Source organism: Zonotrichia leucophrys, chromosome 21 (assembly GCF_028769735.1).
Source record: "Zonotrichia leucophrys gambelii isolate GWCS_2022_RI chromosome 21, RI_Zleu_2.0, whole genome shotgun sequence".
Lineage (NCBI taxonomy): Eukaryota > Metazoa > Chordata > Aves > Passeriformes > Passerellidae > Zonotrichia > Zonotrichia leucophrys.
In genome coordinates, this window is record NC_088190.1 from 7497399 (window position 1) to 7568969 (window position 71571).

Here is a 71571-nt window from a genome sequence, read left to right on the forward strand (position 1 = left end):
ATGTCCATAAAGTGGGAAGAGTGAGCTGGAATCCACTGATCCATTGAATCCATTGTGGATTAGCTGGGCAACAGTTAATGGATGGTGAGCAACTTTATTGGGCTGAAATTACATCTAATTTGGGGCTAATTTATCTGTCTCTTGTTGCTGTTGTTGTTATTGCTATTATTATTATTTCTTCCAGACATTAAACTGCTCTCATCTCAGCCCACGAGATTTACCCTTTTTTCCTGATTGTCTCCCCCATCTTCCCAGGGAGAGGAGTGAGTGAATATGTGTGTTGTGCTTGGTTGTCACCTGGGCTTTTCCATGCCCCTTCAGCTGTCACTCTGCAGCCATCTGTGTGTGAGGGGGCGTTGGGATGGCCTGGCTGGGTTTGGGTACCAGGGTGGTGGCAGAGGTGGCTCCTGTGAGCAGCTGCCAGGAGCTCCCCCTGTGCCTGGCAGAGCCAATTCCAGCAGTGTCCAGGACAGAGCCACCACTGACCAAGGCAGAGGGCAGCACAAATGGTGGGGACACCCTGGGGATAACTGAGCAGAGAAGAAAAAGCTCCCAGATTATTGCACAGCTGGAATTGTGGCCAGAGAAGAGCAGGGTGAGACCATGGGAGGGGAACAGCTCTGCAGCCACCAGGGCAGGGCAGGATGAGGAGCAGGAACTGCTCCAGGCAGAGATTGCACTGGGATTCCGTGGGGAAGCCCATGGGGAGCCAGCTGTGCCCCTGCAGCCCATGGGGTGTTGAGAGTTTTTGCAGATTGAGGACTTTTTGTTAGACAATGGCCATATTCAGCCAATGCACAATCCAGCCTGCTTGTACTAATGGACAGTGGACACGTACACAGGCAATGGATAATGGACATATTAAGAAATGGGGTCGGTATATCCTTGAAAGAGATACAAGAAGAAGAATCATCAGGACTCAAGTTTGTCAGCAAGTTTAGGAAAGTCAGGAAAAAAAAGTAAATCATGGGTGGGCCTGACGAGCACAGCAAGACGCGTGAAAAATTAGGTAATCCAATCAGCATTCTAATTTAGACAGTGAACAGCCAGGATTAACCAATCATGTATTAGCTAGACACACGTGGACAGTAGAGATTTATTATACATATAGTCTTATAAATATAGGATAATAAATTTGGCTTCACTGGATCATGTTGGTCATGGTGTGTTGTCCCTGAACTGCCGTGTCCTGCAGTGGAGGGCTTGTGGGGAGCAGAGATGCACCTGCAGCCACTGGAGGAGCCCAGGCCCGAGCAGGGGGTGCCTGAGAGGGGCTGTGAGCCTGTGGGAAACCTGTGCTGAGCTGGGTCCTGGCACATGGAGAGGGCAGCCCATGCTGGGGCAGGCTCCTGGTAGTACCTTTGGCCCTGGTAGCTGGGTTTCTGTGACCCCACAGGGCACCCAGAGTGGAGCAGCTCCTGAAGGACTGACCCCATGGCAATGACCCACGTTGCAGCAGTTTGTGGAGAGCTGTTGCCCATGGGGTGGACTCAAGCTGGAGGAGTCCATGGAGAACTGTCTCCCATGGGAGGGCCCTTGTGGTAGAGCAGCAGTGGAATAACATGTAATGAACTGAACGTAACCTCCATTCCCTGTGCTGATGGAGGGAGGAGGCAGAACTGGGAAGGAGGGAGGGGTGGGAGAAAGGTGTTTTTAAGGTCAGCTTTTCCTTGTCATTATCCTGCTCTGATTTTGTTAGCAATACATTCAGGTAATGTCCCTAATTCCAGCCTGTTCTGCCCATGAGGGTGTTTGTTGAGGGATCTCTCCTGGCCCTTACCTCAACCTAGGAATCCTCCATCCTATTTTCTCTGCCCTGTCCTGCTGTGGAGGGCAGTGATGGAGAGGCTTTGGTGGGTGCCTGGAATGCAGCCCCATTACAGCTGGGACAGAGAGATAATGGATTAATTTAACTCTTTTTGTCCTCCCTGAGGAGAAGGTCCCCATTGCACCCAGCCACTGCTGCCATGGGACCGTGGTGGTGTTGGGGAGCAGGGCAGTGGTGCCTGCTCTGCTTACCCACTCCACAACTGCCAGTTCTGGAGGCAGAGCTTGTTGTTATTCACATGATAAAATAATTTTAAACATCTCTTGTCAGCTCACTGTTTTTTGACTTCCATGACATCATTACCATCCCCAGTAGACTCTTCTTATTAAAGAAGAAAAAAGAAAAGACATCTGTGTACATTTTCAGAAATGCTGAGAACTCAGAATCTGTTCTCACCTTCGGAGACCTTGACAAATGGTTTGTCATAAAATCAGTGGGTTGAATATGCACAACCTGGCGATGGGCTGTTGATGAACCCATTACCAGGGCTTGGAGTAACTCTTAATTTGGGGGGAGCTGCCACTCCAAACTGTCAGGTTACACTTACGTGAAGCAGATGTGCTGCACATTGATTTATTCATGTGCCCAGAGTGGAACATCTTTCTAAATAAAAGTGAAATGTAATTTTAGCCCAAGGTCATTATTAGTATTCCTTATTTTGTGCTTGTTATAAAAAGCCTATCAACTGCATTCAGTGATCCCAAAACCTGCTTTGGGACTGTCTAACCTAGTCCACACCTTAAATTTCTTTGCCTTATTCCAATTGTTAAATTTCTAATTTTTTCCCTTATGTTTCATGAGATGAAGCATTTTTTTTAGGGTTCATAGCACAGTGATCCATGCCATTACAGCAGATTTTAATATTCTGACTGGATAATCCTTTTTTCCCCTGGCTTTTGAGGTTAATGGGCAGCTCGGTGGATTTTTGCTGACGTGTCCCCCAAAGGATTTCTGTGAATATTCAGTGTAACCTGAGGTTTGGACTGAGCAAACTTAAACCCAGGCATCTCCCTCATCCTCTGGGAGGACAAGTGAGGGTTAGGGGTAGAGTTAAGGTTATGGTTAGGGGTACAGCTAGGTTGGTATTAGGGTTGTGCTTCTGCCAAGGTCTGGGCCAATGTTTGGGTTAGGGTGAGTTTCATGGGTAGTATTATGTTAGGGTTTTTTTCTGGTGAGGGTCAAAATTAGGTTTAAGGTTAATGCTTCTTTTCTGTTAATGTTAGGGTTACAGAAGTATCAGAATGTTCTGCAGGTGCATTCAAGGTGATCTCCCTGCACCTAGCAAATCTGGCTGAAATCTGTTCAAAGCTCTTCTATTCATCACTGGGGTCAGTTTTCACATTAACCAGGATTTCTGAAATTGTGTTTTATTTTTTTACCTTTAGGTGAGTCTTGCCTTGGTCTTCTCCAGCCTGATCACCCTCTGAAGCTACTGCATCACATTCACAGCCTTTTATGTTCCTTTTCAAAATTTGGGATCAACCCCTTTGCATTCCAACAATCACCTGACAGCGGCTTTGAACCTTCTATTTACCATGTAGAGTTCTGGCAGCCTTGGAATAAGGGGGAGACACCTTTCCCTCCCCCTCAGCAGTGGTGGGGCCTTTGCTGCAGCCCACCAGGGCACAATTACAGTCACTCCCTCAGCAGGTTTGGGGTCCCTGCTGTGACACTTCCTTGTTTTCTCTCAGTTTCTGCAGTGGCCAAACATTTCCTCTCCATACATGGCCTGCACGGCCTGGGCAGCCTCTCCAGTGGAGCAGCCCTTGTCATGGACAGTGGGAAGGGACAGGGTGGCATCCTTCTTACCTGGGGATGGAGGATGGTGTGAAAGGGCAAAGCCATGGCTGAGGCTGGGAGAGAGGAGCGGTGGCACTTTGGGGTGGAGGAGCTGTGCCTGGAGAGGCACTCCCCAGACTGCTGGGAATGTCCCCAGACTGCTGGGAATGTGGCAAACCAAAGCTGCAGGCTGGGCTGGCACTGCAGGGATGATCCATGTGGCTGCCCTGGGCATGGGGAAGGGGCAGCAGCAGCTCCACAGCCAGGCAGGGTTTCCATCTCTGGCAGGGAGGGGTGAGGAGTTCCCCTGGCATTGTTTGTACCCTCACACCAGCCAGGTTAGTCCACAGAAGTGTGTTTCTCACGGAATCATGGGGTCATTTAGGCTGGGAAACCTCTCAGATCATCAAGTCCAGCCATCACCCAGCACCTCTGTCCTGTTCACCCTGACCCCTGTCCCCAGGTGCCACATCCACATGATTTATGAACACTTCCAGGGATGGTGACTCCACCCCTGCCCTGGGCAGCCTCTGCCAGTGCCTGACCAGTTGTTCTGTGATGAAACTTTCCCAATACCCAACCTAAACCTCCCCTGGCACAGCTTGAGGATGTTTCCTCTCATCCCCCTTGTTCCCTGGAAGCAGAGCCTGTCAGGAAGTTGTGGAGTTATTAGTTAATAAACCATTAAACATCATCTTATCTGGGCCCAGGGTAAAGATTTCCTATCACAAAGCAAATGAACGCCAAACAACCTCTGAAATGTTATTTTAGCCCATTTTTAACAACATTCCCCAGACAGCCCTGTGGATGTGCCAGAAAGGGGTCCTGTGACATGTTCAGAGCTTCCCAGATGCTGCATTGAGCTCTGGATTAATCATTTCCCTTTCCCCCCCTAATTTGACTCAATTTTCCTGCTCCTGTTCAATGCAACTGTAGCATCCAGGAGTGGAACTCAATCCATAGGGGCCCCCTCAGCTCAGGATATTCCATGAATCCGTGATTCCATAAATGGGTGCTCACACCTGACTCTTCTCCTGCAAGCTCAGTGCCCCAGAATTCCTTCAGAGACCCTCTGGCATTCAATAATATTTAGCAATGGATCATATAGAAGGTGTTTAATGATTAATGGTATTTGGAAAAATATCATATACCCTGAGAAGTTTTACACTTTCTCTATTCCCATGCCAGCAAGTGAAGATTTGCAGAGTGAGGTAATTTTATTAAACCAACTGATAAAACTGGAAAAAAGAAGAGAAATGCTTTGAAAATTCACCATCTTCTTTGAGTCTTAACCAGAAACTGCAAATTTCTTGCCAAGTTCTGGCTGAAAATAGCTGTGCTGAGTTTCACTTAATTTTTTAAATCAGTTTGGAATTAAAGGATGGTTGGTGGAAATGTGGAATGTGATAATTATTGTGGAGTAAAAGATATTGCTGGAGCCAGGAGCAAAGAGGGGGAATCCAGAGTTGGTCTCTGAATTAGCAGCAGGTTGACCTTGGGGATGCATTGCCCATCAGCAGCTCTAGCCCACACCTCCTTTCACTTCCATCCCAAGGGAATTGTCCGTGCTCTGAAAGGAGCATCTCTGCTGCATCTATCTGGGGCTCCAGAAGATTTTCTGGAGCTTGGGGAAGCTCTGGGAGTGCTACAGGATGCTCCACTGCCTGTGAACCCATGAACAAACTCCCTTTCCACACATTAATTACGGGTTTTGCTGAAGAAAGTCTATGGAAAGGCAGAAGCAGATGGGAAGAGATATTTAGACATTTTAACGATCTCTTCCTGTGCCTAATGGAAGGGGGTTAAATGTTGAATTCCGTAACTCTTCAAACCCTTTGGGTAAGCACTGACCCAGGCAGTTACAAGTTGCTGCATTAGCTGTGAAATTGTCCAGTCCCTGCTGGAAAGCCCTGACTTTGCCAAGGCTGGAAATTCCCAGGGAGATTCTCCTTTGGTTGAAACACCTCTGGACAATGACACCCCATGACCAGGCAGGTTTTTATCTGTGGGTTCCACCCAGAGCTCAGTCACCCAGATGGATGTGAGGGTACAGATGGGCAGTTAGTCAGATTAATAAAGCAAATACAATTTAAAGCCATTAAAAATTAACAGTGCCGTGCTCAGGATGTCCCAGACATTCCCTGTGTGTGTCCCTGCTGTCTAAGGAATATTTGCACCCCTGTTTGCTTAGGGACTGTCTGAAGTTTGGGGACTGGGTATGATGGAGTTTTCTTTGCTGCAGCAGCCCCTGAGCTCACAAACTCCTGCACTGGGATATCTGTGATCAAAGCCCTTTGGCTTAAATAAACTCCACTTCCATCAGCCTTTTTGTTTCCCTTCTGCACTTTATAAACATGGAAACACATCCCAAAATCCTTGGTTTGCAAGTGCTCTGCTGTGATCACCACATTTTTATCCTATGGACCATAGATACAAGGCCTGTGAGGAACAACTGAGGGAGCTGGGGGTGCTCAGCCTGGAGAAAAGGAGACTCAGGGGTGACCTTATCACTCTCTATAACTCCCTGAAAGGTGGTTGTAGGCAGGTGGGGTTGGTCTCTTTCTCCAGCATCACTGACACAACCAGAGGACACAGCCTCAAGCATCAAGGAAAATGTAGGTTGGATATTAGGAAACAGTTTCTAATGGAAAGGGTGATAAAGTTCTGGAATGTTCTGCCTGGGGAGGTGGTGGAGTCCCCATCCCTGGGTGTGTTTAACAAAGCCTGGATGTGGCACTGGGTGCCAGGGTTTAGTTGAGGTGTTGGGGCTGGGTTGGACTCCATGATCTTGTAGGTCTCTTCCAACCTGGGGACTCTGTGATTCTGTGGATGGATATGTATTCCCTGTTTGGAAAACAATGAAATGGACACCAAGCCAAGGATTTCCTGGGAATGCAGTCATCATAGCCTGGCTAAGCAGGACCTGCCTTTAACTTGCTGGATCAGGCACCTTTTCACCTTCAGCCTGAAGCAGGAGATGGAAGTGAGGCATCAGATCCTACAGGAAGGTGCTTTTGGGCATCACAGAGCTAAGGAAGGACCAGAAAAAGAGATGTCAATGACCTTTGCACGGAATCATCAAATTGTTTGGGTTGGAAGGGATCTCAAAGATCAGCAGGTGGGGTTTGCTCACTGCTGCCTGGCCAGAAAGGCAGAGGCAAGAAAGGGTTTGTGCCTGGCAGTGCCCAAGGCCAGGCTGGACAGGGCTGGGAGCAGCCTGGGACAGTGGAAGGTGTCCCTGCCATGGCCACTGGGTGAGCTTTAAGGTCTCTCCCAACCCAAACCACTTTATAATTCTCTGACAGGATTCTACAGCACAAGTGTGAAATTTCATCTCAGCCACAAATTTCTTACAGTGCCTGAGCAAGAGCTGGAGGAACTGCCTGGGAGCAAACACTTATTCCTGTTTAATAGCTTTGCAAACCTTCCTCCTCATCGGGGCAGGCTGGGAGATGCCAGGCTGGGAACCTGGAGGTAAGAGCCCAGCATCCACTGTGCTCTCAGTGCAGATTGATTCAAATGTAAGAAATCCACTCATTTGTAAGAAATTAACTCGTTTTCTTAAAGACATCCTGGCAGTCATTATGCCAGTGATGGGCATGCTGTTACCATGGGTTTGGGGTAAGGAAAAAACCACAAAATTCCCAGCATATTTCACTTTCTTTGTCTTGCTGAGTGGCTCACATGTTTGGACTGGACTTGGTGCACAGCTGAGCATTAGTTTGTGTTCAAAAGTAACAAAACCTAACAAATTCCTTGAGCCCAAGAAGCACAAATAAATTATTTAAGTGTTAGAACACCTTTGAGGAGAGACTGAGGAGCACTTTGCCTGTTTTTTCGGTGGTGGTTTTGTGGGACTATTTATTTATTATAAGAAAAGGGCAGAGATGAAGATTCAAATTCCCTTTAGTGACTCTGGGTTTACTGATGTAAAAATCCTCCTCTCCCAGGAGATGGCAGAAGAGCCTCGACAATGGCCAGGGACAGGCACTGCTGGATGATGGATGTTTAAACACTGGGAAAAATCTGGGAGCTGTTGAGCTCTGATCCAAATGATCAAAATCTTACAGATTTACAGCCAAGGTCTTTCCTGCTGTCTGTAAATTCTCCTGCTCTGCACGCAGTGATGTGTCAGGGCTGGGTTTCGTGTCACATGCCCCTGTGGCTGAAGCAAAGGGAAAAATCATCTGGGAGCAGAGGAGGGTGGAAAGGGCTGCAGTAACTGTTGGGGAGATGCTGGTATGAGTGATGGGATGGCAGTGTCAGGTTTGAGGTTAGGACTGGGACTGGAGGACGGAATTCCTCAAAATGAGATCACCATAATCATATTTTATAAGTCTGTGGGTGGAAACTGGGATGGAGGGAGCCACAAAGCTCCTGCACCTGGCTGTGTGTGTGGGGTGGGGCTGTGGAGCAGAGCACAGGGATTTCAGGCAGCAGCACTGGCAGAGTGTTGGACTGGCTGAGAGAGAGCTGGAGCTGCTCCAGCTCGGGTCTGACACCTGGAATGTGACGTGGAGGGACCTGGCAGCCATCAGGTGCCTGCTCATGGAGAGCCAGAATGGTTTGGATTGGAAGGAACCTTAAAGCTCATCCTGTTCCACCCCTGCCATGGCAGGGACACCTTCCACTGTCCCAGGGTGCTGCAATCCCCATCCAGCCTGGCCTTGGGCACTGCCAGGGATCCAGGGGCAGCCACAGCTGCTCTGGGCACCCTGTGCCAGGGCCTGCCCACCCTCACAGGGAGGAATCCATTCCCAAATCCCATCTAACCCTGCCCTCCCTCATCCATCAGGGAGCTGTGGCAGAGCATCGTGCCCAGCCCTGGAGCTGTGACATGGCCAATAACCCAAAGCTGTTTTATATGGCCAGCACCAAGGGCAGGGACATCCCCCTTTTCTGGGGTGTTTTTCTGCAGCTTTTCTGCTACAAGAGACTCATCCAACCCCCCCTGTGTCCTCAGCCAGCTGTCCCCCTCCTGCTCACACACACTCTGCAACTCAAGGCTGTTTCCCAGCAAGTTGCTCCTGATCTACCAGCCTGAGCAGTCTTTAGCTCCATGAATATTTAACTGCTTCATAGGAAGCTGAATAACTTTAAGAGGCAGGAGAGGAAAAGGATCATGGTAAGAGGTCTTAGATCTGCTTTGGGGGTTTGTGCAGGGGAGCAAAGACTGAATCTGAACAACTTAATTGTCTTGTGCAGTTTCCAAAGTGAGCTCAGACCGATATTGCAGATCTTACAGATATTTCACACACCTCCAACAAAAATAAGGAGCCCAAACACCAAGGGCATGTTTTAGACCAATGCAGAGTTCAGCAGGCACCAGTGACCTTAACCCTGCCCTGCCCCGGGGCTGTGATGGAGGAAGAGCCAACCCAACCTTTATCCCACACTATAAAATCTGCACTCCCAGAAGTTGCTCTGTGGTTTCTTTGTTCAAAAAAGTCAAGGTTTAACCAGGTTACCTTATCTGCTGCATTATTGTTTAAAAAAAATGTTTCTTTTGTTTTATCCCTGAGGTCTTTGCATACCTTCCTCTGCTTGGAGCCTGAATTTAACGAATTCAAGAGTTTTCCAGAACATCAGAGGCAAAAGGCACATACTGAATGATACAAAAATATTTCTTTTCTTTCAAGGTATATAAACAGCTGCCCTTTCATTTTAACAAAGACCTTCCATCTCATTTGTCATAGAGAAGTATAACACCACTGCAAATAAAGATCATGTGTGGAAAAAAATCTCACTTGCCAGATCAAGAATCTAAACTATGTAACTGTTTCCAAGATTACCGTGGAAACCAAATTACTACTAAAAGGACATTAATCTGTCTCTGACCCTGAAATGCTGTAGTGAAGGATTTTTGTTGTTACCCATTAGCTCTGCCTAGGAATTTCTTCAAGCATTTAGGAATTCAACATTAATTGCCTGTGAGGGTGAATAAGCCATGAAGTTACCTCCACAAACCCTTTCCCAGATCAAAGCAACACCCAAAAGTAAGAGAAGAAAGAGATTTCTGGTATTTTCAAGCTGCAATTTGCGTGATTCAGGTGCAATTGAGTGTGGCTTTTGCATTGGAATATTTCTTCCAGAACATGATTAGCATCCTCAGGCACCATGAATTTAGCAGAATTTCCCAACAACTGGATCAATCTCTGCTAAAAATGTTCTTAAGTGTAAAGAAATTTAAAATACAATTGTGTTCATCTGGCTCAGCATCCCTACTGAGAAAAAATGAACCAAAGACCTCAGTGAAGAGAATCTTTGAGTGGGGAACAAAGACAACTGAAATATAAACTGCTTAATATATAAAAAATAATAGTTTCCTCTTAGAAGTGAAAACCCCCTTTCTGTATGTGCTTATAGACCCTTTTAAAACATGTTTTGATTAATTTTTGCTATTTTTTTCCTGGCTGCTGTCCCTGTTAGGGGAGACTTTCACTGGAAACAGTTCAGCAGGGAGCAGAAAGTGGTGTTCAGAAACCAGAATCGAAGTATTTTGTCAAATCTTTCCCCTGTGAGCCCATCTCTGTCTCTTGCTGTCCCCAGTCACTTGGATTTTCTGCTTAGAAAAACAAGTTTCTAGATTTAATTTGGAGATTTTTTTTTTTAGCTTAAAATTCTTTCAATTTTCTTGGAGTAAGAGGTCAAAGCTGTGTGCAGGAGGGGGATGTGCCACGGGATTCTCTGAGGCTTCATGTAATTGCTGTGGAGTGGAAGAGCATCCTCCCTTCAGAGGAGATAAAATGCGCACGGGGAGGGGTCTGAGCTCAGCTGATGGGGTTGTGGAAGGGGAAAATGTGGAACAAAGGTCAGGAAAAAGGTCTGGCAGGACAATTGGCAGGAACTGGTTCCCCTTCAGCAGGAATCAGCCTCTGCTGGAGCTGGGGTTAGTGACCTCCTCCCCAGCAGGAACCTGGGGTACAGCGGGTCTGGGATCTGAGGGAAACACCTGGGCAAGCAGCTCATTCATCTCACTGTGTTACACCCCCTCCTTCTGTCATAGTGCAGAATCCTTTATTCCAATGTCACTTTTATTATTGTTGTTTGTTTCTGGGAATGACTAAAGATCTGTGTGCTAACTCACTTGGAATCAGTTATTGTGGAGAACCCATGGAGTGAAAATGGTTCCAGTGTCTGTGTGCACACCAGGTTAGCCACAGTGGTCCCACTCTGGATATAAACTCTTCTTCAAGTGATCAAAATCCCAGGAAATTTATACTTATCATCATCACTACCACAAAAGTGATTTTCAGGAATTTCATAGTTGATTTGATGGAGTAATTAAATTTATATTTGGGGATTCAAAACATAAATGCACCTGTATAAACACATGCCTTGTGTTTCACTGGATGGTTTTGGTTACCCATTTGGTTACCCATAATATTCATTAGTTTTTGAAAGAATTATTATTTTTATTGGGTAATTCTCAAATAAATGAAAAAATGTCATGAAGATTGTGAGCCTGTTTTGTACCATACACGGGAGTACAATTATAGGTGATTGTCACAGGTGGAGTGGTTGTGGGTGGATCAGCAGGAAGAAATTGATGTGAAAACTCTCAAACTGTCCAGGACAAAATGAGATCCAACCCCCTGTGCAATGAGGTGCAACTGAAAATGGGGTAAGAAAAAATAATTTCAGCTTCCTGAAACAGCAGAGAGGAGCTCCAGACTCACATAGTGGGCAGACATGTGAAAGCAGAATTATTTGTTCTACCTGTCCCACTAATGTTGAAAATTACTTTGTTAAAGGGAAAAATTAATCTATATTTAGTTTTCAGTGGGACCACTTAAAATGAAATGGTGTTGAAAACATGACATTTTTTTCTTGCTCTGTCTTTGGGAAAATGAGATTTTTAGCTCCACTGTGGATTTTTCAAAAATCAACATCGTGCAAAACACAAGCAGTGCCTCTTTATGCCATTATGGAATTATGTGTCTGCTTTTTAGCTGACCTTTGCCAAAAGCACCCTGGCACCTGCTGGAAGCAAAACAAATGAACAGAAACCTCTCTGCACTTTGTGGTCACTCCTCATCAAGGAAGGGAACATCACAAAACCATCTCCAGGTGTGTCCTGCAGGAGCTCTGGAATAATGACCCACCCAGCTCAAATCTGGAATAATGACCCACCCGACTCAAATGGCAGATGGGTTGATGGCAATGGCAGATCTCATGATCTGGGTTCTGGAATCCTTTCCTCATGGATCTCACTCATCCTCTTCATCAGCCATGTGCTGACAAAAAAGACCTTGCCCTCACATGTCCAGCCTAAATAGAATCAAGGAATCTCTGAGGTTGGAAAAGACCTCCAAGATCATCAGGTCCAGTCACTGACTCAGCAGTACCAGGTCCACCCTTAACCCCTGTCCCCAGGTGCACACCCAGATGTTTTTGAGCCCTCTCAGGGATGGTGACACCACCACTGCCCCGGGCAGCCTGTGCCAGTGCCTGCCCAACCCTTTCTGTGGAGGAGCTTTCCCTGGTGCCCACCCTGAGCTGCCCTGGCCCAGCCTGAGGCCGTTCCCTCTCTCCTGTCCCTGTTCCCTGAGCACAGCCCGACCCCTGGGCTGTCCCCTCCTGTCAGGAGCTGTGCAGAGCCACAAGGGCCCCCTGAGCCTCCTTTGCTCCAGGCTGAGCCCCTGCCCAGCTCCCTCAGCCTCTCCTGGGGCTCCAGCCCCTTCCCCAGCTCCATTCCCTTCCCTGGACATTCTCCATGTCTTTCTTGTCCTGAGAACCCTAAAACTGCTCCAGGATTTGAGGTGCAGCTGCATCCCAGCTCTCTGGTGGAAAGCTGCCCAATCCCAGCTGCTGATCCCTCCCAGACCCTGGACAGGACAGACTTGGAGTTGCTGCTCCTTTTTAGACCTCTGAGTGTTCTGGGAGCCTCCAGCCAGCCATTCCTGGAGCAGGAGGACACGGAGAGGTGAGATGCTGACCCTGCATCCCTGCCCAGCACACCATGACTCCAGATCTGTGTCTTTGTGGGCAGCAGAAGATCCTCACTTGGGAAATCCAGAGGACAAAGCCTTAAAGCTGCAGCAGGGGAGGTTTGGGCTGGGCATTAGGGAGAAATTCTTCACAGAAAGAGTGACTGGGCACTGGAAGGGGCTGCCCAGGGAGGTGGTGGAGTCACCGACCCCAGAAGGGTTTAAGGTGAGCCTGGATGTGGCACTTGGTGCCATTGTCTGGTTGATATGATGGTGTTGGGTCATTAGCTGGACTGAAAGACCTCAGAGGTCTTTTCCATCCTAACTGATTCTGGGGTTCTGGGGTGCTGGAGTGCTCTGCTCACTGGCCCAGCCCTCACACAGACCAGCTCTCCCGTGGCCTTGCTGTTGGGGGCAGGGGGTGAGCTGAGGAATTCTGGGTCACCTTTTTTTACCTTTTTTGCAAAGGTAACCAGAATATTGGATCCAACTGAGCACCTTCCAGAAGGCAGAACCTGGCACTCCCTTTGCCCCATGTGTCTGTGGGTCACTCACAACGGGACCAGCAAAACAAATATGTGGAAAATCAAGGGGCACCATCAGCCCCTTTTAGCACATGTGACTCTTCACTGCAGATGAAGATGATATCTGGTTTGGGGGTTTGTCTTCTCCACCCTCTTCTTTCCCCCTCCTCCAGGTGATGGCCACTGCCAATTCTATTACTCCCAATGGAGATTTATTCCAAAATAGCTCATCATTGCTCACTGCTGACCACGCCTTCCATGTCTTTGTCTTGGCAAGACCATCCAGGCTGGGAAGGACAAACCCAGGACCTGCTCATCAGCAAGGCTGGGGCTTTATTTTTCTGTTAAAATTCCTAACTGAGATTTCACCTGTGCTTCTGTCTACTGAGATAATGAATATCATTGTATCTCCTCACCAGGTCCCTGAGATGACCTCCTGAAAGACAAAGACCTTGTATAAAAAAAAAACCAAATTAACAGGTCAACAAATATTGGAGATGTAGGTGTTTTCATTCTTTTTATTTCACTTAAGGTAGAAAATCGAAGGGAAATTTGGAAGAGCATCCCAGGGAGCCTTGGCTCAGGCCTGTGGTGGGGCTTGTGGAAAATTGTTCCAGGTGAGAATCTTTTTATTTACATCTCTGTGGTGGGGTCGTTTAAGCTTGGGGCTATGAAAGAGTAGAAAGAGGAGACAAAAAGTGCATTTTTGTTTTGAAGAGGAATGATATAAAATGGAGATAGGAAAAGGAAGGGGAATTTTTTGTGAAGAAAGGGGACAAAAGATGGAGATGGGAAGGGAAAGCAGCCATTCCAGGCTCAGGCTTCAAGCACCTGCTTCCACAGCTTCTCCCAGGGCCATGAGCCTTTCTGAAAGGGGAATCTTCAATAATTAAAATCTGAAATCTGCTCACTGAGAGAAAGAATGAGCAGCTCTTACAAAAGATTGTATTAAAGCAGAGTTCAGACTGAAGGAAAAGACCAGTTGGGCAGGGTTAGAAACCACCACAGGGATATTGTTGTGTGTGATAAAGTCAAGAAATTCCAAGGGAATACTACACATCAAAATAATCCACTCATAGTTAGGGAAGAAAAGATGTTCAAGCTCTTCAGATTGCCCTAAATCGTACCAAAAGTGATGAGAAGTGTTTTTGTGGCTTTGCTGCCAACTTGTGCTATCTTTAAAAACAAACCCACATGTTCTGCAATATTTTGAGCCTAAAAAAGTAACTCAGCTGTGAAAAAAGCCAGATCTGGCTGTGTGGATTGCGTACTTCCCACTTATCCATATTTGAATGTCTTTCAAGTGTAACCTTAACTGAATAATTTGAGTTTATTGTGCTTGTTTTGAGAAAATTATCTCATCACAGAGCAATCACAACATCCTTGTAAAGCTGATTGGAGAAAGCCATGCTCAGAGAGGAGTTAGGAATTGTTCCCTGTCAAACCAGGGTGTTGCATCAAGTGTGATTCTTCAGGAATCTGTGTGAGCCAGCAGGATCCAATATTTCCATTTAACACCTTGTATTGAACAGACTTTGCTGACATTTGCAGATGAAACCAGGCTGTAGGAGAGGATTTGTGCAGGGAGAGGTTTCAGAGGAAGAGTCCTGGAGCCTGGAGGTGCAGTCCTGCATTTTTTAAGGAATAAACACCAGCAGGTACATGCCAGGTAATCCAGCAGGAGTTCAGCAGAAGTGGAGCAGCTTTGCAAAAACGTGGGGATTATCATGGATTACATTTTGATGTGGGATGTAAAATTGAAAAGAGAAGTGGGCAGGGACAGCCCCCACTGTCCCAGGCTGCTCCCAGCCCCATCCAGCCTGGCCTTGGGCACTGCCAGGGATCCAGGGGCAGCCACAGCTGCTCTGGGCACCTGTGCCAGGGCCTGCCCACCCTCACAGGAAGGATTTCCTCCCAAAATCCCATCTAACCCCACCCTCTGGCAGATTTATAGCACAAAAGTGATACACACAGACTTCATGGCAATTGCCTGCAGGAATATTTGGAGAATGCCCTCAAATAGCTCATAATGAACAGAAAGATTCAAACCTTCATTCAAAGCACAAAAAAGCACCTTGTATTCTGGGGACCACTTCTTGTGTCCTCAAAATTATAAATAATATTGACCCAGCAGCAGATGACCCAGCAGATTTGCCACAAACCTGAAATGAAAGGAGGAAGATTCCTGGATTCTCTTCTCTGTGCTCTTTGCTGTTCCCCACAGATCCACCTGAGTGCACAGCCTGCTCCAGGGTGAGCACAGGGCTTGTACTGGGGTTGTCTGTGAAAATCCCTGGGATTAACAGGGACAGAGCTCCAAATCCTGCTCCACCCAGCGATTGGTGTCACCTTCTGTCACCCTGTGCGAAGCTGCTGCTGCCCTGCTAATTCCCAGAGAAATCTGGACCCACGAATGCTCTGATGTAAATACAGCTCTCAGAGAGAGACACTGGGGATAACATCCCCTCCCACAAATCCTAATCCCAGCATCTGAAATTCCTTAACATCGTCTTCAATGCTCCCCTGAGTGACCCTCCAATGTGGAATAGCACTCAGCAGTTTTGGGCTTTGAACTTTGATTTTGTGATTGTTTATGTTCCCCCCAAATCCCCGTAAGAGATGGTCACTATGATCTGCCTCAGGTGCAGAGTCTGCAAAGCTCTTCCTCTGAGGGCTGGGTTGAAATTCTAATTTAAGCCTTTGTGAGGCTACATAAGTGAGAGGAATAGTGGATTTGTCTTTACAAATGTGTTTTGCTGCTTTGGAATAGGGTTTGGAGACTGTTTATCCAACAGGTGGTTGTTTTATTGGTTTAATGTGAATTGTTTTGACTTAATGACCAATCGCTGTCCAGCTGTGTTGAGGCTCTGGAAAGAGTCACCAGTTTTTCATTATTATCTTTTAGCCTTCTGTCTGTATCCTTTCTCTATTCTTTAGTATAGTTTTAGGATAGCATAATATAATATAATATAATATAATATAATATAATATAATATAATATAAGCCTTCTAAGAACATGGAGTCAGATTCATCATTTCCTCCCTTTGATGAGGCACCCTGGAAATACCACACAGCCAGAGGAGTATTTGCCATGGTTAGTTCATAAAGATTTCTGAAGTTGTGATTATGAGACCAGAAATTAAATCACAAGTGGGAAATTGTGAGAATTCTGCCACAACCTGCTGTTGTTTTATCTCTGAGGTGAACCACATAAACAACAGCAAAGAGATGCTTATGCCATATTCATCCAAACCACCCAAACACCTGAAACAGCATTTTCTTTGTCTTCAAGATACTGTATTTGCATACATTTACATGAATTTACAGTTTTTATACACATTTATCTCCACAAACAAAAGATTTAAAAAATATATTTACTACAGTATCTCATGGTGTAGGTAAAAAATTGAGTTTGTTCTCAGCTTCCAAATGAAAAATAAGGATCAGAAAATGCTTTCCAGTTGTTCAAATAAAATAAGCATCAGCAAAATACAGCCTAAACAAAGCACGAAAAATACATCCTTATGCAACACAATTGAAATTTCCTATTTTAGCAAGCTTGGCTCTGTTGCTTCAGTACCTTTTCTTTTCTAAAATTACAAAAAAAAAAAGCACAGATGGCTCCTGAATTTCCATTGTAATAAATCAGGAGAAAAGACATCACTGTAAACACATCTGTGGTAGATTCTTCCATGTGCAAAACAGGAAAATCCAGCCTTGCAGGACACATAATCAAAGAACTCCTCACAATTAAGTGATCTCCTGTAATTTGTTTGGGGTTCCACCATCCAAATTGTCCCTCTGAGGACCAGGGGAGCTGTGGCTGCCCCATCCCTGCAAATGTCCTGGACCTTGGAGCACCCTGGGATAGTGGAAGGTGTCCCTGCCCATGGGCACCTCTACAACAGATGCAAAAGTGAATTTGTTAAGGTTTGTCAGGTGATAAAAAAATAAAAAGCCAATTGGGAATCCCTTTCCAGGTGCTGAGCTGTTATAAATCTTCTGAAAGGTGTGAGTCAAAACTGCAAAAAACAAAATCATTATGGAAGATAATGGCAGTGGGAGGTGTTGGGGCTCTGTGACCATGGACACAGCTCCCAAACCACCACGTCCCAAGGTGGGCTGAGAAACCCCCAAAACCCCAAGAGTTGCTTTGCCCATGGGGACAGCACAGTCCCTTGGACAGAAATTGGAGCTGCAGGAATTGCTTTGCCAGTGTTTTGGGTACAGGGAGTGATAACAAATCTATTTTGTCACTCAAAAATCCTGTGTTTTTCCTGCTCAGTTTTTAAATTAAGAACTTTTGTCCAGTTTGGCTGTTTGTCTCTGCACAGACACACGTAAGATGGCCTTGGGACAGCCCGCGCTTCAAAGGACGAGTCTGGACTCTTCAAATTTTCAGCCTTCGAATTGTTTATTGTTTCTTATCTACAGAATTTTCTTTCTGCCTGACAGAGGTCTGACCAGCAAGGCAGCCAAGGGCACTCTGACCTCCCACTGGGCGGTCATCTATTTTTATACTAAAAACTACGTACATCATATTTACCTTTATTTCCCAATACCTTTCACCCATATTAGCAAGTGCACCTTCACCAAGGGCCAATCCCAAAGTGCCAACATCACCACAGAAAATGGATGACAAGAAGAAGAAGGAAGAAGGACAAGACACGCCCTGATCCCTCCATCTTGTCTCCATAACCCCACTGTACCAAAACCCTAAAATCTATATTTCACCCTGTAAATACATCATTCTTACACCATTCATTCCCAAGTGACTCTCATGTCCTTAAACAGGTGGCACATCCCTCGAAGGGTCAAATTCAAGCCACCAGGTGCTTCTGGCAACATTCCAGGGTTTCCGAGCCCCCCAAGGGTTGTCTCGGTAACTCTGGACATCAGGAGTGATGTGCTGAATTCCCACAAACTTTTAGGGAAATGCATGTGTTTGCCAGAAATGTCAAAGTTTGTCCTGAATCCATGATGAATAATAGGGGAAATAAATAGAATTGTACAGACTGCCAGAATGATTTTGGTTGGAAGGGACCTTTAAGCCCATCCAGTTCCACCCCTGGAATTCTTGGCCCCAGTGCCTCTCAGTCCTGAGCAGGAGGATGAATCCAGCTCACATCTTGGGGCCTTGATCTCCTCTCCACAAGGGCTCAGCTGCTCTGCACTGGGCACACTCTGGGTGCTGGGTTCCTGACAGAAAGGGATTTGCCTTTCTCTGGAACAAAATTTATGGGAGGTTTATGGTCCCTTTCAGAAAATATCTGATATTTTTCAATCAAGGCAAAGCAGCAATTAAAGGGGGTGGACACTTTTATACTGCACTCCTGGATGTTTTGATGCTTTGCAGAGGTCACACTGCTCCCACTAATCTTCCTTTGTGGATGGGAACGGGGCCAGTTCTGGTTCATTTATTGCGCTGTGTATTTTTTAAAGCTGAATTGTTTATTGTGCATCGGATTTTAATTTGCTTAGTGGTTTCCTGGGATTCTGAGTTACATTATTTGTCGGGAAAAGGACTTTGTAAAATTATAACTGCTGGGCCCAGTGGAGTCCCTGATGTAGCACTTCAGTGCTGATATACAGAGATTGCAAAATAATCAATCAATGCTCAAACAGAGCATTGTGAGGTGTGAGGATTTCCTCAAAAAATTGGAATAGGAAGGAATTTCTTAGGGAGAAACTGCAGACAGCTGTGAAGGGCTGAAATCCCCAGCCCAGCCTTCAACTGCTGCATTGTGTCTGTCTAGATGACTCCAATGTCTGCACCAAAGCTGGGCAGAGAAATCCTCTCCACAAGCAGCAGGTCAGGAGTTCCTGTGGTCTCTTAACTCAAAAAATACATTCTACAGAGGTAATGCAGTGCTGGAGAATTTTCTAGGACAAGAACGAAATGAGAAAGAGTCTGAGAACAATTCAGTCTTCAATATCTTGTTGGGTGAGGAGAGTCTGTGGGGCTGAGTGGAGACTTGGCCCAGGGACTGTGTTGCACAGGAATTGAGGAATTTCAAAATTTGCTGTTGACTCCTGAGGTCACCACTCCAATTCTGAGTGTGCTGAGGGACAAAGAGGAACACTGGCATCTCAAAAGAGCATCCCCTGTGAGCTTCCCCCACATCTAACCATACTGCTAATTTTATATTTTTTGGTAACAGAAGCCCCTTGAGCAGAGCACCAGCAGTGTCACGGAGGAGCATTGGTGTGGCTGAGAGCTCTTTGCACACACTGAGTCTTCCTGTGAGGGTCTCCAAGGTGGTTGCTGCCCTTTGTCATAACTCAGTGCATCCCTCTGAGTGTCCAGAGCTGCCAGGACCCCACTGAGGGGCTCAGAGACCCTGGCACACAGCCCAGAGCACCTGGGGATTTGATTGTGACCCCTGGAGCAAGTTGCCAGCTTTGTATGAGGACCTGAAAGTCACAGAGGTTTGAATGGTGTATAACAAAATTATCACAGAGTGAAATGTAGATTTTAGGATTTTTGGTATGGAGATTATGGGGACAAGATGGAGGAACTTGGGCATGTCCAGCCTTTCTTTTTCTTCTTCTTGTTCTCCATTTTCTGCAGTGATGCTGGCACTTTGGGATTGGTTTAGAGTAGAAGTGCACTGTCTAACATAGGTGATAGGTATTGGGAATTAAGTGTAAATATGTTATATGTAGTTTGTAGTATAAAAGGGCAACAATGCCCCGGGGGTGGTCAGAGTGCCTGTGGCTGCCCTGCTGAGCAGATCTCAGCTGGGCAGAAAGAAAATTTTATAGATAAGAATTAATAAACAACCTCAAGACCAAAAAGTGAAGAGCTCTGACTCGTTCTTTGGATGTGCGGGCCAAAGCAGAGACATCCTGCACATCTCGGGGCAGCAATTAACAACCAAAACCCGAGAGCCCTTACAGGCAGCTCTGTGCTCCCCACTCAGCCCCTGCTCCTCTCAGGCACTGCCAGCCCCTCTCCCACACCTTGTGCTCAAATATTCCACTTTTTTTCCTTTTTCCTCGTCCCTCTCACCCTCTATTAATGGAACCCCCAGTTTTTATTGGGTTAGTGTGTTGTTCCAAGCATTCCTTTATTCTGAGAGGGCTCTGGGGCCATCCTTGCAGATGGTCACAGTGTCACAGGAGCACCTCAGCACACAGTGACTCAATCCCATCACAGGAATTGTCTGATGTGCCCTGCCCTTGCGTGAGGGGGATCTGCTGATTGCACCCATGACTGTTTTGAGCATTTGTTTCTGCACCAGGGAGCCCTGGGTGGCTTCCAGGACATGCAGCGTGGCCTGGCTTGCTTCCATCCTGCTCGTGTTCCAGACTATTGGAGCAGCAGATTAAATCCCAGCTGCACTTGGGCAGGAGCACTCCATGGTGCCTGTGAATCTCCACTGTGGGCTCGGCTCAGATTCCTTCTCACCCCAGCTCCTCAGGGGCTTCTGCACTCCCTGAAGCTGCTCCTGCTCTGGGAGCCCTGAGCTCACACCCCACACGAGCTCCCGCTCTGTGCCAGCAGCAGCACAGCTCCCAGGGCAGGGCATCACCCTGAGGACACCCAACCACCTCACAGGAACCTCCCTCACTCTGTTTCAGACATGAGTGGGGTGTCAGCACAGATGGGTGTTGTGTTATCTGAGCTTCCTTCAAGCCCATGCAAGAAAAGGATAAAGACAATAATCCTGATGCTGAAATCACTGACTTCTGGATTAATTAAATCCTCCTCCATGTATAGGACAAGGGGGAATGGCTCCCACTGCCAGAGGGCAGGGTTAGGTGGGACATTGGGGAGGAATTCCTGGCTGTGAGGGTGGGCAGGCCCTGGCACAGGGTGCCCAGAGCAGCTGTGGCTGCCCCATCTCTGGAAATGTCCAAGGCCAGGCTGGATGAGGCTGGGAGCAGCCTGGGACAGTGGGAGCTGTCCCTGGCCATGGCAGGGGTGGCACTGGATGAGCTTTAAGGTCCTTTCCTGTGGGAACCCAGAACATCCCTCTGGCCGTCCTGAGAAGCCAAGACCCCTGCCAGGGGGCTCAGAGACCCTGACACAGAGCCCAAAACACCTGTGGGTTTGATTATGACCCATGGAGCAAATTACCAACCTTATATAAAGATCAGCAAGCCACAACAGTTTAGGCAGAATAATAGTGAATTTATCACAGGGTGGAAAAGTAGATTTTGGGGTTTCTAGAATGGGGGTTCAAGGGGCAAGATGGAGGGAACTGGGCATGTCCAGCCTTTCTCATTCTTCTTCTTCTTGGCCTCCATCTTCTGCTGTGATGGTTTAGAGTAGAAGCTCAATGTCTAACATAGGTGATAGGTATTGGGAAGTAATTGTAAACATTGTACATGTAGTTTTTAGTATAAAGACATAACACTGCCCTGGGGGCAGGTGGAGTGCCTGGGACTGTCCTGCTGAATGGACCTCAGCAAGGCAGGAGAAAGAATCATAGATAAGATACAATAAACAACCTTGAGACCAAGAAACGAAGAGCTCTGACTGCTTCTTCAAGCGCCAGGCTGGGAAAAGAGACTTCCTAACACATCTCAGGGTCACTCTGAGCAGCTGGAGATCCCAACATTTTCCCACCAAAACTATTCCATGTGCTGAGATTCTCTAGATCTGTCAGTGAACATCCAGGAAGGTTGCCATCCTGGGAGCCATCCCAAAATCTGTGCACATCCTTTTTAGGGACATCTCCCATTTTTGAATTTACAGTCATGGCAAACAGTGGCCATTAACACAATGAAGCCCAGCCCCTCCTGACTCCCACAAGTCAGTCAGGACATCTCAGCAGATACAGGACTTCATGTAGCATCACCTGGCACAAGGAAGGCTCAGACTGAGATCTGACATCTTCCAGCTTGGACAAGCAAAAGAGAAGCTGGAGGCTCCTTTTATTTTCTTATCTCTTTATTTTTTCATCTTGGTTGCTCTCCAAAGCCCCTTTGATTGGTCTTTTCCCCACCTCCTCTAAATATTTGTAGACTTGTGTAGTCTTCAAATGCTCTTCCCCTGTGTCCCACAGTGTGTCCCACCCTCCAGCCAGTGACTCCCATCAGTGTGTGAGGTGTTCCAGAGACATTTTGTGTCCCACTTTGTCCCAGATTTCCTGGCAGGCACCAGGGAACCTGCATGGTGTTAAGTGATCAGAGGCTTTTCTGCATCCTCACAGGGAAGGGCACTGAGGTGCAATGGCAGGAGGGGACCCAGAGTGACACCCCTGAGGGTGACACCCCTGAGGGGCTTCATCTCTTACAATAAACACGGTCTCAGCAGATTTCTGGGAGTGATGGGGCTGAACCCAACCAACAGCAACGAAACACTCTGGCCAAGAGAACTGACACTGGAATGGTGAATATTTCCCCAGTTTTACCAGCTCTGCAGGAGGAGCTGTGGCAGCTTTCTTCCACAAGTTGTGGGAAACAGCCCATTTGTCACCCTGGAGTTAACCTGCCCTTCCCAGCAGAACTTGTTTCCTCCAGTTTGGGGGCTGCAGGGAAAAATGTTTTCCAATTGCCTGTTTGGGAGCACTTTGCTCCCATCTTTCAGATTTTTGATTTAATCAACTGCTTTTCTTACATCTTCATCAGTATATCTGATAATTAGCTGAAAGTGATTGGAAATTGTGGCTGGACATTTTTATATTCGGCTCCCTCTTGTGCTCATTCCATCCTCCTGCTGACTCCTCTCTTCCCATGTTTTTCCACAACCTTTAGCCAGCAGGATGCTCTCACATCTCACCCACAGTGCTCAGGTGGAGCTGAAATTAAATGAAATGTGCCTGCCCATCCCTAGCAGAAGTATCACTCCTTGGAGGAATAAATTGGGAACTAAACAGGAACTCTGCCAGGCAGACCTGGCACCAACCCACAATCCTGATAATTGGGTCTGCATGGGGAATGGCTGCCAGGGGAGGCTCAGCACCTGCCCAGAGCAGATGCAGACAGAGCACGAGTGGGAAGGAGGGGGAGAAGATTCTTACCCTGTGCTGTGGCACTGGGCAGCCCCTGGGCTGAAGAGAGCAGAGTGGGAATGATGGAGAAGTGTGAGAGACAGACACTCCAAGGATGCCAGAATCCCAGAATCAATTAGGTTGGAAAAGACCTTTGAGATCATTGAGTCCAACCCATGACCTGACACCACCTTGTCACCCAGAGCACGGCACAAGAAGGACTATGTGACATCCCTGGGAGAGGGTGGCACAGGTCACTTCAGACTTACAAACTCCACCCAAATTCCTCCCAAGAAGTTTGGAGGAGCAGCAGGACTGTCCGGATGTGTATTTGTGATAATCTTTGTGTCTTGGCGTGGAGTGAATGCCCAGAGCCCTCAAAATGCCATGAAACCAGAAACCTTTGTGTGTACAATGGGCAGCTCTGGGAGACTCCCAAGTGTCCATGGTAAATAATTAGACCCTTAATTACAGGTTGCCCACACCATCTCAGTGATAGCTTGTGACTATAATTCACCTATGCTGTATTCCCTCAATTCCTGTTTGTATCTGCAAAAGGGCCTGGAATCCTGCCCAGGGGAAAAAGATTTTTTTTTTCTTTCTGTTTTTATGTCTTTGAGTGTTTCTGGGCATGAAACATCAATTTACTTTTATTGTTTTTTCATAATTTTTTGTCAGCTTGGCTAGTGCTGGTGACTGTAATATAACTGCATTTCAGCTCTGCCTGTGCAATAATTCTACCTGGACCATTAAAACCAAGTTTGCTCATTAGCCATGAGGGGCAGGGGTGGGTGTGCCAGAGCACTGCATGTTGAGGAAAAGTGCTTTTCAGGACAATGAGTGGATAATGTGGATAATGTGAATTTGGGGGATATAATGTGAATTTCTACTTCAGGCTCTGAGAGAAAAGGGATGAAAGGTGAGGGCTCCATGGGCTGGAGGGACAGGGAGCTTGGAGCAATGAGGGCTGGGGATAAGTGGGACATAACTGCAAAAGAGAATGGGAGCAAAGCCCTTATAAATGAGGTGTAGCTGCAAGAGAGAATGGGAGCACAGCCATCCCTTAATGTATATCAGATATGAGAGTGACCCTCACCTGAGCTGATACTCCTGAAGGCAGAGTCCTTGCAAAGGGGAAGAAGTCATCGTAAGGAATGTCAGGTTAGAATGGGAGCACAAGCACCACCTTGTTTTGTTTTGAGCTGTTAATCTGTGACCCTCATGTCTTCAGGGCAATGGTGGTGAGCAAGTTGAGAACTTGTCCTTACCTGAGAGAGGTTCTGGAAGAGTTTCCCTTCCAACTGAAGAGGTGCTCATGACAGATGGGCCTGGGTTCATCCCAGCCAGCTGGGGGCTGGGGATTTGTAGAGTGTGATTCATCAATTTATCCCAATTTTACCCTTTGACATGGAGGAATCCACTCTGCTGACTGGAGTCATTAAAACTAACCGAGAAAGGAGTTCAAAGGGTTTGAAGTTCTGAGATGTAGGTGTTTATATTTTGCCAGATTATTTTCATTCTTAGTGGTCCAGAGTCTTTTAACTTGTAGAGTAACTACAGTTTAAGGGACACTATAACAATATTATGTGGTTTCATTACTGCTCCTTAGGGCAGAATTTGGTCTCTTAAACCAATAAAGTGAATTTTGTTTTTGTCTGGTTTTGATGCTGGGAATGTTAATGAAGCATTTTCTATTTGTTTGGTTCCCTGATGAGTAATTCTGAAAACATTTTTAAGTCCTGTGTTTCTATAGGCTGTTGCAGACACATTGAGTCACTTTTTAAAGCACAGATCAGTGGAATGTGAGCAGATGGGCAGAGTTTGCATGTTTGATGTATGGATTGTGGAGCCAGTCTCTGACATGGGTGAAATAACAGTGGGATATTTTTAAATTCAGCAGCAAGCATACACAAAACCTTAAACATTATTCATAGTGATAACTTAGATTCTGTAAAAGTTCAAGTAAAATAAAAGGCAAATTCACACAGAGCTGTTAGAGCTGGTGTAAAACACCTGCTAATTGAGTCAGGTCACCCCTGTCATCCCCCTCCCTCCCGGTGACAGAGCAGGTTCTGCTCTTCTCAGGATGCTCCTGTGGCACCAAGTTACAAAAAGGAGCTTGGACTGAGGATTGTGACTCTGGCTGCTCTCCATGACTGAGTGGATTACCCCAGAGCTCCACCTTTTCCTGTCTGCCATGCATGGCCTCTCCCAGATCCTCTGCACAGATCTTTCCAGGTCCCCTTTCCCCTCTCTGTGCCAGGGAAGGGTTCTCCTGCCCACACTGAGCTCCTGTTCACCTTCCCAGGGTGAGCCAGGCTTTGGTGAGATAAGCTTTGCTGCAGCTCAGGAAATGGATTTGACTCAGGAGTGGCAAAGAACATGATTTGCTGTAAATGAGAATGAATTAGAGCCCCCAAAAGCTGGTGAACAGGTGTGAGGGTGACTCACTAGAAAATATTTCTTGGTGTCTGCAGTTCTGATGGAAAACTAAAACATCCCCAGCTTTCCATCACACAGATGGAGGTTGTCCAGTGTGTTGCTTTCTCTTGGCCAATGAGTGACATGGGATATAACTCCTAATTTTTCTTGGAAGCTTTTGAGGCTAAACAATCACATCTTTTGTTTCAAAGCAAGAAGGACAGCTCCTCACTGGCTCATAGCCCTCACTCAAAAGAACCAGAATTAGACCACTCCAGGATCATACAATCAGACATCCCATCCCATGGGCTTGGCTGTGTCAGGAGTGTCATGGCAGTGATATTGTGCTCAGGAAATCAGCACCAAATGTGCCTGCACTCATCCCTCTGGGCGTGACCACACAGGACAGTGGCATTTCCACAGGTTTTATTGCTGTTCCTATAGCCCAGACTAAATACTGGACACATGGCGTTGTACAAGGTACGGGATGTGATCTTCTACAAAGTCCAGAGGAAACCAACACAGCAGCAGCTCTGTAAGGCAAGGTTTGCATGGTTCCAGGTGCTGATCAGGGAACTGAAATTATCTGAGAAAAGGCAGAGAATTTCTGGGCCTTCAATGATGGTCTCTTTATTCAAAACTGAAGCTGAAGAACAGCCCACAGAGTGAAAGCACTGAGAGAACCAGAGAAAAGGGTTTTTTTCTCTTCCTCTCTGGGACATCCAAGAGTCTGTGTGGACCAGCAGCAGCAGGATATTGCTCTGCAGGAGGCTACACTTCATACCAGAACATGCACTTGAAAGGGTCTTTGATTGTGCACATTTTCTATAAGACCTTGTGCAGTGCCCCTGTCACACTTCCCTCTGGATTTCCCTGCTGTGCAGCCTCTGCCATGCCCTGCAGTTTGGATATTCACTTTAAGGTCAGAACTATCCTGCCCTGCTCCTCTGCTTGCTTTTATTTCAGCTCCACCCGGGGCTGAAACCACAACATTTCCTAATTTTGGAGAGGCATTGAGGAGCCAGGACTGTGAAGCTGTGATGGTCCTGTCTGCCCTCGTGTCTGACATTGTCCCCATCACAGTGAGGTGGTGTTGGCCATTGACAGCACAGAATCATTGATTTACTGAGGCTGGAACAGAGAACTTCAAGGTCATCGAGTCCAACTGTTTCTCCAGCAGTGCCAGGGCCACCACTAAACATCACCCCAGGTGCCACATGCAAACATCTTTTGAACCTCCAGAGATGGTGGCTCTACCACTGCCCCGTTCCAATTCCAACACTCTTTCTGAGAAAAACACTTCCAAATATCCAACCTACACTTCTGTTGGTGCAACTTGAGGGTGCTTCCTCTTGTATTGTCTGTCCCTTGTTCCCTGGAGCAGAGCCCGACCCCCCTGGCTGTCCCCTCCTGTCAGGAGCTGTGCAGAGCCACAAGGTCCCCCTGAGCCTCCTTTTCTCCAGGCTGAGCCCCTTCCCAGCTCCCTCAGCTGCTCCTGGTGTGCCACACCCTTCCCCAGCTCCATTCCCTTCTCTGGACACACTCCAGCCCCTCAGGGTCTTTCCTGTCATGAGGAGCCCAGAATTGACCCAGGATTCGAGGTGGGGCCTCACCAGTGCCCAGCACAGGGGACAATCACTGCCCTGGTCCTGTGGTCACACCATGGCTGGGACAGGCCAGGTGCTGTTGGTTTTCTTGGCCACCTGGGCACACCTGTGCTCATGTTCAGCCACTGTCACCAGCACCTCCAGGGCCAGGCACTCTGCCCACACCTGGAGTATGGCCTGGGGTTGGTGTGTCCCATTTCCCTGTCCTGCCTGCCTTGGTATGGCACAGGAAGGGATAATGAAATACACCAGTGACTCTGCAGGTGCAGGGGCACTGTCACCAAGGTGGTGCTCTCCAGGCTGATGCACTTTCCCTCAGATCTTCACTCCCAGCTGCAGAAACCCAGTGGGTATGTTTGCATGCAGACATCCTGCCCAAAACACACAGAAAGGTTCCTATGACTCCTGAATTTCCACACCATGCTCACACACTTTCCTGGATACTGAGACCATTACAGAGCTGACTCCAGCTGCAACATCCCACCTTATGTTCCTGTGCCCCTTCACCCAGCAGTGAGCTTCAGCTCCTACACTGCTCCCACATCCTTTGAAGGACCAGCCAAGGAGCCAAGACAGAACCACATTGCTCTGCACTTTTCAAAGTTTATGATCCAGAAGAGAAACAGACCCTCACTCCCCAGGGATCCCAAGCAGGGCCTGGTGTCAGTCTGGTGCCACTTTTTAGCACATAATGCTTTTGGCAAACCCATGTAAGAGATCTTGTTTGTGATAGAGAGGCTCTTGAAAAGCCCTGGAAAAATCCTTGGACTGATAAAGAGACATTTTCTGAGAGACCCAGGGAATTCTCAACCCTTTGATGATAGTAGTTGATCACCACAGTAGTTCATCAAACAGACAATATTAGAGTGGACACTTTAGTGCCTGGCTTTTTTTTATGGCATCCAAGCACATCCATCCAGCACATTTCCACTTCTTTTTTCTGCAGGTGTGTCCAGGTGCCAGCTGGCCTGTTGTGCACTGCTGGGGCCAACAACAAGTCATTAAAGTAGTCTTAAAAGTGGGAAGGATTTGTTTGGCAAAAGAGTCATTTGCCTCCATCCTTCCCTTTTGAATGGCATCCACAATGCCACAGAGGCAGGAGAGTCTGGTAAGACACAGATTTGGAGCCAACTCCCAGGAGTGGAGGGAGTGTTTAGCTGTAGAACACGGGCTTGCGCAGCACACGCACCACGTTGTAGGTGTTCAGCCCTGGGGCGTCAAAGCCAGGGGACAAACCCTTGCGGTCAAAGGGGTAGAAGTTAAAGAGCTGCCCATTCTGTGTCTCCAGTGAGATGGAGGCAGAGCCCAGGTGCAGAACACATGGGAACTCCTTGTCGAAAACGACTTGGAAAACGCGATCTTCCAGGTGGTGGAGCTTGATTGTCCGATACTTTTCAGGGATCAGCTCTTCCACATGAGGCCCAAACTGCTGCATGAGGAGCACCCCACCAATTCCAACCTTGATCTCATAGAAAGTCAGGTTGGAATAGGTGTAGTAGCCAACATAGGGGATTGGGTTTGGAGGAGGAACCAAGCTTTTGTCAGCCTCTCTGAACGCTGTCTCCATGGCAGGGATGAGATACTCGTATGTCTGAGTCACAATGTCCCCACCCTGCGGTCTGGGCCCTGCCATCAGCACAATGAAGCTCAGGCGGAGCTTGGGGATGAGAGAGAAGGTTGCTGAGTAACCATCAAGGTCCCCGTCCTTCCTGATGACATCATATCCCAACTGCTCATTAATCTCCCAGGGCGTGCCTGTCTTGTTAGCAAAGTATTCCACAGAGCACTTGAGCAGGGGTGTCAGCATCGTCTTCACCGTGTCGGGCTCGAGCAGCCGGCGGTGGTAGGTGCCCAGGAAGACCATGGCCAGCTTGGCCAGGTCGGCAGCCGTGGAGTACATCTGGCCAGAGGGCCGGTACCAGCCCAGGTCGTAGAGCGGGGCTGGCTGCTGGCTGCCGTAGAAGCCCACGGCCATCTGGGAGCGGACGGGCGCCGTGATGTCAAACCCTGTGTCCTCCATGCCCAGGCGCTCCAGGATGTTCTCTGAGATCCAGCGCTGGTACTGCCCTTCGGCCGCGTGCTCAGCCAGCACGTGGGCCATCAGGGAGAAGGCCAGGTTGCTGTAGTGGCATCTGGAAGGAAGGGGAATATATTGGGATCAGCTGTTCATCAGTGATATGCAAAATCAGTGGCTGGGTCTCTCTTCTTTAGGGAAAAATTCACATTTTGTGGAATGGCAGATGAAGGGGAGACAGAGAAATATCATGGGCCGAGGGCTATGTACAAATCATGAACAGGACAGAAATGCTGGGAATGTGCCTTGAGCTGTTTTATTTTACAGCATGTCTCAATACATCGTTATGACAATGGGAAGATGCCATCAGCTCACATCCCAGGCAGCAGATCAAGAACTTAATGTTACAACTTACTTTAAAAGTTTTTTGACCAATCACACCAAGCAAAAGCACAATGACAGTAGTTCTATCCAACCACTATAAGCACATGTACCTGTGGTTAAAACAATGCTTGCTTATTTTGAATACGATACCTGCTTGTAAGCCTTAAAACACAACACACAGAGCTCCATTATTAAGCTTAAAACTACCAAATATCTTGCTAGATATATTTTTCTGCAGTTTAGGCAGTTATTCTAGACAAGTGTTAATACACAGACCATTGTTCTACTTGTCCTTAGTTTTCTACTTTGTGCATAATTTTTCTGCTGACCTGTCTCATGGCTCTGCTTAGCTCTAATCACAGCTCTGCTGTCTCTGAAGCCTGCCTTTTGCAGCTTTCCCAAAACACTCTGATTTTATGGATTCCTGCAAGAAAAGCTGCATGTTGTTGCCATGATTTGTTGTTAAATCAAGAAAGAGAAATATTTTACGGGAGCATCAGCAGAGCTGTTTAACCCTGATGTACAGAGAGAGCTGGAGATGGAAAAGAAACAACTCCTCTATATTTGCATAACCTGACTTGCTGTTTATAATTGTTCACCATCCATTATTTTTAAGAGCAGTGTGGGGAGTTCCAGGTGCTCACCTTAAAGGTCTCAAAATCCTGGGTAAACCTCTTTGGGGATTTGCCATGGGATAATCACTTAGATACCTAAGCTACCTTAAGATGGTAAAAGCACTTAAAGAGCACTTAAAAGCCCACAAAGCAGCATCCAGCAATGTGGAATCATTAAAGAAACTTGAGTACGCCAGTCTTTAATAACCATCAAGTGATTTATGTCTTCAGAACTGAATGAAGTTTAATGGCATGAAAACATGAAGGGGCATTATTTTAAAAATACATTTTCAAAAGTCATTAAATTTTCAACCCTGTTGGTTTTTTTAATTGTGTGAAACCACACATCTCATTGAGACCTATTTAGATCATAAATTTGGTACGACTTCAACCTTTTCCATCCCATTTAGCTGGATAAAAGCATGGTGAGCATATATATTTTTACCCTAAGAACAATCACATTCTGTATGTAAAACCTGGTATCTGAAATGGAGCTGAATTTCAACAATAGAAAAATATGTTAAAACATCTGTATCAGTGAATGTGAACTTCCTTTGGGAAGAATAATCTGTTAGCTGGGAAGCATAACCAGGAAAAAGGAGAGAGAGTGAAAACTACCAACATATCAATTAAATATAAGGTATTGAGAGACTGTGAGGGAATGTCCTTATTTATCTTCATGGGGATCATAAAATAAAGATACCAATAGAGATAAGTTACAATAAAGATAAAAATACCAAAGAAGATGATGGTACTAAAATCCTAAAATCCTTGAAGGAATATCTGTTGTAGCCTCCTACATGACGTGGGACAGAACTAGCACAAGTGTGTGTCAGATCCTCAGCCATCCTGGGTAAATTATTTCAGGCTGTAATTAATTACCAAACAATTTTGCAGTCTTAGAAAGTTTCTTCCCAGTTAGTATGAATCCTTTCCCTCATCTGCTGTCTACTGGATCCTATTGAAGGCTGTGGGGAAGTGTCCAAGGCCAGGTTGGACAGGGCTTGAAGCAACCTGGGATAGTGGAAGGTGTACCTGCCCATGGCACAGGGCTGGAAAAAAATGATCTTTAAGGTCCCTTCCAACCCAAATCAGTCTGGGATTCTATGAATCCATGATATTTTTTCAGTGTTTGCAACCCACGTAACAGACTTTTAACAAGATATAGGAATTGAAACAAGCATTCAGAGACCTTTTTGATAATTTAGAGACACACAACTCACCACAGACACGATTTTAACTGAAACCTGTGATGATTTACACTGTTTAAATTAAAGTACCTTTCCACTTTTTAAAACCTGCATCATTTAAGACTCATAAAGTGAACTACGGCAGTTTAATTTGGCTCATCTGGGCTTAAAACACCAAACCAAACGCTGACACCTCCAGCAGTCTTTTTTCCCAGCCTCTGCCAGGCATGTGGGGAGATGGCTGAAGCTCCCTTTGGGAACAGCTGCCGTTATCCAGCAGCCATGGAGGCTGGGGATGGGGCTGAGGGTGGAGAACCCTGATCCAGACCAAAAGCTGCTAAAGGAATGTGTCTGACCTGGTTCCTGGGTCGGCCACCAGGACGTCGTCCTTGAGCAGCGCGAGGGCGTCCTGAGTGCTGCCCTTCCAGAGCAGGCTGGTGGATCGCAGCCTCCGGGGCAGACCTGGGCCACACAAAGAGAGAAATCATGGAAATGATGCCTCTGGGGAGCACAGAACAAAGGCAAAGTTCAATGGCAAAATGGAAGCACCAGTGGTGGACACGAGAGCTGTGGAAACACAGCAAGGAGCTGCTCCTGCTGGGCTGCAGGACATGGCATCAAGGCATGGACTCCTGACTTCACAACATGGCATCAAGGACATGGCATCCAGACATGGGCTCCTGATTCTGCCTTACATAGGTCCAACCCCAACATCAACTCTGGACTGCTGCATCTCAGTGAAAATGCCTTGAGGAATGATGGAAATTTTCCTGGATCCCCAAGTATGGTTTGGAAAAGAGGGGCAAATGGGGTGTTGAGAAATCCCTGTATTTCCACGTGACTGCATTCCCTGGACTACAAATGTAACAGCTCCTTTTAACAGGATTTCATTCTTGACACTTCACAGAGGGCCTAACATCTCTGCACAACTCGAGGCTTGGTCTAAAGTATTTTTATCTTTCTCCTCATCTTTAGCAACATTTATTCAGAGTTTCTGAATATAGAAAAAACCAAGGTAACCACTTTTAATTATTCAGGGTTTCTAAATGCATAAAATATCAAGTTCCTTTTGCTTTTCTCACTGAACACAGATTCCCTAAAATTTTTCGTCGTACTTTTTTAATCCCCAGCTTCTCTGCACAGGATCTATGGCTTGCCTAGGCCAGAATTTGGATCACTTTTGGAATGGAATCCTTGCTGCCATTTGCAATGAGCTTCAATGTGGATGTTTGGGAGGAAATTGGGAAATGTATGTTTTTGACAGAAAAATGACTCACAAACATGTGCTCAGTGACCATGTCTTAATCATGGATTCAGTAAGGTTGGAAAAACCCTCCAGGATCATGGAATCCAACCATTAACCCAGCACTGTCCTCTCCACCATTAACCCATGTCCCCAAATGCCACTTCTCACATTTTTTTAATGCCATCCAGAATGGTGACTCCACTACTTCCCTGAGCAATCTTTGCCAATGTTTACAATCCTTCCTCTGAAAATTTGTTTCCTAATATGTGATCTAAGCATCCCTTGGTACAACTTGAGGCCTTTTCCTCTTGTCCTGCATCCTGGTGAGGCTGAATGAAGCCCCATTCTTTTTTGGCAGCAACACTTATTTTTCTCAGCTGGTCTGAACTTGGCATTTGAGCTGGAGTGAGAGCACTGTTCTGCCCCCTGCTCTGGGGTCATTTGTGCAGCTGCACGACCAGATAAGAGATGCACTGACATCTTCCAGTGGACAATGGGCTCCTTCATTATGTACTTGTCCCAGTGGCAGCAAAGAAAATATTGGAGCAGTGGGAGAGTTCCCCAGCTCTGTGACAGCAGTGCAGTGTCTCCTTGAGGTTCATTGGAAATGATAAACCAGAGCATAATATAACCCAGAGTCATTGATTTCTACCTCATGGGCTGCTAATTGAAGTGACAAGCACGTTGTTAATAATTTACAATCACATCCCATCCTGTCATTCGTGTGGACTGGAAAATCAGAGTCTTAACAAGCTGGAGCTTCCCTCCAGCAATGGGCCCATCGAGTGCTGAGGAGAAAAACCTTTGGAGTTACTTCTGTAATATGCAATGGAGAGACCAGATAATGAGGATATATTACAGATCAGTTTCACTGGAAGAATTTAGATGAAACCCACTTTACAATGTGTCATGCAGTGGCTTTGATCCCAGTGCTAAGCAGAACTTATTCCTTTTTGGGGTTTGACACACAGCTAACAGAAAGTGGAACCGGAACATTCCTTTGATTTGCAGTTGGGATTTTGAAACTGTACACCTCCTTCTGCTGAATTGTCAGGGTCCAAGGGTTGGTGTGTCCTGTAGGGGTACTCTGGGAAATTTGGGCCACATTCTAAAATCCAAAAATACACAGGAGCATAAAAGGAGCTGAGCAGGGGCACAAATCTAACACAGTGATGGAAGCAATGGAAAGGCTGCACAGTACAAGCAATTATGCCACGACCAGCTACTCTTTTGACTAATGCTCCTTACAACATTTCTGGGGTGCACATCACACCTCCCTGGGTAACAGGAGCAGTCAGAGCAGCTTCAGGTGCTCAGAATAGTCAGAGGGGACCAGGCAGAACTGGTGCCCCTGAAGACAACATTAGGCTGGATGGAGCCACACCTTGTCTGCAGGGAGAGGGGCTGGGCAGGGATGTGGCCACTGGCCACTTTGGGTTGTCTCTCTGCTTCTTTCCAGGTTTCAGTATCATTCCATTTTGGGGAGCCCTCATTTTCATATTGGCTTTCTTCAGATGATGCTGTACCCCATCCTGAGGTCCTGCAAGTTGCAGCCATGCTATTTTGATTTTGGGTCCTAATTTTAGGGCATTTATTCCAATCAGGAAAAATGCAAGTGTTACAGAGGTTGACAAAAATAACACACATGATATCAGCACAGTCTGGCCATTACATTTTGTAATCCCTCAGTCAAGTATTAGCAGCTTTGTTTCAGAGAAAGGGTAAAGTTCTTAGTCCTGTGAGCTCCTTCTCCCTTGATGTATGAGTTCCCCAATTCTAAAGGTAGCAGCAGATTAACACTTCTCTGACAGCAAATGCCAAGCTATAAATAGCTCAGGAATCCCGGATCAGGAACCACACTGACAGCTAAATTTAGCTCAGCAATCAAGGTCTTTCTATTCAAAGCAAAGAGATTTGACCCTCAACTCTACATCTCAGAAAAATGGGAGCGCTCAAGTCTGTAGTACAAAATACTGTTGTGCAATTGGAACCTGATTTCAGGTCATGGTAGTGAGGAGAAAGGAATCTGTGTTCACATGAAAGGAATCTGTGTTCACCTTGCAGAGGAAAAAGCCTGCTCATCTCAGCCCTTTCCTGGCAGGTGTCCTGGACAGGAGTTCCCTTGGAGGACTCATGATGCTGCTGACACCCTGCTTCCCAGAGCCCTGCCTGATCCCTGGGAAATGCACAGTGCAGGGTCCAGGGTGGGAAACAGCCTCCCAGCAGCTCCTTTTTATTCCTGGAATATGGTCTGCTCTCTCTGAGGTATCTTTCCTGGGCAGAGACGCCCAGGAACACTCAGGGAGCTGCCTCACCTGAGAGCTGGCTGGCCATTCTGCGCAGTGTGACCAGGGATGGCTTCAGGGGCACTGAGCCTTTTTCCAGAAACACCAGGCCATCTGCTGTGTATCTCTGCTCTGAGTCCTTGAGCCTCCCCAGAGGGTTCTTGATAACAAAATTCTGGGCATAACGCTCCAAGGGGTCATCAAGGGATGTGACTTTTCCTTCCTCCCACATCTTGTACAACATAATGGTGGGGAAGATCTTGGAGACACTGGCAATTCTGTTAGAGAAGAAACATTTGGAGAAATTTAGCATTGAGAAGCTTGTGAATTAAGAGGAAAGAAGAGATCACTGTGATTTTATGTGTTACACCTTTGTTCATTCCAGAGGGAATGGCTAAAACACAGGTAGGATGTTTGAATTAATATCCTTAAATGTGAATCTCTATAGACTGCAACATAACCTCTGAATGTCTCCAGCAGTGCAGTGCGCTGCTGATCTCTTTCTATTCACTTGGCATTCATAAAATGACATAAATTGTAAATTACTGGTTAGTAAATGCTATAAACACACAGTTTACTGGAATTTTAATGTTAAAATCACAGAATCATTTAGGTTGGAAAAGACCTTTCAGATCACTAAGTTAGACCATTTACCCAGCACTACCAAACTGTCCCTAAATGTCAGATTCCCACAATTTTTGCATCCATCCAGGCTGTCCCTGTGGCGCAATCGGTCAGCGCGTTCGGCTGTTAACCGAAAGGTTGGTGGTTCAAGCCCACCCAGGGACGTGGCCCTGGCTCCTGCCCTGTGGCAGGGGGTTGGAACCAGACCCTGAGTGTCCCTTCCAACCCAAATCATTCAATGGTTGTGGAGGAATAATAGTGCAAGGTCATTTTACCATTATATGGTTGGGGCAGAAACAGATAGTCACAGCTGCTGAAACGGTCCAAAATTGTTCATTCTGAGGACAAAATTTTCTAGTCAGAGTGCAGCCCATGTTTCTTAAATAACACAGTAACAATTCACTGAAAATGGATCTTTAGAGGAAGAAAGCATTTCCTTCATCTTGGTTTTTAGTTTTTAGCACACATAAAGAGCTTTATTCTGTCTTAACCTAAAAAATAATGGCCAATATGAATTTGACTTCACTGGAACAATAAATAAATTTATGGGTCTGCTTTATGTGCTCTGCAGATATTAATCCCAAACATCAGTTTTTCCTTAACCAACATTTAATCTTATTTTTTTGAATCCTGTGGCACTGTCTCCTGTCTGCTCTCCAAATCTGTGCCAGCTCTTGGTCTTCAGGTTTGTGCCCTGGACATGAAGCCATTCCCATGTAAGGAACCATATGTTTTCAGGTTCTTAAGGGTCTTTGCTATTCTATTTTAAAATATTGTCATAATTAAATTAAAAAAATATATAAATAAATCCAAAGTAACTCAGTAAGCTACCAGCATATAACAATCTGGGAATTCACTTTGTCCCACAAAGTTTCAGCATAAGCCAGCAGAGTTTCCTGCATGGACCTGCAGTTTGTGATGGTGTCTCTATTGCAGGTACCTGTCACCATCACATTTTCTGGAAAAATCCCCTTGCCCAGGATTCTTCTCCTGGGAAGCTGAAAAGCCTCAGAGAAAAAGGAGAACAATGTTATCTCATTTGCTTCTCCTGTGTTTTGCTGCTTTGGAATGTGGTTGGAGATTGTTTATCCAACGGGTGATTGTTTCATTGGTTTCTGCTGTGAATTATTTTGACTCTTTGGCCAATTACTGTGTCAGACTCTGGAGAGAGAGTCACGAGTTTCATTATTATCTTTTAGCCTTCTGTAAGTATCCTTTCTGTACTCTTTAGTATAGTTTAGTTTAGTATTCTTTTATATAATATAGTATCATAAAAAATAATAACTTAGCCTTCTGAGAACATGGAGTCAGGCGCATAATTTCTCCCTGCCATGGGAGTCCCTGTAAATAAAGAGGTAGCTGCTCTCCGTAGGTGTGTTCCCTCTCCTGGCTCTCACTCTGTGCCAGGAGCCTCACCTGTAGATGGTGTACTCGTTGGGTGCCCCCGAGGCAGGGTCGGAGGCGTTCCTCTTGCCAAAGTTGCCCGTCCAGAGCACGGTGTCGTTGTAGATGGCGATGGCCGACATGGCCGGCAGCCCCGAGCTGTGCATCTTCTGCCGCAGCATCTGGTCCACCTGGGGAGAGAGGGAAACCATGAGCTCCCAGAACAAGTCTTACAATGCATCCACTCTGTACCAAGAAATAGAAGGCTCAGATCACACACCCTCATCACTCCCAAGCACTTGAGAGTGATCCTATGAATGGTGTTCTGGAAAAAAAAGTATTTTAACTGTTTATGTATTTCTTCTAGAATTGCTTCTGTTGAATTATCCTGTGTTCTTTTTCAGTCTACATATCCATTGTGTAGATGAATGTGGTGCTTATGCTTGTAATATTTATGATTAAAACCAAATATCAACATGTAATAATTGCAATTTCTTCTTTTTTAATTTGCATTCCACACATCTGTTCTTTACACTGGTGTTTTAGGGCCAAAGATGTATGAAACAAAGACACTTTTCAGATATCACATGACACTTTCAACGCCATGAAACACTTTGGAGTTTAGGCTCTGTGTTGGTGTGATTATTTTTCTCTTTCATTCACGAATGGGACAGAACTGCTGGGATACGTTCCTTGAGCTTTATTTGCAGCATCAGCCTCATTACATGGCTGAGACGATACAAAGATGGCAAAGCTCACATACAGCCAGCAACAACCAAAGATTTCTTTGTTACAGAACATTTCAAAAACTTTCTAGCCAATAGCATATTGCTAAAGCTTACAGACAATTGTTTCAGCCAATTACTGAAAGTACACATACACCTACTTCACAAAATGCTTGCTTGTCTTCTTTCTATTAACAATACACAATACTCCATTTACTGAGCTTAAAACCTTCTTCTGTTTTGCTAAACATATTTTCCTACAGTCTTGAGGTCTATCTTAACCAAACCTAAGATTCAAGCTATTGTTTAATGTCCTTGCTTGCTATACAATTTTAACATTTTCTACTTTCAGACTTTACATCTTCAACTTAACTTTAAGTTTTCTGTTCTTTCTACTTCTAAAGTCTACTTTTCCCAATTTCTAGAAACTTTTTTTCTTTTACTATTTCCCTCGGGCTTCTGTTTAAACCACAACCTGAGAAACAGCTCTGAGCAGCTGAAGGGCTGTGATTGCTACTGGCTCCCTGTTGTGTCAGGGCCATGCAGAACTCTTCACTGAGCTATACAGAACTCCTCATCAGCTCTGCAGCCACCTCCTGCAAGCAGAATCCATCAGTCTTGTCCTTTTGGGACTTTTTCAAAGCTATGTCATCATCTTGTACATATCATTTGCATTTTCAGGCACACATTTTGTTTTGCACACCATGGTTAAGACATAAGAAATGCACTTACAGACCCAAAATTTGAGGTAAGAAAAACCAAACTGAGTCATGTCCTTGGGACCTCTTCACTGAATGGCCAGGGGAAGTGCACTGAGAGCAGCAAGTGGAAACATCCAGCTTGTGTCCCGCCCTTCTGTCAGGGTCCTTTGCCCTCCCTCCCCATGGACCAGTGGCCTATCTGGTACATCTGTAGGTGTGTTCATCTGGTGCCGCAGCACCTCCTGAGAAGGTTCTGCTCTCATGGAGACCATGAAAAGGGACTTTGGACAAGGGATGGAGTGCCAGGACAAGGGGGAATGGCTTCCCACAGCCAAAGGGCAGGGCTAGATGGGATACTGGGGAAAAAATTACTCCCTGTGAGGGTGGGCAGGCCCTGGCACAGGGTGCCCCTGGATCCCTGGAAGTGTCCAAGGCCAGGCTGGATGGGGATTGCAGCACCCTGGGACAGTGGAAGGTGTCCCTGCCCATGGCAGGGGGTGGCACTGGGTGAGCTGTGAGGTCTCTTCCAACCCATGTCAGTCTAAGATTCATGTCAACAATCAAAGTCCTCTTTTTCTCAGAGTCTGACCTTTAGACCTGCCTGAACCTGCAGACAGGCAGAAACATCATAAAAGTGGATATGAAGTGATGGGAATTGAAATTCAGTGTGGATAAAGCCAGGTGTGTGCAGGGAAACTGCCCAAACCTGGTCCTGAGCTCTCAGCAGCAGGACCTCAGGGCTGTGGTGGATGTTCCTATGGAAACATTTTCTCAGTGCCTTAAGGCAGATAAAAAAGGCAAATAAAATAGGAGGGATTATTAGAGAAGTAACATAAAATACAACAGAAAACATATTTTTTTCACAGTATAAATCCCCGATTCACTTGCACATTGAATATTGTTTACAGTGCTGATTGCCCTCTACTTGTGAGAAGGAGACAAGTGAGAGAGCATGTGAGAGGGGCTAAAAATAGGGAATGTCCTGTCAGAGCCTGATTATTCTTATGGTCCAGACAATCAGAGCAATGCTGCAGTATTTCCTCAGAGCTCATGAAGCCTGCCAGAAGTTCAGGCAGTGCTAAAATGTCAGATCCATCTCATACTGAGAATATCATGACAGTGTATTACACCCTCTTCCAGACAGATGCAGACCTTCCTTCCCTTTCCCTTTCCCTTTCCCTTTCCCTTTCCCTTTCCCTTTCCCTTTCCCTTTCCCTTTCCCTTTCCCTTTCCCTTTCCCTTTCCCTTTCCCTTTCCCTTTCCCTTTCCCTTTCCCTTTCCCTTCCCCTTCCCCTTCCCCTTCCCTTTCCCCTTCCCCTTCCCCTCCACTCCCTTCCCTGGAATTATGTATAAGCGTCTTTTTAATTTTTAAACAGGGCTGTGGGGAAAGCCAGAAAATAAAGAAAATGTGGCCCTGGCTGATGAATTGGAACCAGAGAGCACCTGAGCCAGGTACTCTCCAAGACATGAGGGCTGCCTAATAATGGACCAGATGCAAAGAGCCATTATTTTTTGCAGATGGAAGCTCACCATACCTTCTGATGGACAAGTGATGTTTGTCCATCCCAGCTCACCCTCTGGACAAGAGAACTGCTCCCTGAAGGAGCTCACATCCATCCCTAGGTTTGCATGTTCTCCCTTCCTCAATTCCCCCACCTCCTTCCCCAGGATGGCAAAATCCCCCATCTCCCCCGCAGAAAAGCAGCCCAGAGCTGTGTGTCCCTCTGCTCCCTCCTCCCCACAGACCTTCTCCAGTGCTTCCTTCAGGATGGGGAGGGGGTGGTCCAGTGGCACTGGCTCAGGATAGCGGGGACACATCTGCACAGCTTCTGACCTCACCTCCATCACGGATGGATCTGGAAAACAGTTCAGGGTGACATAGGTGACCTCAGCAGACACAAGGGCAAGCTTGAACCTCACCCAGCAGCCCCCAGGAGTTTTCTTGCTTGCATTGTTTAAGGGATATTTCTGCATAGGGAAAGGACATGGCTGAGTTATTTCTGTCTGATGTAAACAGGGCTGGCAGGGGCACTGTGCCCTGTTATTGCTTATTCCAACATGGGATGGACACAGGATGTGCTTCAACCAACTCTGCAACCTGGCACAGTAAAGAACTGGGCCTGCAGAAGACTCTGGAGTGCCTGGCAGTGGGTTTAGCCCCCTGGAAGGGTCTGCCCATGTCTAAAGGAACTGGGGTTCAGGACAGCAGTGACAAAGAGTCATCCCTGTATGATGACCTCAGAAATGGGGCCAGGAGTGACCTGTGAGAGCCACCTGAAATCCAGCACTACAACACTTGGTAGGCCCCACGTCCACTTCATCGTCTCCTGAATCAGCTGCATCCTCCATATCCCACAGAGAGCTTAAATTGTTGTGGCCAGCAAAGATTTTTAAACTTTGAGAGAGATGGGAACTCCCTTACTTGGAGGCACTATTTCCCCAGCTGATCCCAAGGTGTTCATAAATACAGATACCCTGCTCTGACAGCTGGGACAAAATGCCATCTTCTTGCTTACCAGGTGAACATGAAGCATAAGAAATTGGGATAAGGAGAGAAATGGAAATCTTGGAGATGGACAGGCATGGATACACACAGCCTGCAGGCAGTCTGGTACTCTGAGATAAAAATGTGTGATTTGAAACCTTCTCAACCCTTGGTCTCTGAAATACTTCTAGCACCTTCATCGTGGATTTTATGACACCTTTCAGCTACTTAAAACTCTGATCCACTGACACTGTGTATATTTAATCCTTGTGCATGCAGTGCCTTGAGTGGATCAGTTGAGTTTCCTATAATCAACAGAGGAGGCCATGGAGATGGTCCATGGGCTGGAGCCCGTCTGGAGCCAGTCTGGGAGAGTTGGGGGTGTTCTTCTGGAGAGAGAAGGCTCCAGGGAGATTTTAGAGTCCCTCCCAGGCCCTAAAGGCGCTCCAGGAGAGGGACCTGGGACAAGGGATGGAGTGACAGGACAAGGGGGAATGGCTTCCCACTGCCAGAGGGCAGGGATGGATGGGATATTGGGAAGGGATTCCTGGCTGTGAGGGGGGATGCTGAGGCCCTGGCACAGGGTGCCCAGAGCAGCTGTGGCTGCCCCTGGATCCCTGGAAGTGTCCAAGGCCAGGCTGGATGGGATTTGGAGCAGCCTGGGGCAGTGAAAGGTGTCCCTGCCATGGCAGGGGTGGAACAGAATGGGCTTTAAGGTCCATCCAGCACAAACCTTTCTATGATTCTGTGATTCCATGAATTCTAGTGTGAACCAGAAGGCTTAAGCCAGGGCAAAGATTTGGGGAACAGGAAAGAGAGCAAACCTAAACTGGAGTAACTAACTGGAGTAACAACAGGAAAAATAAAAGATAAAGAATCTAAAATAAAATGCCTCCTTAGCAGTTATCCAAACCTAGGCTAGTAGTGATGGAGCTTCTTTGAACCGCAGCAGAGTGATGTGGTGCCTCTATCGACCCAGCCTTCACCTCCTCTGTGGCCTTGCCTTATTGCCCTCTGGGGAAATCTCTGTTTGGGGAAGTGATCTTTGGGAAGAAAGCTTTTATTAGTCTTCCAAATCTCTGTGGCACACCATGACCAAGGCTAAACCCCCTACTCACTGGGCTCCACCTTGGGGAGGCTGTACTGCCACAGGAAGCAGCCGGTCATGGCCACGGACAGCAGGAGGAGGAACACGACCAAGACATGGATCCACTTCAGCTCCATGGCAGTGAGCTTGAGGAAGCTCCGGCTGCAGGGTGCCTGCTGGAATGGAAAAGCAATGGGCTAGGAGAGAGAAAACACCTGCTGTGTCAGCTGGGAGAGAGGCCCCTGTGCTGGAGAACAAGGCTGCTGCAGGGACAGGACTCACCTGGTCTGGTGGAACCGTCCCTGCCCATGGCAGGGGGTGGAATGGGATGAGCTTTAAGGTCTCTTCAACCCAAACCATTCTGGGATAATTTTGGTAACATTGCTGAGCCAGTGCAGGGCAGACCAGACCCTGTTGGGGTAACTGGAACCAGAAATTACTTCCTGGCTTTCAGTGAGCTCTATGAGCCATTAACTCTCTTCCCCTTGGTGGTTCTTGTGGAACACCAACTACTCCTTCTGCCTTCTCCCCTCCCTGCAGGTGAAGCTCATCATCTCAGCCTGGCAGGAGTCTCAGTTACAGCTCTCACTTCCTCCCTTCTCAATCACCATGACTTATTCCTGGATATCTTTCCAGCCCCTTTTTCCAGAGTCCAGCATCTGTTCATGGCCATCACCAGCCAGACCATCTGAGCAGATCCAGCTTTTCTAGATGAATGATGGAATTTTTCACTCTGTGCTGCCCTTACCCTTCTCTGTTGTGCCTGTAAATCCCATTCTATCACGTACCATCTGTAAGCTTGGCATTTACAGATGCCATGTTTTGGAAAACTGCCTGATATTTGAGTGTGTGCAGCTCTCACAACACTGGAGACCATCCAGGTTGGTGAGAGAACCAGATCAATGTTGAAGAAAAACAAGGAACAGATGACAAATGAGGAGGTGCCTGAGCCTGAGCTGTGCTCCTTCACTGCCTGCAGGAGGTCAGGAGGGTGCTTTTGAAAGTTTGGCAATTAATGTTATAAAACATATGGCCTGCCATTTGCATCCAATATGCTCCACATTCCTATGCTGTTTCAGGTTGTCTGGACTCACTTGTAGGATAGACAGATTGAAATATTCCCTTTAGATTCCCACACAGCCTTTTTCCCCCCCTGTTTTGGAGATACAGGATAGCTCATGCAAAAGCTTCTGCAAACCAACTGAGCCTTGTCACTCACAGCCAGGGAATCTGCAGAGCCTCTCCCAGGCTCGCACATGGTTCTGTGGATCCAGCTGGGCTTTCCAGCCTTCACTGGAACTCTGAGTTGCAGTTCCACTTTCTGCATAATAACAGAAATATATCATAATTTTTTCCTGAAAACCTTCAGCCTGGTCAGGCATTCCTATGGGAATTTCTGAAAGCAGCTTATGTTAGGTTCTTCCATAACATAATTAAAATTCAAGGATGGCTTAAGACGGTGCAGATGCCTGCAGACCCAGTCACACCTGAGCCTGCCTGAGCGCTCCACGTCCCTATTCCAGCCTTGTTTCTAAATAGGGGAATTCCATCCTGACACCAATCCCATTCTTGTTTGGATATAACAACCTCCTTCAGAGCCTTAGCAGGCAGGAGATTCCATCACCCAAGGAAAAGCCTGTGCTGAGATCTCTTTAATCCCCTCACACTGTGGCTCAGTGTGTGTTCCAGGATGTCACCCAGAGCTGTTTTCCTGCAGCAAGGAGTGGGACAGGGCCGTCTGCTCTGGAGTACTCATGGATGGCTTCCTTGGGTTTAGTCCCGTCTTAATAACATTTATTCCTCCTCCAATTTTCAGTTCCTCTGACCATTTTCCTGCCTCTTTCCTTGCTTCACTGAGAAGCCCTGCTTCCTGAGTGCCAAAGAACAAGGTGAGAAGACTATATTCCTCATCTCATGGACTCCAGACTCCCTGGGCCACTAACTGAGGACACAAAGATACCAACTTTGAGCTCATCTTTTAGTCAAACTTATCCTTCTGTCCAAACTCCCCTTTACTTCATGTGGATCATGAGTGCCCTGAAAGGATTTTTTCCTTCTCTGCCCTGCGATCTGGTGGGAATGCAAAGAAACCCTGGAAATACCAGGATTAGAGATATGGATCTCCCTTATTGATGGGACATCAGATACCTGAATGTGTGAGGAATATTCCTCCACCCAAACTACTTTCCAGGGAAAATACCACTTATTCCCAGCACCTGGGAGACTGTCAGGCAAGCAGATGGATAGATCCCCATAAGCCCTCCTCACAATTCCCACTCCAGGACCTGTCTGGTCTTACCTTCCTCTGGTTTCCCCCTGACTCTGTGTCTCTGTGACTGTCACAGCTCACAGCACAGACACAGCAAGGCAGGGGGAGGGGGACACCGAGCACTTAAACACATGCAAATGAATGCAAACACTTGCAGGAATGAGCACACACAGCTTCCCATGGGGACAGCCTAGCAGCAGGATACATTCTTTTCCCCCGAGCTTTTCAAAATTAGGATGGGGAGAAAAACTGGGGATTCCCATTGGACCACCCAGGTCACAGTCCTGCCCCACCAGGGTTGCTCGGCCAAGGCACAGCTCAGCAGGGATTAGGGAGAGCCAGAAACCCCCCCAGCCCCTCACGTACCACCTCCAGGAGCTGCCTCAGTCCCAAAGGCTGCTGTCCTTCCTCCAGGCGTGTGGGCACTTGAGCAGCCCCATCCTGGCCAGCCTCAGCCCGGGCAGGGGGCAGCAGGAGCCCTGGGCATCTCCCAAAGGCAGCTCTGCCTCAGGGGCAGGCGCTGCTCTGGCACCGGCTGGAGCAGCCCCCTTTCTCTCCCCACGGGTCCCGCTCCAGGTTTATCTTCCCAGGAGTCCTGCTCTGGCTTTCCCCATCCATTTGGCCCATCCAGGCCCTCTAGAGAGTGCTGCTGATCTCCCCTGGGAAAGGAGCTTAAGTGACAGGGACAGCATGGCATTTGCACAGGAAAGTGCCTGAGAGATTGGATGTTAATTCTTCCTAATGCTTCTGTGCCATGTGTGTGAATCACAGCTGAAACCAGGAGGGCTTCACCGTCTATTTATAGCAGCTTCATCTCCTCCTGACATCTGAACAGGAGGCGATTAAGCAGGAGAGGGCCGGTCCAGGAGTGCCTCCAGCCAGCCTGGGGAGCTGCTCACGGGGAGGGGACACGGAGAGAGCTAAGCTGGGAGCTCAGGCACTCTCTGGGCTTAATCCTGAACAGCCTCCTGCAGTTCTCCCACAGCGACACACAAGGGAGTCATTCCCAGCTCCCAGGCCCACAGAACAGAGATGGAGCTGAGATTTCTCCCGCCTTCTCTGCCAGGCACTCTGAAGGATAGTGGGAGGTGCATGAGGGCATCCTTACCCGCAGCTGTAACCCCTCCATGGCTGCTCAGGAGGTTCTTCTCATCCCCTGTGCTGCTGGTCCCCACAAATAAAGGGCTTATAAACCCCTGTGATGGAGAGAACACAGTTGGTGCAGGAAAAAAGCAGTCAAAGCAAAGAGGTAACAAAGCCCAGCTCAGGTAAGAAGAGCTGCAGGGACAAGACTGGCTTTGGGGTCGTGAGGGACATAGGGGGACATGGGGGTTGGAATGAGGTGGTCCTAGGTGGTCCTAAAGGTTCCTTCCAACCCAAACCATTCTTTGAGATAAAACACAGCAGCCACAGTAGTCCTCAGCAGGATCTTCCCTCTCTCTGCCTCTGGTCTGGCAGCATCTTGTGTTTAGCCCTAAGCTCTGGGAGCTCCCATTTCTCTTGACCATCCTCACTTCCAAACATAAGAAACTGAAGCTTTGAGACCTTCAGGTCTGACACATTTTCACTGTGGCTCCTCCACAGGGTCCTTCCAACCCCCCTACAAGGCTCCTTTGCCCTGTTCCCTCTACACAGCCAACACCCCCTTACCCTTGGGAATCCCACCCACAGCATGGTTGGAAGTGCCAGGAAAATAGCACCACCACCACCTTTCCCAAAAAATCTGCCATAAAAATCTCCCTCATCCATCTACCTGGCAGCAGCAATTCAATCCCCAACCCCCCAAAAAGAGCTCTTACCAGCCTTGCTGCTACCTCCGGCTTCCAGCTGAGGAATTGGGGGCTGTCCTGCAGCTGCAGATGTTAAGAGCATCTGAGGCACTAATCCAGCTGCCAGCCTCTCTGAGTACAGATTAATGGGCCAGGCCTCACCCCTCCACAAGCAGCACAGCATCTGTCCAGCCATGCAGCCAGAGGGAGGATTGCTGGTGATTTCCTGGCTCCAGTGGTACTGCAGAGTGGAAAATGGGGAGCTGTGGTGTGGGTATCCATAACATGCTATAAACTGGAAATGTTGATAATAGACTGCTATTATATTAATGTAATATTATATTATTAATATAATATATATATATAGAATAGAATAGAATAAATTACATAATATATTATGTCATAGCATATCATATTTATATTATACTATATTATATTATATTATATTATATTATATTATATTATATTATATATAAAATATATCATAAATGCTCTCTAAGGAGGAGGGCATGGCTGTGCACTCAGTCACATTCCAGATCCAGGGGACTGTGCACCTCAGGAGATCCTGCCATCCTATTCCTTCTTCAGATCTTCACAGGTAGGGGCTTTCTCCCCAGTACCATCCCTTCCTTCCAGTATCTCCAATAGCATCTCAGAATCTGACAGTGCCCAAAATATCCCGTGGAACCTGTGCCTGTGCCCCAGAGCTGTGCCCAGATTTTGGTGATTAGAGATCAGGCTCCTCATGGTTTTGTCATTTCCCATTTCTGGGAGCTCTGGTTTTCTTCTGTCCCTGCTATCAACTTTTTTATGGTGGCCTCATGGCCAGTTATCCCACACCTACCAACAATCCCTTTGTCCTGGGAACCCAGTCAATGCCTCAGAAATGTGAGTCTGGGCTGTCAAAGGTCCCTTGTGGTGGCCACTGCTCTGTGGGGCTCCATCTCTGGTTATAAATGGCCTGTCTCCTCCATATGGAATATCTGTGTGCTTTTCTGATAGACCTGCTGTGCCAAAGATTCTCTCCACAGTTTTGTAGTCCCTCTGTTAAGGGCATTCCTTTCTCAGTGCTGGGTCTATTTTCCCATAATTTTCAGGAATTAAGAGGGATTTAAATCCTTTTCTGTGTGTGCCTTGTGCTGACCAGGCTGTGCCTGAGGAAGCAGCAGGAGAGGAGTTTCGACCTCCCAGCCCCCAGAATAAAGAAACTCCAGTATTTTCACCAAATCTACTGATGGAATTTTAACACTCATCCTTTGGAGCCTGGGTCCTGGTTCTGACCAGGACAGTGTTAGTTTTTGCAGTAGCTTGGAAGGGGCATGACCAGGACCTGAAGGTTGTTCTGTACCAGCTTCTTGTGGAATCGCTGGGATCAGGGAACGGGACTCTTTTGGGAGAAGGGGGAAAAGTATCCCTTTCAGTTGAGGAAGTGGTTTAATATTGTCTATTATTGGGTGATTTTTTTCTCCCAGTGTATAGTTTCTTACACCCTTTGTCTTTAGTATTGTTGCTGTTGCTGTTTATTTTCTCATCTCATGGCTGTTTCCAGTAAATTATTCTTATTTCAACCCTCCATCTTTATCGTTTATGCCTCCAATTGTCTTCTTCAGCCACCCACAGGTGGAGGGTGAGAGGGAAGCAAGGGGCAGCATGGGAGCACTAAACTGGAGAATTCCATTCCTAAACAGCCTCCCACGCCAAAGGTCCTAAGGGAGCTCACACATTGCTGGTAATGGATCTTTGCAGATGAAAGGATCCCAGATTGTGGTCTTGGGTCCCACCTGAGATGTCAAACTGTTAAAAAGATTTCTTTGCGCTTGGCTGCATCACAGTCTCAGACATCCTATTCCAGAAAAAAAAGAAAAGAAAAGAAAAGAAAAGAAAAGAAAAGAAAAGAAAAGAAAAGAAAAGAAAAGAAAAGAAAAGAAAAGAAAAGAAAAGAAAAGAAAAGAAAAGAAAAGAAAAGAAAAGAAAAGAAAAGAAAAGAAAAGAAAAGAAAAGAAAAGAAAAAAAGAAAAACAAACATTTGAGTACTACAACAATGAGAGCAGCTTGAGCTCGGTATCTCTGCACAGGGACCCTGAAAAAAGAGATCCCTGGGCTTTTCTACCCTCACAGTTTGTGCACATGCTCTTCATGCCTCCAATGATAATTTTTGGTCTGGGGTCCTCTAACACCTTACTGGACTCTTGCTGTCTCCACACACACAGGCCATTGACTTCTCTTATCTCGTGGAGTTGCAGCTTCCACTGGTGGCTGGAGCCTCCTTATCTCCTGCTCTGTGCTTCCTGAGACTCGCTGAGCCAGCAGAGATCGGGAGCCCAAACCCTTCCTGAATTAGGGAGAGCATTGCCCAGCAACAGCTCAAACAGCAGTGTGTTATCAGCATTATCCTCCTACTGCATTCAAGACACAGCTCTGTACCAGCTACAGGGAAAATTACTGAGAAAATGAACTCCATTCCACCCAAAAGCACATCTGGGTGAGAGTTCAGAGCTTGTGACTTGAGGCTTCTGCAAATCCAGCTACTCAGACCAAGAAAGGAAAGCTAAGCAAGCAGCTAAACCACACAATGTTTTAGCTCTAAGTGACCTATTCTGATTTAAAACTTACTTATTAAGTCAAACAACAGATATTTCTCAACCCATCCTTGGGGGACCTGAGAGTGGCCTCCACTAAATGGTTTTTCACTGGGTCCCAGCTTAGAGAAACCTCAGAAAGGGCATAAGAAGATGCTGTGGTTTCCAGGGCAGCCTCTCCCTCCTGCTCCCAGGGCATCCCTGTGACCCAGGGAGCCACAGCCAGAAGGGAACATCAGGCAGGCACTGCAGCCAAAGGATTTTGTGTTTCATAACACCAAAGGGCTGCAAAGGTCAATCTGTGGAACAGCTCTGAGCAGGAGTCAGTGGGATGGGGAATGACCAAAACAAACAGCTGGCTGGGGGCTGTTCATGCCTCTCCCCCCACTCAGCTGCAGATCAACACAAAGATCTGCCCAGTTCCTGAGCTGCCCGATCTGGCTAGATCTGTCTCCACTGGCAGCCAAGGAAAGCTGCATTCTCAGGTGTTTCACACAGCTTGTCCTGCAGCAGAGAGCCACAATGCCCATCAGGCTCCCTCCAGGTGAATTATTTTTCCATCCCTGCCCAGAAACAACCTTTGGCACTAAGGTGACTGATGCAGAGACTTTGGAAATCAGCAGTGTGAGAAATTCCCCCACACAGAGCCCCTTCCCTCCTGCAGCACCTGCTGGGCCCCCACAACTCTCCTGCTTCCAGAAACTCCTCCTTCTCCTTGAGCTCCTCTCCCATCCCATTTCCCTGGCCGAATTTGGGGGTGCAGCCATCCCACATGGGCTTTCACAGGAAGGATTTGGGGGGGTGAGGTGTGCAGTGGGGGGGTCCCAGCCAGCAGAGCCCCCTCAGGGGGCTGGTCCCAGTCAGCTCCGTGGCCAAGGCTGAGCCACTAGTGAAGCTGATGGTGCCTCTGTGGAAACATTTCAGAAAGGGGAGGAAATGCCAGATGGGAGGAAGGAAAGAGCACAGTGAGAAGTGGAAGAGGAGCAGCAAGGTGGAGCAGGAGGGGCTCCATGGGGCAGTAGATTGTCCCTGCAGCCCAAGGAGGACTCAGAGCAGGGCAGATGTTCCCTGCAGCTGTGGATGGGACCATGCCATGGCAGACATGCACACAGCATCCCATGGGGAACCACTCCAGGGAAAATGGATATTCCTGATGAAAGCACAGCCCACGAGGGACCACACTGCAGGAGGTTTTCCTGAAGGGCTGCAGCCTGTGGGTTCCTGTGCTGGAGCACAGGAAAGGTGAGGAGGAATGAGCTAGAGGAAGAAACCACTCTGTGCTGACCTTGACCTGCTGCCCTCAATGTCCCTTGCATGACTTTTTTTGGAGGGGGCTGATTAGGGGAGTTTGGAGTAAAGAAGCAAAACTGAATCTGAGAAAGGACTGGGGAGTGAGGAGGAAACCTGCTGGTTTGATGTTTCCCACCACCCAAATTTAAGGGCAATAAATTAAATTACCTTTCCCCAAATTGTGTCTGTTTAAACCTGTGACAGTAATTGGTGAATTCCCCATCTTATCCCAACCTGTGAGTTTTCTTGCTCTTTTTTTCCCCAATTTTTGGGGAAGTGAACAGCTGGGTGGAAGTTCTGCTCACCCAAGGTTGAGTGAGCACCCAGCCATGGCAGGGGTTGAAATGAGATGATCTCTAAGGTCCTTTCTACCCCAAACTATCCTGGGATTCTGTGATTCCATGATCACATAAGGAAAAGCTCTCCCTTTTGGCTTTCCCCCAGTCCTTTCTCCAATCTCTCTGCCAATCTCTTCTGGCCATTTTCTTGTCAGAAGAGGCACCTACAGCTCTTCAGGAAGGCCCCAGCTGCTGCCCAGCCCTGGCTCAGAGCATGTCCCCACACAGGGAACATGGCAAGGTCTGGTTTTGCTGGCTAGAGGGGACTGAGGGGGATATTTTGCGGTCAGATTTTTTTATTGGCAGGAAGAAAAAGCACCTCAAATGAAACAGACTGGGCAGATGAATCAGGTCCAGGTGCTTGAGCAGTTAAAGAAGGAATTGGGCAGTGAACAAGGGAGGCTCTCAGGGATGCAGGCACTGATGGATGCCAGGAGAGCAGTGACATGTCCCAGGGACAGGGCTGGCTGCACTGTCCCCTCCTCCCTGGGCTGTCAGTCTCTCTCAGTGACACGGGGGGTGCTGGGGGAAGGCAATTGCCAGCTCTAATTGCCCTTCTCTCCTCGCTGCCCTTTGAACCAGGAGGGGGGTGAGGGGGGCTCTCCCCCTCCCACGGCCCCACATTGCAGAGCCCAGCCAGGACTTTGTTGTCCCACTGGGTGTCCTTTGTGTCCTAGCAGGCACCATTGTCAGCCTTTGTGTCCCGGTACCAGCTGGTTCATTTTATTGATGGTTTTGTGTAGTTGAAGTGAGCTTTCAAAGTCAAAAGATGGAGCTGAGCTGCAGAGGGGCTCCAGCTGCACGTTCCTGTGTCCAGGATTAGTGGCAGTGGGGTGGCTCAGATGGCAGTGGAGGGGTGGCCAGCAGTGCCATGTGCTGTCATTGCCCAGCTCGGAGAGTCAGGAAACAAGAGTCAGAAGCCTGAGAGGAAATATTCCATATTGGAGGCAGCCAGGACAAGTTTTCAAAGGTTTCTTCAAAGTAAGTAACACAGACACAATGGTTTTACTCTTTTTTTTTCATATGTCATGACCCCAAGACCAAAGGATTTGGGGTTTTTTTTGAAAACAGATTGGTGATAAAATCAAACTAAACAAGGAACACTGCTCCCTGCTAAGGATTGGATATGCCTCATTTCCAGGGGGATTTGCCAAGGCCCTGGGAGTACCAATGGACTCGGCCAGCCTCACCTGGACCCTCCCCTTCCCTTCGCTGCCTGTTGGCCCAAAGGGCAGAATTTAATCCCCAACCTGAGCCTTTGGTCCTCACCTGGGATTTGCTGTAACTCTGCTGGCCCCCAGTGCAGCTGTGCCCATCCCTTGGCTGTGGGTTCCACTGATGCTGACCCTGGTGTGTGAATTGATGCTGGATCTGCCTCACCATCCCCAGCCCCCCTGATGAAGGAGGCTCTGGATTTTTCCCTCCCCATGGGGCTGGGGCTGCTCTGCTCCCCCTGCTCAGGTGCCATGGGGCTGGGGCAATCCCTGACTCTCTGGCCTCAGCATCATTGTGGTCTCTTATGAAGCATGGAGCTCTCTGGCTCCTTGACAAGAGTACATTTCATTATATACATTTCATTACATACATTTTCTTTCTATAAATTTCATTTATTTAATGCATTCACACAAAACACATATTTTTTATCTTTTTCAATTTGCCCACATGTTGAGACAAAAATTCTCCCTGCTCCTGGACCTGCACCCAGAGGGCAAACAGACCTGTCCTGGATGCCACAACCTCCCTAATTATCCACAGGTTGTTACACACAGGAGAAAGATTAGTCTTTGTGCCGCTGGAAAACTCCAGGCTGCCTCAGGGCACTGGGAGAGGACTGCTCTGAGGGCTGGGAGAGCTGTGGGGAGGTCACCTGGAGAGGATCCAGGGAGGCCTCAGAGCCCTTCCAGGGCCTAAAGCGTCTCCAAGAAGATGGAGAAGGATTTGGGACAAAGGCTGGAATGCCAGCACAAGGGGGGATAGGGGCAGGGACAGAGGGGGGTATCGGGAAGGAATTCCTGTCTGTGAGGCACTGAGGCCCTGGCACAGGGTGCCCAGAGCAGCTGTGGCTGCCCCTGGATCCCTGGCAGTGCCCAAGGCCAGGCTGGATGGGCCTTGGAACAACCTGGGACAGTGGAAGGTGTCCCTACGATGGCGGGGGGGGGGGGCACTGAATGAGCTTTAAGGTCCCTTCCAACCCAAACCATTCTGGAATTCTGTGATTCTGTGATCAATCTCTGCAGAAAATCCCCTGTGCTGGCTCCAGTCCGTGCAGCAGCAGCGAGGCCTCCCCAGCCCAGAGCTGGGCCCAGCCTGGGCTCCCTCTCCTCTTTCATTGCTGCTCTGAAGCCTGCAGGGAGCTGGGTTTGCACTGAGCCATTTCAAAGCTCCCTCATTAACTGCTTGCCAGCAGCCAGCTCTCCGATAATGGGGATTGCCTCTGGAAATTGCAGCCCCATAGCAACAAGGAGTTTAATGGCTATTATTCCTAAACGAAGGACACAGGTCTGGTAATCCACCTTGTGCCTCCAGCAAAGGCCCTTGGAAATTATTATTTCTCATTGCAGGTAAGGCAGGAAAACACACACAATCACCAAAGTGTTAAAATGACATGGCCTGGCCCAGCAGAACAGTTTTTAACGTTTCAAAATACTGGAGTTTTAAAATATTTAAAAATATTTAAATATTTGATAATTTAAATATTAACTATATATATATATATATAAAAAATATATTAAATGTGTGAATATTTAATATTTAAATATTTTTAATTTTTTTTAAACAATTCTTTTTCACGGAGTCACCTGAAACCTTTACAAGAAATCTTTATGTGTTTTAAAAATTGAAAGTTATTAATCTTCCTCACAAGAAAAAAAAGGGAAACCTGTTTTCAAGGACAGGACTCACTTCACATGGTCTGCAGCAGAGATTTTTGGCACCCTGCGCTTGTGCTTGTCCATTTTCAAGAAGTTTTTCTATGTGTCCCATTGCACAGATATACAGAACCCCTAAATCCCAGACTGGTTTGGGCTGTAAGGTACTTTAAGTTCATTTTATCTTTCCCTGCTGTGAGCAAGGGCACTTTACACTGTCCTAGGTTGCTCCAAGCCCTGTCCAACCTGGCCTTGGGCATTGCCAGGGATCCAGGGGCAGCCACAGCTGCTCTGCGCAACCTTTTCCCATTGTCACTGTCCCTTCTCTGCACACCCAAGTCTGGCTCCATCCTCTCTCCAGCCCTTCAGGCAGTGGGTGAAGGTGTGGTGGGTTCTTCCCTCATGGGTACAGTTCTCGAGCTCTGTCCATCCCAGTGATCTTCCCCTGGATCCATCAGGGAGCTCTGGTGCAGCTCCAGTCAGCCCTGTCCCCATGATCTTTGTGCCATTGGTTCTCACCACTTCCTTCTCCATCAATTTAAGAAAATACACACCTTGCCACTACAAAGGCCCTTTTATGCATTAAGGGGGGAGGAGCCAGCAGGGGGTTGAGCTCTGCTCTCAGGTAACAAGTGACAGGAATAGAGGACACAGCCTCAAGTTGTGCCATGGGAGCTTTAGGTTGGATGGGAGATAAAATTCCTCATAGAAAGGGTGGTGAGGCTGTCCAGGGCAGTGGTGGAGTCACCATCCCTGCAAGGGTCCAAAACCTTGCCAATGTGGCATTTGGGGACGTGGTTTAGGAGCAGACCTGGCAGTACTGGTTGAGCATGGAGATCTTAGAGAGCTTTGCCAACCTTAATGATTGCAAGTATTAATTATTTAATTGATTGAGTCCATGATTTCTACCCATCCAGCAGCTCCATCACCCCTGTCACGGCCAGCAGTGGGTTTTTTGGAGCTTTGTACATGATCAGGCTGAGCTGGATAAGACCCTGACTGTCTCCAGCCAGGATGAGTTAACACTGGAAGTGGTCCCAAGTGTCCCTGTGACAGGTGGTGGCATCACCCTGCACGTGCCCAGTGTCACCCACCCCATTAGTTCTTTTTCCTGCCTCCCCTGTGCTGCCTCCTCCACCTGTCTCCAGTGACACCAGAAGAGTTTGGAGCCATGGAGTGGCCTGTGGAAAAGGGGAATATCAGTTTGCTTGGGTGGAGAGAAAATGGTGAGAGAGGCTCCAGGGTGGGAAGGAGATGGGAGCCTAAGGAAAGGTGTGCATGGGTAAGAGAAACCCTGGAGAGGGCTGAGGCAATCAGCAGAAAAGGTGCTGGTGGATTCATGCCTGCCCATGACTGGCTTAGGGCCATGAGGTTTTTAGCAGTGTTTCCCCCTGTAATTGCCATTTGGAGCCCTTGGGATCACATCCACTGCTTTTTTCTGTGCCAGTGGGGCTGCAAGAGCTTTCTGAATTTTTTCAATGAAAGCAGCACTTCTCCCATAGTCACCAAGGGACTCCAAGAGCTGAAAAAGACAGAATATTACAAGAGATATGATAACCTTATAATATCCTCTATAGGGTGGATGGGAGGCTTGTGCTCTGTGTTTCTCTGAAGTCACCCAGCCCAGCAGGCAATCCCTGCTGGTGACCCCAAGGAGGGGGCTCAGCACAGCTGTGCTTCTTCTCAGCAGTACTCTGTCCTCTGGCACATCCAGGGTGCTGGAGCTGCTGTCTGGGGGCCTCCCAGCCTGACCTCCAAACCAGAGGGACACCAGCATGCAGGTCACTACTGCAAAGATTTTATTTGCACAACCAAGAAAGAAGAGTTAATTCAATTCTTAAAAGCCCAGGTTGGAAAGCTGCAGCTCCAGTGGCAATGGTTACAGGGAAGGTTCCTCTCCCTCAGCCCCCAGGGGCTGGGGGGATTTGGGCAGTGGCAGAGGAGGGAGGCACAGGGAGCCCTGGGTGCACAGGATGGGCTCTGTGAGCCCTGGGCTGGGTTCAGCTGTGTTAGTGCAGCCCCTTCCCTGCCCAGGCACAGAGCCTGCCTGGGGCATGCCAGCAGCACCACCCTGCCCACACTGACAGGGTGCTGTGGGCGCCCTGTGCTCCACAGAGGTGGCCCCAGGACTTGTCATCAGCAGTGTCACCCAGCTGCCAAGGGCTGAGGTAGCAGCGACATGCTCTGCCCTGCTCCGGCTACTTTAAATAGGTCAGCAGCAGGTGACTGGATGAAATTACCCTTCATTTTATTGTGAGGGAGCTGCAGACGAGGCCCTTCCCGTGGCTAACAGCAGGGATTGCCAGTGACAATGTAATGATTTTAATCCAGCAGTTTTCATTAACTCCTCACGTGCTGTGGGCCTCGCCACGAGGCAGCACTGGCCGGGTTGGGAGGATGGTGCCACTGCTCTAAATGTGCACAGGGACATGTCCCAGACACCACTGTGGGCCACAGGGGTGCAAACTCAGCTCTGGGGTTTGGTGCAAAGCCCAAAGCCTCTCCCTGTGCTCCCCTGGGTCAGTGAAGAGCCCAGCAGCTGTTGGGGGAGCTCTGTGACAGCAACGTGCCAGTTAAGCCCAGGGATCTAAATCTCTCAGTTTCTGGAGGTAAACACAGCTCTTCTTGTGTCACTGTGTGCAGTTAGACTTTTATTTGTCAGAGGGTAAAGACATGACTTGAGCATCAGGGTATGGACATGGGACACAACAGGGCAGAAGGGGAGGCAGGGGTGGGGATGGAGCGGTGGAGAAACCAATGGCAGGTCCTGGGTGAACATGAGGGCAGGGCTGTCCCACTGGGCAAGAAAGCAGGCTGAGGGCTCAGAACAGGCCCAGAGCTGGAGCTGGCTTGTGATGCCAGGTGCTCAGTGAGCTGCATGGGGCAGAAGGACAGTGAATCCTCTCAGAGTGACTGAAAGAGGCCAACTTGTCTTTATCCCCTGAGTTCTGATGTTCCATCCAGCTGCTCTTTCCCCCAGTCTCCAGCAGACCCTCTGGAGAAGCAGGGCTGGCACAGGCAGCTGCTTTTTCAAGTCTGCTGTTGAGAACAAACAAGGTCCCCAGTGACTGCAGGGACAGTGCAGGACAGCCCAGTTTGTACTGGAAGCAGGGCCAGAGGAGTGACGGTGTTTGGGGTGGTCCCAGGGCCAGAGGAGGGATGGTGTTTGGGGTGGTCCCAGGGCCAGAACAGACCAGCAGTGCAGCTGGGGGGATCCACTGTCTCTGGAACTGGCAAACTCCAGATCCCAATAGTTAACCCACAAAGCAGAGAGGAAGGAGGGTGAAACAAGGGCAGTTCAGCTCCTGTCACTGATAAGGGGAGGCATCCTCTCCTCTTGTTTGTCTTCCCACCTTTCCAGTCCCAGTTCCCCCAGTATGTCCTGTGCCCGTCCACCTTTCTGCAAGGGGTTTCAGCTCCCAGACCCACTCTAGGAAATCCCAGCACCTCTGAGGTGTGTGCTGAGCACCTCTGGAGCACTGGAAGGTAAGACAAGACCTCCCCCTTGTGCTGAGCTGTCACAGCAGATTTACAGCTACAGCTCTGGACAAATGCTGCAGATGTGAGATTAGTAAAGGAATGGTCTTTAAGTCCAGAGAAGAAAATTCCTTTTGCTTCAAAAGGTGGGATGAACTTACTCATATCCTGGAACAGCTTGGGGGAGACATTGCACCTCCATGAGCTGTGCCTGGGCTTTTTAATTTATTTTTTTTTCCCAGGATGGCCTTCAAAGTGGAATGTCCTGAGGTCAGGAAGTGATTTAGTCCAACCTACAACTCAGACAAGTATCAGCTCTGAGGTCACACCAGACAACCTGAGGCTCTTTGCTGTAAGGTCTTGGAAACCCACAAAATCTTCTGGTCTTCTGCCAGCATGGGGAGATTCCTGGGATTGTCCCCTAGGGCAGGAGTTGGACTCAATGATCCTTGTGGATCCCTTCCAACTCAGGGCAGTCTATACTCAATGAACTGGTGCTGTATCACTTTGGCTCTTTGGAAGGTTCCTTAAGGAAGATGAATTCCTGAATGAGAGAGCCAATGACCTCTGTGTCCCATTGGTCTGCCCTTCAGGGACATGACTGAAAATCTTATTGTCCTGTCCTGGTGATGGCCTGCATGCAAGCAGAGGCATTCCTGCCTCCCAGGCCAGGAAGAGGAGGAAACCGCTTTTCCATGTCCATCCTGCTGGACACGGGTGAAACTGAGGCAGGGAGGAGAGGAGGGCTCCTCTTGGAGTTTAGTTGTTAATTGCTGCCCCAAGATGTGCAGGGTGTCTCTGTTTCGGCCCGCATGTCTGAAGAACGAGACAGAGCTCTTCAGTTTTCAGTCTTGAAGTTGTTTATTAATTCTTATATATAAAATTTTCTTTCTGCCCAGCTGAGATCTGTTCAGCAGGGCAGCCACAGGCACTCTGTCTTGTCCTTTTATACTACAAACTACCTATAACATATTTACACTTAATTCCCAATACCTATCACCCATGTTAGACAGCGCACTTCTATTCTAAACCAATCCCCAAGTGCCAACATCACTGCAGAAAATGGAGGAAGAGGAGAAGAAGAAGAAGAAGAAGAAGAAGAAGAAGAAAGGCTAGACACTCCCAAGTTCCTCCATCGCGTCCCCATAACCCCCATACCAAAAATCCTAAAATCTACATTTTCATCCTGTGATAATTTTATTATTATACTATTTAAACTTCTGTGACTTTCAGGTCCTCATACAAAGCTGGTAATTTGCTCCAGGGGTCATAATCAAACCCACAGGTGTTCTGGGCTGTGTGCCAGGGTCTCTGAGCCCCCTGGCAGGGTCCTGGCAACTCTGGACACCCAGAGGGATGTGCTGAGTTCTGACAGGTTCCTGCTCTCCTGTGGCACAGATGGGACACAGTGACATGGACCTGCTTTGACACAGGCTTCCCATGGGCCAGGGCCAGGGCAGGAGCAGGCTGGGTGCCCAGAGATCCCTGTGCTGCTGACAAACACATCAAAAATGGGGAAAACCTCTGAGCAGCAGTTGTACTGCAAGCTGGTCAAGCAGCATGACTGAGACCCTGGGATGCTTCCCACCGCTCCCAAAGTATACCGAGGAATAGCCAGCACTTATGAGCCAGCCTTGGCTCTGTTTGAGCTGTTCCCTAACCTTCACAGTAAGTTTCACTATTCATAAGTGTCTGAGGTGAGGTTGGAGAGAGCATGGAGCAACCTGCCCTGGTGGAAGGGGGGTGGAACAGGAGGAGCTTTACCATTCCTTCCAACCCAAACCATTCTGGAACTCTATGATTAACGAAATTGTCTTGATTTATGGTAAATATGACCCTTTCCACTTTTTTTTTTTTTTAATAATTTCTCTTGCATTTGCTTTTATCTATGGTAAATATGGTCATACTGATTTCTTTTTATTGTTTTCTCTTGAGTTTGCTTTGCTTGTGGCATATGGGAAGGAAACAAGCCGTAAACTCAGGGTGGCTGAAGTGCTGAGATGCGAAGATCAACTCCTGAGGTCCTAGAGCAGTGCTGGGCTCTTCTGCTGCCTGTCAAAGGGTGCCACTGACCACACTGGGCTGTTCTGGAACTCACAGCCTCAACAGGGTTATCCTTTCTCTCCTAAGGCAGTAAAGGTGTTGATACCATGTCCAAACCCTCAGAAACAGCATATGGAGTGTTTGTGAGCCTCCTACTGATTCCTTGTGCTTCACCTGTCTAACAGGGGAAGTGTAACTCCAGCCTGTCCACACCAAGCTGTTTATTGTTTTCACATGTTAAAAATATCAGAAATGTAGGAAGTGCACCCTTTACTCTGGGTGCAGAGTAAAGAGAAGCCCAGTCACAGGTTAATCCTCAGCCATGGAGGACAGACCTTCCCAGATGTCTGCAGCACTTTGAGCTGGGGCTTTCACAGAGTCTGACCGGGGGTCATTGAATCACAGCCTGGGTTGGGAGGTAACTTCACATATCATCAAATCCTAAAATCAGAGTTGTTTGGGCTGGGAGGGATCCTAAAGGGATTCACAACCTGCCCAGGGCAAGGACAATTTCCACTAGACCAGGCTGTGCCAAGCCTCATCCAGCCTGGCCTTGGATGCTTCCAGGGTTTGGAAATAATATCCCAGAAACTACCAGATGGAAGAAGCTGAACAGCAGGTTTAAATGGAAGATGTGCAGTTCTGAACAAAACCAGAACAGGGAAGAGGAGGTGAAGGAATAGGACCCTTTAATTTAAAAATTGCTGATACATTTGTGACCCTCCATCATCCATAAATAGCTGTACCTGGATCATAAATCTGGGCAACCTGATGCAGTGTTGGCATCCCTGCCCATGCAGGGGGTTGGAAGCAGGGCTCTTTCCAGCCCTGAGCAGTCTGTGATTCCGTGACACACAGTGCAGGGGGGTTGGATGTGGACTCCCCTTCCGGCTGTATCAATATCACAGGATGGGGTAGGAATAGGGAGGATTTGGCTCTTGATTTGAGAGCTCAGAGGAATTTTCAAAGATGAAGCAGACTTAAAAATAATTTGGTCCAAGCCACATGTGAACCACCAGGAGAGCCTGAGTGACACCTTCCCTTGGCATCCATGGGCAGCCTCGTGTGCCAGGGGACACAGGACTGGGGTTCATGTCTGTGCTATGCAAAGAACAAAGTCTCCCCAACAACATTGGGCTGGGATTGGGACTTTTGGGCCCACTGGGATCTTTGAGGGTGATTGTCCATGGGTTTGTGGCAGAGGAACAGTGTTGGATTAAAGCTTTGAGCCGTGGGGAATTCACCTTCAGATCACATGTTCCATGAGCTCGAGTACACCTTGCCTGGGGAAATATTCCTAGTCACAAATTTATGGGGTAATTGGTTGGAGGGACTTGAGGATGTCTCTGCTCCAACCTCCAGCTCAAAGCAGGGTCAGATGTGAGGTCAGAAAGGAATTCTCAGGGCTTTTTCCAGTTCTGCCTCGAAAACCTCTAAGGACAGAGACTCCACAGTCTCTCTGATATTTGATTCTACACATAAACACAGCTGCATGTTATTCCTTTATTTGTGGAGCTCCTAAATGCATGACAGCATATTTATTAAAAATATAGTCCTAAAAATATAAAATACATATATAAAATATATGTATATGGGGCTATATAAAAATATAGCTCTAAAAATGTTCTTATTATTTTATAGAACCACAGAATTATTAGGGTTTGAAAAGACCTCCAAGATTGTCAAGTCCAACATTTGACTGCAGCTATAAATCCTGGTTCCTGCCCTGTGCTACTCCCAGTCTCTTTTCCTGTCCTAAAAGACAAAATTCTGCAGGTGAGGAGCACCACAGGTAAGGGTGGGATGGTAGAAAGGACTGGGAAGATATTCAGATGGTCTTCAAAACTGGTGTTGGTACTGACAGACACTGCCAAAAAAATGTGTCTTGGTGGATTTGATGTATTGGTAAATGACAAGTAACTTAATACATTTTAATACTTCATTTTCCCAGAACAATTCATACAAAGCTGTTTCAACAAAGCAGAAGGAAGAAAAAAAATCCCCTGCAAAATACCCCAAAAGCTCACAATAAATTGTTATTTTCCTTTGGAAGAAAGAGAAATAATTTAATCCTACTGTTTGGATGTCAGTAAGGACCACTGGTCTCAGGAGATAAGAATGAAGCCCATAATGAAGAACACTCATAAATGTTTCATTCTGACAGAATATTTTTTAAAAAGTGATCTGGGAAGAAAAGCAAAGAATAAACAACTATGAGCATTTCTTTGCGTGGGTGTGAGGAATGATGCTGGCAAACAGAAGAGGTGAATCCTTAAATGCAGAGAAATCTAAAGTACAAGGAAACGTGAGTGTGAGAATAAAAACACAGACACTTCTGAGCAGGGCTTGGAGAAGCCAAAATACAGAAGATTTCTCTTCCCTCAAAGGGTAAAATTAATGGAGGAGGAAGGATGATGGTCAGCAAATTGAACTGCAGGTGTCAGTCCCTGCCTGGTTCCCGTGCTCCAGCTTTCCCCTGTGGCCCTGGACAGAGAGAGGAGGTGCTGATAGTGCAGGAGGGAGAAAAGGGCAGCAGGAAAACAGCCCCAGTGCAGCCAGCCCTGTCCCAGGGCTCTGGTCCTGCTGGGAGGGACCACAACCCTTCCACAGCCCCTCATCCTGCTCAGTCCCTCCTCAGTCCCTCCGGCTCCAGCACAGAGACGCTGGGAACGTGCCAAGAGACTGATGGTATGTGCTGATTTGCAGATGAATTTGCATGAATTTGCATACATCTCCCTCTCAGTTTGCATTCATTCCCTGAGATGCCTTTAAGAACAAGCAAAACATTGTCTGCTCTGAATGAGTCAAATTTTCTACTTTAGTTTTCTTTTTTGCAGATACACAAATGTGAAAAAAATCAGCTACTGGTTAATTCATTTTCTTCCATTTCTATTGCTTTTCCCACCTCCCTTCCACTCTCAGCTACTATGGTGATCTATTCTTCTTTTTTTTACATTATATGAAAATTGTTATCATAAATTATTCCCTCAGTTGTGCACAAAGCAGGCAATATCCCAAACTGTAGCCTTAGCTGTCCAATTTGCACAACACTGATGGTTCACAGACTGATGTTAATATGCTCCACTTTTCATTCCCTTTCCTGGAGGAGCAGGTCTCAATACTGACATCTGCTTGGTGAGAAGTTTTAGGTAAACAGAATTCCACACAATTAAATGTTGAGGGACAATTATCCTGGTAGCTCTTTGCTGTGCAGATGAGGGAGTTGGATGGAAGACCATGGTCGGGGAATGCTCATTCTGCAGGGAGCACTGGGACTCTGGGCAACAACAGATATTTTGGGAAATGTTTGAGAGGTTCCCCTTGGCCCAGATCTGAAGTTTGTTGAGGTTCTTCTGGGCTAGAGCTCTGCCATTCCTGTGCCTGTATATTTTAATTAGCAATTTACTCTGTTGTTTTTAAAACCCTAGGAGGGCAAACTATAAATATGATCTCTAGCCAAGAAAAAAAGACCTACTCACCCCTCAAAAGCCATTCCTCCTGCTTCTCTGGAATCAGACTTTTTTGGATTTGGCCTCCTTTTTCTCATTTCTCTCTGGGACCTGATGGAGTGAGAGCTAATGCTTTGTTGGCGTTTTCCCCTCATATCCCACTTTGTTGTCTCCTTGGTGTCATTCTCTAAGTGCCCTCCAACAGTTTGTGGTCTGTGATCTCCAGCACCTCAGCATCAGCTTTGTCTGACAGCACAAACCAACTGCTTCCACCTGTGCAGGGCCACGAGTCAGAGCCCTGGCAGCTCAGCCAGCCCCTGGCACCTCAGCCATCCCCTGACACCCCAGCTATCCCCTGGCAGCTCAGCCATTCCTGGCACCTCAGCCATCCCCTGGCACCTCAGCCAGCCCCTGGCAGCTCAGACATCCCCTGCCACATCTCCTGTGTGCTTCTGTCACACCCTCTTGTTCTGGGTGGAGAAGGGGCCTTGGGGGATGGACAAGAACAGGGGATCCCAGCACTGAGGAGAGGAACTGGAACTCCTCCCTTCTGGTCCCAGTCCTCATGAAGCCCAGTTTGTGGTTTCCCTGGCTTGCCATGAGAGTGCACTGTTGACTCATGTTCCATCTGTCCTCCTGGTCCTTTCCAGCAGGCTGATCCTTCCTTCCCAGGCTGCACTGCTGGCCAGGGTTACCCTGCCATGGCCCAGGGCAGTTTGAGAGATTCCCCTTGGCCCAGATCTGAAGTTTGTTGAGGTTCTTCTGGGCTAGAGCTCTGCCATTCCTGTGCCAGCTGCTTCATCCCTGGTGTTGCCTACAACCATAATGGGGCTGCACCTGAATTGTCACCCCGAGAGCACATGGAGTTACTGAACTAGCCTTGGGGTGCTCAGATTGTCCCCTGAGGTTAATCAAACTCCAGTCTCACTGTGCCCACTGCCCTTCCTTAGGGATTGTCCATGGAACAGTCTTTAACCCAAGATTTTTAAATCACTGGTGTCCAGGCTGTGTCAGAAGGGTTTAGGTTGGATATCAGGGAAAGGCTCTTCCCCAGCGGGTGCTGGCACTGCCCAGGCTCCCCAGGCAATGAGCACAGCCTCAAAACTGCCAGAGCTCCAGGAGCATTGGGACAGAGCTCCCAGGGATGCCCAGGGTGGGATTGTTGGGGTGTCTGTGCAGGGGCAGGGGTTGGACTGGATGGTCCTTGTGGGTCCTTTCCAGCTCAGGATATTCCATTATTATATATTCCATGATTCCATGTCTTTCCTGACATTAGTCTTCTGTTCTACCACCTTCAGGTAACTCCAGTTCCTTCCGTTCCACTGCTTGCCTTCCACTTAACTGAGTCCCCACCTGCTGGATGCCCTTCCTGGCTGGAGTCTGACTCTTCCCCTCCTGGGAGCACTGAACATGGTCTGTGGCTCTGGGTTCCCTGCCTTTGGGATTGCTTCTCCTGGCAGGAGATGGGTTTGCCAGGCACCCCCAGCCCTTCCCTCCAGAGTGACCCCAGGTCTGGGGCATGGGCTTCGCCCAGCCATGCTGGCCAGGGTTTGGGAAGCTGGAATGCATTCCCATGTGGATCTGCTCTCTCTGGTGAGGCATTGTCCCAGTTGTTTGCTGTTGGGGAAGATGAAAGTTTGACAAAGAAGTCTCACAGATATGTGTGCTTAGCAGAAAGATTTTTGAATGTAGAGTCTAATGAAGGCATAGAGATGGAAGCAAGTTTTGATATAGAAGAAAAGAATTGCTGAGCCAGTCTTACTGGCTAACCAAAGAGGCAGAGGGTGTGTTAGTTAGAAGGGGTTTTTATGGCTTAGAGAAAAGGATAAACCCACCTCAAACAAGAAGATGTTTTTACCAAGCAGAAAGATAGCACAGGCAAACAACTCAGCAAATGTTGCAAGTAGAAAAAAGGTCTCAGAATGTTCCACTGAACAAACACTGAAAAACAACTTCTGGCTTAAACTGTGATGTACTAACTTTTAGTGATTGGAGAACAATAACATGAATATGGTAATTATAGCAGTTATGATAGGCTGGAGATAATAGTTAAGGTATAGATTGGTTCTACTGCATTAAGATGCACAGCAAAGAAAAGAATATAATTGATTGTAACCAAAACCAAAGGGTCTCCAGGCCTGCCTGCAGCTGGAGCTGACAGCTGTAGGCACAGCTCTGTCACCCACGACCCTGGACTGCTGTAACACCTTGGATACAATAAACTGCATTTTAAAGAGCTGCCTGGAGCCCTGCATCCCTCATTTGGGCTCTTACAGTTTGCCATCTCAGTGCAGGGCAGGATGTCCTTACACTGATTGATGGGCAGCAGGGAAAAGGCAGGAGCCTTTCCAAGCACCTGGACACAGCTTGTTCATGACAACCCATGAGAGGGAAAATCTCCTCCAGCAACCAGGAGAGGACTGTTTGGAGTCAGTGGGACAGAGATGGGGATGTTCTCTCATTTCCCCCCTTATAGAACATTGTTGACATGTCAGGAGATGGTATTTTTTTTTGTTTTTTAAGTCACAGGTGAAATATTTCATTATTTGTAGCTGTGCTCACTATTAACTGTAAACCACCAATCTAATCAAGTACCTGATTTGTGTAATCAAACTCCTGAGGAAAACGTGAAGATTGCTCCAAACTTGGCATGTAAATAAATCTCAGCACAAAGAGGTGAGGCCCTCTGAGCCAGGATTTCCTTCTGAGCCAGGGGAGTTCTGAGCAAGGGGAGCTCAGGCTCTTGGAGAAGCTGAGGATGGACTGGGGATGATCCTGATGGATCAGTTATCTACTGATCCTATTGCTAAATACTCAAGTTTTAGCTAAAAACAATATATAACTGATGTTTAGAGTTTGTCAAGCTGTATCTTTTAATTAGCAATTTACTCTTCTGTTTTTAAAACTCTAGGAGGGCAAACTGTAAATATGATCTCCAGCCACGAAGAAAAGCCCTACTCACCCCTCAAAAGCCATTCCTCCTGCTTCTCTGGAGTCAGACTTTTTTTGGATTTGGCCTTTTTTTCTCATTTCACCTGCAGATTTGCTCAGGTTTTCAGTGGTTTGCTGCCTTGCCTTGTGCACCTCACAGCAGGCAGTGCAGCAAGAAGGGTTAAACAAGCCTGGGAGTGTGCAGGGGATGTGCTTGACTTTCATTACTGGTTATGGCACATAAGACAGAGAACCCAGCATGTCCTCTTTAAAGGAAAATTGTGTTCCTCTGCCTGCTTTAAGTGTGTCAGCAAAGCAGTTTTGAAGGATGCAATTTACTGAGTCTTTCAAAAGCCTTTGTCAAAGTTCTTCTCAAAAGTCACAGAGAACCAAAAGCTTCTCATGAAACTCTGGTGTATGACACAGTCCAGCCAGGCAGGGGCTGACCAGGGATTCCCCCTGGTGTGGTCTGGGGCTCAGAGGTGAGCCGAGAAAATGAGAGGCAGCTTTTCAAACTAAATATTTCCTTCTGGGGTTTTTCAGCCTGGAGTAAAAGAGGCTCAGGGGGGATCTTCTGGGTCTCCACAACTCCCTGGCAGGAGAGAAGAGCTGGGATGGGGGGTTGGCTGGGCTCTGTTCCCAAGGAACAAGAGGAAATGGTTGGATGCCAAGGAAAAATCCTTCACTGAAAGGGTGCCCAGGCACTGGCACAGGCTGCCCAGGTGGAGTCACAATCTCTGGAAGTGTTCAAAAACCAGTAGACTTTTGTGCTGTGGTTTGGTGGCCATGGGAGTTTGTAGGAGCGTTGGGGGGAAGGATGGTGGGGATGGATGGAGATGAGAGATCTCTGAAGACAGGTCAGGAACTTGGGGTTTATTGCAAAGGGCCAAGTGCAGGGCCCTGCTGGCAGCTGCCAAACACAGCTCAGAGCAGGGCTGAGAGAAGAGAGGGATAGAGAGGATGAGAGGGTGAGAGAGTAAGAGACTGAGGTTCCCTTTGCAATAGAATAAATCTTCTGTGTTGAATATTCTGATTCTCACTAACCAATCCAGTACAAGATACAAATCTTACAGCATTTCCATACAGCCTGTAAGAATCATTACATTATCATACTGTGTTACATTTTAAACCCTAAAAACTCCTCTTTGTGCCCCTTCTGCCAAGCTAGTAGGGTCTGCTCTGAGCCTTGGGCCTGTCTGCAAGCAGGCCATCAAAAGGGGATCACCTTTTGATCACCTTTTGGCAGGTTCCATCAAAAGGGGATCACCTTCAGCCAGCCATACCATTGTTTTCCAGTTGTTCAGTAACTGAGGGATCTCAAAGCTTGCTTTCATTTCAATCTCACTTATTGTTTCTATATTCCCAAAATCTTTTGCCAGACAATCATATTTATAAGGCTTTCCTGTTTCACCTTCCCCAACAGGAGTAAGTGGTGTGAAGGTTGGCCTTGATGATATTGGAGGTTTTTTCTAGCCCTAGTAATTCCCTGACTCTGTGAGATGCACCAGCACCATGGTGCTCATCCTCCTTGGGCTCTCAGAACTGTGGGGGCTGTCTCCAGGTGAGCACAGGCTGACTGAGGGGACGTGAGTGACAGCAAAAGAGGAGAGTGTTGCTTGTACAAAGCCCAAGGCTCAGGTGACTTGGCAGCAGAAACTTGTCCCCCAGCAGCTCTGGCAGCCAAACACCACAGCATCTGTGCTATTTCTCATCACGTTATCCCAACAAACACACCACATCCACCAGGGGCCCAAACAAGGAAACACAGGCAACAGAAATCAATCTCACTTAAGACTTACTGAGGGTGAGGCAAGAAAAAGTCCAAAGCAAAAGATCACACTGCAATAAATGTTGACTTCTGGGTCAAAACTACTGCCCAAAACCCTCTTATCCTTGACAATCACGAGCACCCAGGGAGGGACTGTCAGGACACAGCAGCTGACACCCTTTCTGTTCTGCATCTGGAAAGCTGCTGTGTCCTGACAGTGCCTCCCTGCGTGCCTGCATTAGTGTGGAAAATGGATTTTGGATACCAATTTATTGCAGTGTGCTCCACCCAGGCACACAGGTACAATCCCGGTGTTTTTAAATGTGCATGTGAGGATGCAGGGGGGCAGGATCAGCTCCCCTAGAAAGTTAAATTAAATCAGACCCTTTTCTGCTTCCTGACAGTTTCTCAATGAGTTTGGCACACTCACCACAGTCAGTCCAGACTCTTCCCTTGTGGGACAGAGCCTTTCTCCTGCATTCCTGCAAAAGCTCCTCAGGGCTGCTTTGCATGGCTGAACGGAGAGATTTCCTGCATCAAGAGCTCTGTCCCTCTTCCCTGAACCAGGGGGTGCCTGTCCCAGCTTGCATGTGAATCCCAGGGAAGATGTATTTCTGCAGCTGTGTGAGGGGAGAGCAGCCCCAGCCCCAGAGCTCCCCAGGGCTTGGGAGAAGGCCTGGCTGGCTGGTTTGCAGCTCCCTGGCAGCACAGGGGGAAGGACTCAGCCCCTAGGGGAAAAAAAATTAAAAAGAGGAAAAAAATCCCAATTCCAAGCTCCTATTTGCTTTTCTCCGCAGACAGCAAGTGTCTTGTGGGAGAGATGGGAAACAAGGAACTTGGGGAGCAGGGAGAGAGACAGAGGGCTTGTGAAGGAGGGAAACACTGCCAAAAATCTGTGTCTGCAGGCAGCAGGAAGGGACAAGTTGAGACCTGAGGATGACACATCATTTTCTGTGATAAGTTGGTAGCTTGTGAAGGGGCCAAAGACTGTAAGTCACAGGCCTGGAGGTGTTTAATTGTGCTTCCCAAAGCTCCAGCAGTGCTCAGCTCCCTGGGGTCTGCTCACCCCAGCTCAGCAAGGCTTTATGTGTGCCCTCACCCCGTGTCCATCACTGGAGAAAGCCTATCCTGGGGTTCCAGGATGGCTTGGGGTTCCCTGGTGATGAAGTGGAGCCATGGGGATCCATACAATTCTCCCTCTGCACCCCTGAGCACATGACTTTGGGCATCTGAGGCCTCCTTCCTGCAAGATCCTTCATGTTCTGCTTTGTTTCATTTGTACAAAAAGGGCAAGGGAGCTGATGGTGGTGGGAGATTCAGCAGTGCTGGGATTAAGTTACAGCCAAATGCAGCTTTGTTTCCTGCTCTGCTGTACCTTCCTTTCTCCCCTCAGGGCCAGAGGGAACCAAGGAGTGAGTGGAGTTCAGCTGCAGGGACAGGCTATGGCACCCACCCAAATACCCTGTCCAGAGGCTCCCACCACCCCCTGTCTCCTCCAGAGAGAGAATTCCAGTGCCCCAGATGTGGCACTGGCACAGAGCAGTGCCCAGACAGCAGCCAAGGCCTGTGCCAACAGGGCATCACTCACAGACATTCCTGGCTGAGCCCAGTGGCTGTGGCAGGAGGCAGCCCAGAAGGGCCTGATGTGGAAAATGCCTTTACCAGAGCAGCACTGATGGAAGGAACTCACAGAATCCATGGAATGACCGAATGGTTTGGGTGGGAAGGGATTTAAAACCCTTCTCATCTCACCCCCTGCCATGGCAGGGACACCTTCCATAGCCCAGGGTGCTCCAGGTCCTGTCCAGCCTGGCCTTGGGCACTGCCAGGGATCCAGGGGCAGCCACATCTTCAACCTGTGCCAGGGCCTGCCCACCCTCACAGGGAGGAATTCCTTCCCAATATCCCACCTAACCCTTCCCTCTGTCCATTTGAAGCCATTCCCTGCATCCTGTCCCTCCATCCCTTGTCCCCAGTCACTCTCCTGGAGCCCCTTTAGTCTCTGGCAGGGGCTCTGAGCTCTCCCTGGAGCCTTCTCCTCTCCAGGCTGAACACCCCCAGCTCTCCCAGCCTTTCCTCATAGCAGAGGAGTTCCAGCTCTCACCTCATGTCCCCCTTCCTTCTCTGGACTTACTGCTTACTTGTGGAATAATCCCAGTAGCCAGAACAAGGAGCTCAGTGCTCTCTGAAGAAGCTGCTGTGGGAAGCTCTCAATGGTAGAGCTGAGCCCCAGTTATCCCAGTTATGTCACTAAATCCTCCCACAGTGGTGCACAGTGGTGAGGGGGCTGGAGGATATAATCACAGAATATCAGTAATGCCAGCCTGGCTGCACCCTGGAAATGCCACCTTGAATGTTCCCTATCCTGGCACAGGTGCCCAGAGCAGCTGTGGCTCCCTGGCAGTGCCCAAAGCCAGGCTGGACAGGGCTGGGAGCACCAGGGGACAGTGGAAGGTGTCCCTACCATGGCAGGGATTGGAATGGATTCACTTTGAGGTCCCTTCCAAGCAAACCAGTCTGGGATTCTGTGATTTTCTGACTCTGTGATTTTCTGACTTTGTGCTTCAGCCCCAAGTACCATTTTCTCTGTGCTGGGTGATTTTGGACACTCAGTGATGCCTGACCACAGCTGCTCCCCAGCTGCTCACCCAGTTCAATGGGAGCCAACTCTGATTTTTGCCTCTGTGCTGAGCTTCCCTCCTGGAGTTGGAAAACACTGACCTGTCACAAGGTGCCTTCACCTGGGCTTGAGGCATCTGGGAACTCATTTTCAGGACAGGGCAGAGCAGTCTGATAAAGGCCACCTCAGTCTTTCCCACTGACTCAGATGTTCCTTATTGTGAAACACTTCCCTCTTTCCCAACACTGCAGTCCCAGCCAAGAGGATCATGCAAGAGCCAGGGAAAACACCGAGGAAAAAACAGGGTGTAAAAGAGTATGTCCAAACAAGTTCCCATCACAAACCGTGATCCTTAGTTCAGCAGCAGTGAAAAATAAAATAAAATAAAAGATACAATTTCCTTCAGGGGTGAGATGGTGGTGAGACATCCCAATTCTCAGCACCACTGTGAGACCAAGGGAGAACAAATCCCTGGAGGGGAGGGGGAGAGGAAAGGGGGGCAGAATGGCCAACAGCCATTCAGCTGTTACCCAAGAGCAGGAGGCTCAGAACAACGACCTGCAATTGGGAACAGGTGAATATCTCACCCAGCCATCGGTGCTGCCAGCCAGGCTCAGCACCAGGGAGCAGGGGAGACAGAGAATTCCTGTTTGCAGCAATAGAGAGCTCGGTGCTGAGGAAGGAGCTGCATCCATTCACACCTGGCATTACCCAAGTGCCCCACCAGGGCCAGCTGATTGCTCAGGTCCAGGTGAGGTGTTTCCCAGGCAGCCCAGAAAAGCTGCTCAGAAACATTTTGACGTGCTCTCAATTACATTTGGAGTCAATCAATGAGGGTTTGGGGTCAGCTGGGAATCTGTGGGAATTTTAACAGCACCACTAATGGCAGCAGAGGGGCTGGAGCCTCCACTGTCTGGGAGTGCTGCTGCTCCTCCTGACCCTTCCTGCTCGTTGTCCAGCTGCCTTGTGTTTGCACAGAGCTTCAAGATCCCCTCCCTCCGGTACAGGCCCTTTAAAGACCTGTTTAACCTGAACATTCCCTCAGACCCCACTGTGTTTCTTGCATCGAGTCCCTCCCACCCCTTCTTGCACAAGCTCTAATATTCATCACGGAGCTCAGAAGTGCCTTATGGCTTAATAAAATCTGTCTCAGTCAAGGGAAAAGATTTAGACAGGAATCAGCTCACTCAGCAGAGGAAACTGTTCTCCTAACAAACTCATCAAGCCATTTCCCATAGGAAACCAGTTCCAAAGGCACTTTGGCAAGCAGCAGCCTAAGACAAAAGGAGATCAATTTGCTGGATAAATTGCACGCTGCAGACAGGAGGGTGACATAATTGTGGGTTTTCTTCTTGTGACAGGTGAATTTCAGACCCAGGGCACCTTAGATCATACAAAATAATTTGTTAAGGAAATAAAGTTTTATGCTGCCTTACCAAACCCTAGACAATGTGGAAAAGAGGGGGATTTGCTGCCAGATGCCTCAGAGCTGCAAGGAGTTAATTTATTTATAAGCACCCCCTCTGCAAGGGACTCAGTGAGGATATGGAAGGTACCTCACAGATAATTCACTGTGCACACAGAGTCTGGAGCTGCCCAGCACATCCCAGTGCTGCCAGGGTCTGGGGTGAGGACTGGGAAGTGTTGGTCTCGTGAGGAAAGTGAGGGAGCTGTGATAGCTGAGAGCAGAGATTTTGCCAGTGCTGGGTTGCAGCCCATGCCCTTTGGTCATTTGTAAATTGGTAATCAATATTAATGTTTACTGGAGCTTTCTGTGAGTGCAGAGGCTGCTGAGCATCATCATCAGAGCACCCTGGTTCCTGCCCATGGCTCAGCCCTGGCTCTGCCTGGTTGCTGCAGAGGCTGGTACTTCCCACAACTGATTGTCTGTTCCCAGCTCAGGAAAATACTGCACTTGGCACTGATGATTTCTTTGGTTTTGCTTTTACAATGAGTTACCCAGAGCAGCTGTGGCTGCCCCATCCCTGAAAGTGTCCAAGGCCAGGCTGGATGGGGCTCTGAGCCACCTGGGGTGTCCCTGCCCAGGAACTGGATGAGCTTTAAGGATCCTTCCAGCCCAAACCATCCTAAGTTTCTATGAATATGTTATTTCCAGCCTTGCTGTCTCTCACATAATCAAACTGTAAGTGAAAGTCACTGCTAGAGGCACCACAGAAATTCTGTGTAAGTACCTGAAAATCAGGCACTTATCTCAACAAATTTCCCCTGTGGCTTCCTGCTCGTGCTCTGCCAGTGAAATCTTCTCTCCCTGTGTTTCCTGACACATTTCCATGCAAAGCCCCTGCTACTCCAGCTCTTCCCCTGGAGACAGACCTGAAGCCTGGGGGACTTTCATCCCCCAAGGACTGAAGAGGGGTTTTTAGTGGGGAGCTGTGCCCTGCA

At 47.8% G+C, this 71571-nt stretch overlaps 1 protein-coding gene and 1 non-coding gene across 2 annotated transcripts; one reads left to right on the forward strand and one right to left on the reverse strand.

Annotated features, from left to right (window-relative positions):
* Nucleotides 1-28159: 28159 nt before the first annotated feature.
* Nucleotides 28160-45190, reverse strand: LACTBL1 (lactamase beta like 1). Its single transcript, XM_064730870.1, is given in 7 exon segments — nucleotides 28160-29162; nucleotides 31589-31694; nucleotides 34794-35041; nucleotides 36804-36961; nucleotides 39943-40052; nucleotides 41800-41944; nucleotides 45146-45190. Coding segments are annotated over 7 exon segments (1791 nt in total). The 3' UTR covers nucleotides 28160-28183.
* Nucleotides 35479-35552, forward strand: TRNAN-GUU (transfer RNA asparagine (anticodon GUU)). Its single transcript has one exon. It is a non-coding gene; the product is annotated as a tRNA-Asn (tRNA).
* Nucleotides 45191-71571: the final 26381 nt, after the last annotated feature.